Below are 67884 nucleotides of genomic sequence, written 5' to 3' on the forward strand. Positions count from 1 at the left end.
TGCAACCATTCTGGATACTGTTTTCAAATATTCAATTCTGAAAGAGCTGCAGAATGTAAAAGAATCACCAAAAAAAAGTGCCTCATCTTTCATAAGCTGAAGTGGAAAAAAATGTCACGAGTTTTAAATTCACGTCACATATTATATTTGTAAGTTACACAAAGATTCTAATTGTCAATGTGGCTAATACATATTTGCAAGTGTATACGTTTTACAAATATGCTTGTTGAGTGCTTTGTTGTGTGCTTATTTTTTCAAATTGCCTTTCTATAGAATAGGTATTTATCAGAAATAATTGAGAATCATGGGATGTATCAATGTATAACAGTATGTCAACCATCTAAGCAGTGTTGATATCATAATAATGCATTTTTAAAGGTTGTAAAAGTGAGTACAAAGTACAAGATTATCTGCCATACTTTAGCTTCTATCTTGCATGTCTCAGTAATACAATTATTTGCAAAATAATATGGCTGAGTGAATATGAATAATGTATATTCATTGCAGTATATTTCTTAAATGCTCTAATAAAAAAAATCAGTGCACTTCCATTTCCTTGCACCAGCACCAACTGCAGTTCAGAGAAGGAACCGGCTTTACTTCTTATAAGCCAGCTGCAAAGTCCATGGCACATCCCATATCTCAAGCAGAATCAATTTCATACCTCATCTAGTTAGATTTTTCACATTTCCACATTCATTTGCACATTCTTATTCTTATTTTAATATCTTGCCTTAAGATAATAGCAGTTGGTGCTGGTCCCTTAACTTGGAATTCCAGCTGAGCACAATATTCACACTGCCAGATTGACTGTAAGTCACAAAGGAAAAAGCCAGCTGAGCATTAGAAGGCTTTTATAATAGCATTCTTAAATCTTCAATGAAAGTCAAACTGTGTCCAACAGGTTTTCTGTCAGCTGCCTAAGGAGGTGAGGAAAACTGAAATCAATTAGGTTCAGATAATAGTGCAATACTTTCACCTGAAATACTTCCAGTCTGTGCTTTTCAATACATCTGCCTAGGAAGTAAGGCATTTTAAAGCTCTCACTTTCATGTCAGGAACAAAATTCAGGTTTTGAGCAAAACAACAACAACAACCCAACCTTCTGATATTTTATTTCAGTTCCACCTAATAAAATCAGGAGCATTCTTTTTAACAAAGCTACCTGCCTCTTTTTGGCACCTCTGGAAGGTGGTCCCTTCAAGGGTAGGAAGAAGGCATCTCAGTAAGTCCAAGAGCATAGGAGAGCGGCCAGCTCTTCTGTACCGTGTCAGATTTCTGTCATGGCTATGGATAAATAGGTTGCTTTTGCATCCCTCCATTACCTAATCCACCCACGCTCCACTCATCACTTCATATTTAAAATAAAGGGGGAGCGAAAGAATGTCTCAGGCCAGAGTTAAAAGTGAAGGAGATGATATCCGAGAGTGCTAGGGGTCATCCTAGCCTATTCCCATCTCTGCCACTGCACCCATTCCATATATAGCTCCTGAGAACTGCCATCTCCAGCTCTCTGCCTCCCTCCCTGCTCCATTTCTGCTTCTGAAGCCTGTGCCCAGTTCTTGGCCGCTGCTGTGGTCTTTGGGCACCCACTACAGTACAACAGGATGGCTGAGAAGCAGGAACAACCTCCAGTAGCCCAGAATGGTGAAAAGGCTGAAAATGCAGAGGAATCTGCGGAGGCAGAAAAGCCGAAGGAACTGGAGGAATTGCCACCCTTTGAAATTGTCACAGGGTAAGAGCCCGATTTCATTGCCAAGTTGATAGGAGCGACTCCTTGCTTAGGAATCTGCATAAGCTAACATGTTTGCACAGGTTTCTTTAAAAAGAAATGCCAGTCTCACATGTGAGGATTTTGCTGTTAATAATGAAAGCAGATTGAATCTCAATCCTGCAATAAAATGGGGAGCGACTTAAATTATATCCAGCCAGGCTGAGCTGAAATACGGTATATCAGGAGCAAAGCCACTTATTTTAGCATGATCATGTGTGACACTAAAATGATTATTCTCCCCTTGCAAATGAAAAAAAGAAATTTTATCTATGACTTAGCAATACAGTTTTGCTTTGCAAAGCCCATAAGATTGCTTAAAAGCATGCATATAAAAAAAACCAACTGTTAAAAAGCACTGATAGGGAAAAGGAAAGGATAGAACTGGAGAAACTTAAGGCTAAATTCATTCCCTGGCAAAATAAGAACTGCTAGTTTATTTGGAGGTACATAAAATCAGACAAACAGAAAGGCCTAATTGCAGCAGTGAGTGGTAAGTTCATTGGATAACTCTGAAAGGATTGAGATAAGAGAAAAACAAACCTAGCCTGAGTGATCATTCTGTATCAGGAATTCTTTTCTGCAATCATTTATAGAGGAGGGGAATCAAAGAAAAAAAATTGTTAAGCATTTGTAAGGTTTAGTATAAGTTATTAAATATAATTGAATTTAAATTATAATTGAATTAAATATTATTGATATGATTTCAGAATCAAGTGTGTAGCATTATCTTGGTGCTTTTTACAACTAACTATTGTAATTATATTTCCTGGAGAAACTAGTCTGTGTAGTTGCTAAGACTCAAATCTGACTTTATAGCACACATTTAATCAAAAATCAACTAACTGGTTTATCACACCTTTCATCAGCTAAGCACCACTCATATTTGTTGGATTTCAAATCCTACAATCTCCTAAATGGCATGCTAGAACCTCAGCTGTGGCAGTTCAGTTTTTATTTTGTACATTTAAAAAAAAAAAACAATTGCTATAAGTGTCAGTGAAAGATCTAGATAAGTCATTGTCAGCTGGAATCATTGTCTGTCTATGGCATTTGGTTTTTTTTTAGAAACACACGTGACCTATGAAAAGTAAGTGTTAATAAGTGAAGCTTGCAGTGAAACCCTGACACTATACTTTGCTATAGACAAATTCTAGATGAAAGCTCTTTAAAGTTCAGTTCTTACGATAGGCATTCATTTTTCTAGCCTAGCCTATTAAGCCATGCCAGGGTGGAGCAATGGCTAAATAAATTTTAGTCATTTGTCTAATGGCAAAAATAGCAACAAAGCAATTTGGGCCAATTTGTAAGTTGGTGCAGAGAGTATTGTATTATTTGAAACTACAGTAAGAATGTAAGCAAATGTTCCATCCTTTAAGCAATAAATCCCACTGAACTCCCTAGTAAGATTATAAACTTAAGCAGAGGTGTCCAACCTTGACAACTTTAAGACTTATGGATTTCATCCCTTGGAATTCTTCAGCCAGCCATGGTTGAAGTTCACAAGGCTCAAAGTTGCCAAGGTTGGACACCCCTGCACTACAGTCCTTATAAAATAATTCCAGTTCATGGTTCAAAAATGCCTTTGGGCATTGCTTCTGGTCAGTTAAATCAAAGCTGCCCCAAGATATTCCGGTAGCTGAACCAAAGCACGCAATGGAATTTCTCCATTCCTTTCAGAGAACCTTGCCCATTTTTGAGGTAATGGTGTTTTAGCAGCATATAGGATCAACAAGGCTAGGACAGGTACACAGGCCTCACAGTTCCCTCTTCTAAGTCTTTGTAAGTATTCTGTCCTACAGGAACTCCTGCCTAAAGTAATAGTTTCTAATGCAAAGGAAAGTAGTACTGAATGAAAGATCAAGACCATGTGTGTTCCCCCCCCCGACATGCCAATAGGCAATGGCACTCAGAGATTGTCAAAAGTTGTTAAACTGTAATTTTAATCATAACAAAAATTATCAAATGTGTGACTGGAGGATACTCATTAACAGGGGTGGGATTCAAATTTTTTAACAACCGGTTCTGTGGGCGTGGCTTAAGTGGTAGGCATGGCTTGGTGGTCATGTGGCTGGGTGAACATGGCTTGGTGGTCATGTTATTGGCTGGGTGTGTGGCCAACTCAACATCACTCACATCGAGGCACGCATCTCCTCGCCTGGCCTCTCATGACTGTGGGGATGCTACAACAGTCATAAGTGTGAAAAATGGTCATAAGTCACTTTTTTCAGTGCCACTGTAACTTTGAATGGTTACTCCACACAAGCAAAGTACCAGCAAAGCAGAGGGAAAAAATTCCAGACGTTCCAGAGACAGGAAGTCTAGTCCTGCCAAGAATGTAATAAGGGTTAACGGAGAGGCAGTTTCTGTAAGCAACACCAGAATGTTTCCTTCCTGCCTTCCTTACAGGATTAGGCCAGTAATTTCTTCTAACAACTGGTTCTCTGAACTGCTTAGAATGTTAACAACCGGTTCTAGCAAATAGGTGCGAACTGGTAGAATCCCACCCCTGCTCATTAATATTTATTAAAATATATAACATTACTTAAATATGTAATTTTAAGCTTGCCCGTGAGTGGAATAAATCATATTTAATATCTGGTTTGACTTCCATAAATCTATTTGGTGTGTGACTGCCCATTATGTCATTCAAGTCCACGTGCCCTTCAACTGAAAGCAGACGTGACTTAAATTTAGCAGTTATGCAGGATCATTTATTTATTTACTCCTTCCATCTCCTATTTTCTCACAACAACCAGCCTATGAGGTGAGTTGGACTGAGAGAGAGTGACAAGCTCCAAATTAAATAGGTTCATTGAAGGCAGAGTCTTTAATTCTGTTTTTAGTCTTTAGTTCTGTTTCGATTGCTAGAACAGCAAATTAGAAATTATGTACCCTGGGGAACTAGGAAAGCATAATGTTTAATTTATTGATGATAGTTATATTACATGTTATCTCCAAGAAGCTAAAGGTCATACAGATGATGAGGTCTTTCTCACTGTCAGCCTCATGTCGTCATTGCATCAGGGATTAGATTGGAATTTTATCCCAGACCTAAAATTTTCGGTTAAGGAGTCTGTGTCAAATTACTTTATTTAATAGATTGAATATTATTTAAAATAAAAGTAACATTGGTAGCCTGCTTTTTTAATATTGTTAAATTTCTTTACATCCTCAATAAGTATGCCAGTTTTCTTCATCAGGTTTAATTTAAATGTTTTATTCATAAAACAATATTATTCTAAGATTTACATCACCCCCGTGGCCACAAAATTAAGTTATAGATTCAATTATTTACATATTAGCCTGATGAAAAAAGACATTTAGCTAATGAGGAATTAAAAACCTTAATAACAAGTGCTGCCTAATTATCCCTGGCAGTTAAAACATTTCAGCTACAATCACTAGATTATAAATTTGCTTTCTTGCCAAAGTTTCTTTTAACTCTGCCCCAAACTGATGTATCTCTGAAACTGTGTGTCCTAAGGCCAGATCAGTTTTTAGAATTAAGATTATTCCTTGCTCCATTTTCCTTTATAACCAGTTTTAAGACATAAGCAACTTAGCAGGAATAGCATCCTATCACTGATCTCAGGATAGATAGATGGCTCTCCTCAGGTGGAAGAATATTAAAATATAACTTTTCATAAAAGAACTAATCTAGAAATAAGAGGTTCAAAATTCTTTAATACAGATTAAATAAAGACCAATCTATTCATTAGTACAAGAAATGTGACACCTAATAAATCTCTTGTGCACAGCCACCATCACTTTTTGGGCTTCTATATTTTATATCAATGTGGAAATGAAACTACATTGTACTGTGGTTCAGAAAATCTTGTGAGATAATCATTTTTTTAATCTTAAAGATATCACAAGATTTTCTGTTTTGTTTGTCAATAATAGAGTAACCTGGTCATTTATTTTATTTAAATTGTATTTAGCCAAAATAAAATATATCCTTTCTTTAAAAGAAAAACAGTTTTATGGGGTGGAAGATTCAATTATTTTCAGGATGCACCCTTCATATAATCATATTGAAATGATTGAAAACATTTGTCTAATAACATATGGATATATAATACAGGTAGTCTTCTACTTACAACCACAATTGAGCCCAATTGTGTTTGCAAATGTTGCTAAGACATTTGTTAAGTGAATTTTCCTCCATTTTATGACTTTTCTTGCCACAGTTGTTAAGTGAATCACCGTAGTTGTTAATTTGGTAACACAGTTGTTAAGGGTATCTGGCTTCCCCATTGACTTCGCTTGTCAGAAAGTCGCAAAAGGTGATCGCATGATCCCTGGACACTGCAATGGTCATAAGTGTGAAAAAGGGTCATAACTTAAGTCATTTTTTGGTGCTGTTGTAACTTGAATGGTCACTAAATGAACTTGAGGGCTACCTGTAAATTCCTAGGGTCAATAAAAATAATGAGAAAACTACTTCAGTATTTAATAATAGTGAGCATTCTGTCAAAAATGTGTAGTATAAAAGTTTGCTAGTTGGAACCCAGAGGGAAAATAATAACAGACATGAACAATTTTTCAAAACAAAGAGCTTAAAATTTTCTAATTTAAATTTTCCAACAGCATATATAAATTGTACATCAGTATTATACAGAAAGGTTAATTCAAAATCTGTTTATCTCATACTTCACAGCAGTATAGATCAACTGCCTAAGAAATCAAGATAATTGAAGAGGTGCTGACATCTGAATTTCCTGGCAATGGTCATTATAGACATGCATGCATCCAAAGTCTATGAATACATGTGTTATGAAGATTGCTTTCCTTTCCTTCTTAATCTCTTAATTGGACTAGACTGGAGTAGAAGGGAAGGGGATTCTCTGCAATGAAAAAGCCAAAAAAATATCTTATATCCATTGCCATTACCACAGACCTGCAGAAAATTGTAAATGTTTTGGGGGTACAATCATACTGTTTCTACACCATCATCTTACACTGCAACATCTAGGCTATTGTTAACATTGTCACTGGGGTCACTGGGACAGGAAAATTAAGATTTTTTTCCTTTCCTACAAATTTGCCATTGAAAATATTCTGTAGTATTCTCACATGTTCACATCTCACTGAACATGCATTTGGGAATCTTTAAAAAATAATGGAGACATTAGATGATTTACATTTATTTTCCATAAGGCTTCTGGTATAAAAGTCATTTAAATTATATTGCAATTAAAGAAAAGAGTGCTAAATGTCTTTAAAGGTTTACATTAAAAGACTTGATAATTATATCATCCATTTTCAGTAAAATAAGAACTATTTATGCTTTATTGATTTTATTTTTATATTAAGTAATATTGATTGGGTAATGTGTATGAGTTTAAAAAATCCATTCTGAGGGGAAAACTGGTAGAAAAGAAATGAAAATGTCAGTAAAGTGCTTGCTGGCTACTGGCTTTAGATAACGAAAATGTAGAATAATTATATACTTCTCTAGTAGACTGCAGCACCATTATAAAATATATAAATTATGCTTTTAATTGGCTATATCTCCAATAGATTACAAAAACAGTACATAGCACACAATCTACCCTTTGCACAACTTTCCAGTTTAAATCCCAATAAAGTACTAAATTGAAATTCTATAATTTTTATCCAGTTAAGAAATATTGCCCAATACATTAAGACAGCATTACATTGGGGGGGAAATAGCTCTAAAAACAACAACAAAAAAAGCTGCTGATAGTTGTAATATTGTGTGAATCATCTCTTTTTATTTTTTCTAATTCAAAGCAAACTCCACAGTACTAACTGGTGAGGTTGCTTCTATATAAACTCTAAGTGGGAAATAGTGTCAAGTTGCTTCCCACTTGTATACTTTGGGGAGCAAGTGTTGTTATAAAATTATCTTAACAAAATAGAAACCGTACAGGGGGTTACATTATAAACTCTGTTTCCACATTGATACTTTCACTCCTCTCTCCAGGGAACGGCTTCCAGCCTGCTTTTTCAATTTCCAGTTCAAGAACGTCGAATACAGTTCAGGAAGAAACAAGACTTTCCTATGCTATATCATAGAGATTCAGGGCAAGGAGCCCAAAATGTTACGGGGCTACTTGGAAGATGAACATGCAGCAGCCCATGCAGAAGATGCCTTCTTCAATACTATCTTGCCCAAGTGCGAGTCTGGCCTGTGCTACAATGTCACCTGGTACTCCAGTTGTAGCCCCTGTATAGGCTGTGCTGATCGGATAACTAAAGCACTTCAGAAGAATAAGAACCTACATCTCTCCATGGCAATAGGTCGTCTGTTCATGTGGGAGGAACCTGACATGCAAACCGCCTTGAAGAAAATGAAAACAGCTGGTTGTAAATTGAGGATCATGAAACCTCAAGATTTTGAGTATGTCTGGCAAAACTTTGTAGAGCAGGAGGAAGAAGCAGCAAAGGCATTTACACCCTGGGAAGACATTCAAGAGAACTTCCAATTTTATGATGAAAAGCTTGCTGAACTTTTGCACTGAGGTTAGTGTTAAGCGCAATTTTGAAATCTCCCTGTTTAGGGTACTTTTTCAGGCCATCATAAGCAAGGGTCTTCAGAACTTTGCAAGTTTGACTTGTGAACTTCAACTCCCAGAATTCCTGAGCTAGTATGACTGGAGGAGAAATTCTGGGAGTTGAAGTCCACAAGTCTTCAAGCTGTCAAGATCATAAGAAGCAAACTTTATTTTGGTTTTTAACGAGGCAGCTTTGGGCAGATTAGAGCACACATCTCTGCATTTCATTGCAGAGGCATACTGAATCCTATTTTATCAACCGCTAGCACATTGCAGAACCCCTTAGATTTATCCAGGAGACAGCAAGAGGAAATGAATGTCCTGGCAATAGGTTGATCGAGGAGAAACATTTAACTAAAGGCTGATCCCAGAATAAGTATCAAGAATTCAAGTCTTTTATATGCAGACATAGAACACTAGAGGTTGAAAAAGCACAAAAGTAAAAAAGAAATTGACAGTGATTTCCAAAGTTGCTTTCAGCTACAACAGTATTCCCTCAGAGTGGATTATGCACAAAAATAGAAAAATTCCATAGCTCAAATTGGCCTCTAGATTAGAATTCTAATCTGCATGTTTCACTAATCTCTAGCTATGTATTATAATTCTCTAATCTTTAACACAGATGTCTACATGGCTGCAGTCTTTCTTTCCTGGTTTTCAGTCAACCATGGAAAAGAGGTGATCTTCTTTCTCTGGTGAAAGACATGCAAAATATAGAATTGCCCCTTTTTAAAAAGAAAACCCCATCTTTTTATTGCCTCTTTACAAGATTGTTTCTGCTCCAACCTGGACTCACAGATCAGCTTGTTTTTCCATAGTGCTTCCAGAGTCTGAATCCCATGGAATCCATTTTTTCTTCACTCACCACTTCCATATGGCAGTGATTCCATGTATCTACATTAGGTCAGTTAGAAAAACCGATTGGTGGAAATAGCAAATGAATATAGGAATCAGTCTTACAAGAAGCGAAACATATGATGTATCTATTGTAATTCAGTATTTTTCAAACTTGGCACCCTTAAGGTGTGGGCTTCAACTCCTAGAACTCCACCCATTGTAAATCTGCCAATTTTGAAAAACACTGATCTAATTCAACAGTGGCAGCTGCTAAGGTTTCAGAGAGATACTTCACTGGAATTAAAACAGTATTTCTAAATGCAAAGGAATGTTCTAAAACTAAACCACATCCCTCTCCCTAATCCATCTGCTATGCTGTTTAAACAGGAATATAACAATCTATTATAGTGATGCATTTTTCCAGTAGTGCTGCATTTTCTGCAGTACAAATTCCGTGCTGCAAATCACATCAATTTGAATCAGAGTATAAAAAAGAACATAAATCATATTTTAGAGTTGTTTTAATCCACTAAAACAAACACATAAATTGCAATAAAATTAACCTGGAATCTTAAAAGTATAACATTAAATTTGTTTGTTTAGGAAACTTATTTGCTGTCTATTTCATATCCTACCTGGCAAAAATCTCAATCTCAAAAATCTCAATCTCTATATAATTATCAACCTAGGTTTGAAGACATTATTATGAAAGTGTCTCTGATTACATAAAGGGTGCCAAATGGATTTTATGAATTTAAAAAAAATGAAGAAACCATACTCTTGCCAAAATAAGGAACATTTGTATTAGTTCTCCTATTTTGCAAGAAATAAAACACCATTTGCTGACAAAACCACTTTGTGCCTCTTTTTTCTGTCTCTCCAGGAAAAAAATGTGCCAACCCATGGAGCAACAAGCATGGTATACTCTTAACATTTGGGACTCTCAACTCAGTTTTCCAGAGCTGCTTTGAAATAGGAAACACCAGAAGTCTCCAGCTGACACACTGCTATGCTGATAGACTAAAAATATATGTAGAGATCTGTTTTTTTTTAAATACATAAACCTGCAGTGCTGTTATTCACATAGAATTGAAAACATTACAAATGACAAAGAACAGAATCAAAGCAAAGTTCTATCACAAGTTTAGAAAAGTCCCATCCAAAGAAACTTCAAAAAATAAATTTAACATTAAAACATTAACATTTTTAACATTAACATTTTTTAAATTAATATGCAGTGAATAGCAGAAATCAAAGGGAAATGTAATACGGAGAGATTACTAATTATTTTGACAATGACCATTCACAAAGCATTGGTTGAGGGAGTTAGAAGTACTTTTGCACTTGTGAACTAATTAGCATATACATTATAAAACAGTTTGGTCTCTGTTAATCAATGAGAAATAATTTCCCAATAAATACTGGCTCAGCTGCTTACAAAATTTATTTAAAGCATTTTTATTTTATTATTTTTAAAATTAAACAAATGACAAGAATACAATGTCACTAAACACACCCAGTTTTCAGTAAGTTGTCCCCAATTACACTTCTAATTTGAAAAGGCCACTTTCACAGAGATTTAAAATAGGATTTTTATTCCATTATCCATTTTTATTATAAATTTGGCCTGGAGATAGTCAAAAATTGCCTTCATATTCACACTACATTAATTTATCTATCACTCATTTACTATTTTAGCAATATGTACTCTGTTAAAGACACAACCTAAGCAAATCTGATCCGGCATTCTATGAGGTGTACAAACTTGTTCGTGGAATGTTTACATAGCACCTCCATACATTTCAACAATGGACCTGGGTGGACACGAATAATGTTTCATGTACAACTGATATACTGCAGTATTTCAAAAACATAAATACATAACACTCATATTTGGAAAAGGTCTTTTATTTATATACGTGAACATCTTATTTTTGGTAAACATTTAAACATAATTTTCCATCCTATTCCAATCTTTTCCACGATTGCCAATCTAGATTTAAAAAAATCAGTTTTGTTGAGTGTTTTTCTTAAAATAACATCTTCCAATTGCTAAATAGGAGATAGATACACAAAGTATCTGAACACTAGAATGTACATTTTGACTTTTTTTTTAAATTTGAGTAGAGCAGAAGAGGACTTAAAGAATTGTGAACACTGGAATTAAGATAACACTATCAGCATATGCCAGGTAAGATACTGATACAAGGATATAACAACAAACAGAACAGACAATTCTACTAGGAATTAAAGAGTATAAACTGTAATATGAATATTAGTATCTTCAAATACTTCTTCCAGCATTGTTGAAACTTTCTTCCAGTCCAGACGGTCAAGTCCACAACCAATCCTGAAATACACAGCATACAAGGTGTCTCTTTTGGGTATTTTCTTCGAAACATTTATTTCACCATGATTTATAGGAAACATATAAGCAGTGCCAAAACAAGGATTAGTTCAAACCAACATATTAGGTGTAAATATGATACAATACTAATCGCATGCCAAATATCTCAATAGTCATACTTATTGATTTATCCTAAAGAAACATCCCCATTATTATTTGCCCACATGTGGAAAAAAATCTTATATCTCACAAAAATATAAGTGTGGATGTAACATTCTAAGGAACTAAATTTCATTCACTAGCTTATTAGGTATATCACTAAACTAAAATCTAAACTCATCCATAATTATGACCATTTAACAAGCAGCTCATTTTCGGTCACATTTTTCAAGCTAAAGAAGTGTGATGCTCTCAAACACTGTACGTTTTCTCAGTTATACAACCATGTATCACAACTTAAAAAGTGTTATTTTCCATTTAATAACACCTTCAAATTCAATGAAAACAGGTCTTTTGCTTTAAATATACAAAAATATATTCTGAATGTGCTTAATCTAAAGTCAGCAGCTCTTCCAGAATTTTTTTGGACTTATTGTGGAGCCTTTACATAGACAAAATATAAATAAAAAAGTAAAAGATTTTCAATTAATGAAAAACTATTTTGTCAATGTGTAAATATAGTATAGTAACTTTATAATATAAAAATGAGCTTACTTTGGCATAGAAATGTGAGTTACTGCATTTTTCAGACAATGGATTTTCATAGCTTCTAAACTCTTTCCTAAGTTGTCATATGTAGGTTTATGAAAATATTTGTTTTTTGAGATCTAAAAAAATGGTAAAATGTAGATTAGACACATTTTAGATTTGATTCCTTTTATTTTGCATGTTATATGTCTACTTAGAAATCTCAGTCAATTCAGTGGGAAATCCTTGATAAATATGTTCCAAATTGCAGCCTTAACCCAGGAACAAATCCAATGCACTTTGCTTCTGCATAGATATACAAAGGATTGCAGTTAATATACTATTGTAATGTATTAGATTTTAAATCTTTAAAATTAAAGTTTATGAAATTAATTACTATAATGGGATTTGTAGACTGCATTGGGAAAGACTCATGTACTAATCCTCAAAAATTTTCATTGATGATGTAGTGCATTGGCCCCAAGTTTCTATAGAGAGACGTTTTTTTCCATGGACCGGAAGGGGCATGCTTTCACATGCTTCCTGCATCTGGCAGATGGGGCTTTACTTGTTTGTGCAGCCTGTTTCTGGCATGCTGTGGCCTGGTGCCAGTCCATGGATCATGGTTTGGGGATCCCTAATGTAGTGATTAATATTAAGGGGAAAAGTTGGAAGCCTTTATTTAAGCCAATGAACGACAGATCACAAGAATATACTATCCTACATACCCTGTTTCTCCAACAATACGGCCTCCCCCAATAGGAAGTCCCAGCATGTTTTATAGGCATGAAATGAAATTAAGCCCCTCCCCCCAAATTAAGGCCTATATTAAAACATGCGAAATGGGGGGGAATGGTGGGGGGGCTTGCCGTTAGGAAGTACTTTTGTGGCACACCCGGATATGGTGCTGCCTGCGTTGACCCCGATACGAAGTGCCCCACCAACGCCGAGGTCAACATCCAAGCCGTCGGCGCCCACCCGAAGATGCAAGGGGGGGGAATTAAGTCACCCCCAAAAAGACGGCCTAGCCATTTTTTCGGGGCTCAAAAAAAAAATAAGAAAAACGGTAATTAACTTGGAAAACAAAACAAAAAAGGCATGATTTATTTTTAGTTGGAGACTTAGGTTCTAATCCTGAAACAGTGCGTGACTGCATACTGGAGATCAGTTATCTAATTACATCATTATAACTTTAAATATGTTAAAAATAAATTGTCATGTGCAGACTTATGAAAATATTTATTCTCTGATATTTAAAATGATAAAAATGTGAATTACATATACTTTAAATTTGATTCCTAGGATGGGAATAATTTGTCAAGAATCCTTGACAAATATTGACATTTTGTGGTTAAATCCTCAAGGTCATTTTAAAAAATAGAGAAATCATACTGACACTGAATTCCATGTCCTGACAGAATTTAAAAAAATACCAGTTGGGGACATTTCTTAAAATAATGCAACCATGTTTCAAATTACAATTCCATCCATAAACAATATAACAAGTTTTTCATCTCAAGATTGTTTTAAAGAATATGACCCAATCAACTAATAAATATAAAATGGCACCCTCACTCCATCAGTCAAAGGAATTCTTAGATGTTATGTGTGCTGTCTAGTGAAAATAAGCAGAAATAGAATAAATTCTAAAAAAATCTTTTTGGATGATAATTTAGAGGATAAGGATAAATGAATAAAATTTAATTAAAATCCTTCAGACCCATTCACTACTTGCTTTCAGATAGACATGATCGGAATATACTCAAATTATAAACACAATTTATTTAGAAGAAATCTGATTTAGAATGTTACTTCTAAATGATTTGGTTTAATTTGCAAACACTGAAGTAAAACTTCATGAATCATTGAATTTGATTACAATTGAAACAATGCCACTTATCACAGGAAAGCCGTGATTATCTGATGTCAATTGAAAACTTATTACATAGTAACAGCAATAGCAGTTAGACTTATATACTGCTTCATAGTGCTTTACAGCCCTCTCTAGGCAATTTACAGAGTCAGCATATTGCCCCCAACAATCTGGGTCTTCATTTTATCAATCTCAGAATGATGGAAGGCTGAGTCAATCTTGAGCCGGTGGGAATCGAACTGCTGGCAAACAGCAGAATTAGCCTGCAATGCTGCCTTCTAACTACTGAGTCATCACGGCTCATCTCTCATGCAGCAAACATTGCATTTGTATAGTGATTCCTTCAGAAAAACTATTAAAAATTTCAGCAATATTTGTCAATGGAGAGGATGTTTAACTTTTGCCAATCATAATTCTTGATGCATAAATCATATATTTATCTCTAGAATAAATACCAGTAATGTGCCCAATGACATACCAAGTAATATATGTATCTAGTTTCTCTCTTCAGAATAGCCACATCTCCAGTCTTCTTGTCTATGTCAGATTTTTTTTTAGAAAAATCAGTTAATTCCTAATCTTCAGAGCACCGAAAATGTTTATTATTTTTGAAAACTATCATAACAAACATATAAGAAAGCACCATGGTCATCCCGTTCTCATATATTTTTTTGAAAGAAACTAAATAATATATAAATTGATCATACGTAAAAATTTTGAACGACACTTAATCAAGTGTAGATAAAAATTCGATACGTGTTTATATTTGTTCTAAAATGGTGAAGTAATATGATCATTGTCATATTTCTAACATTTCCAAGTTACAACTGTACATTATACTAGGTAGTACAACTGAATAAACTGGTAACAAGTATATTAATAGTCTACATCAGGAGTGTCAAACATGGGTCGGGTGCCTCACACGCAGGCCACGCCCACCCCAGCTCCGCAAAGGGAAAAACGTGATGTCATGTGACGCAGCGATTTTGATACCCATGGTCTACATATAGGGCACATTTAAAAACTATAATGTACTGATAAAATTCCTACCCCATCAATAGTTTCCACAGTCCAAGAGCTAACATACAAAGTAAGCTCTTCAATCACCTAGTGCAGGGGTGTCAAACACGATTTCATTGAGGGCTGCATCAGGGTTGTGTTTGACCTGGGGGGGGCTGGACTTTGGCCAGCTCAACGTCACTTGTGTTGGGGCTCCCACACTGTTTTTGCTGGCGGAAGCACCGTGGCCAGTCCACTGTTTCCAGGGCGGCCCCATGGGCCAGATTTAAGCACCCAACAGGCTGTATCTGGCCTTTGGGCCTTGAGTTTGACACACCTGACCTAGTGGTTCTATTCATCTATTGTAGCAACAACACAGGCCTTGTTTAGATACTTTTAAACAAAAAGTAAAGTAACAAAAAGTAAAGAACTTCTGGCTGCTTGTCTTACAAGGCAGGGGCATACAATATGATGAAAATTAGTAGCTCCATTTGAAAGAGTTGTACAGCTACAGCAAGTTAAACCTCTTCTGAGGCATTATTTTCTGAACATTATTTGATAACTATTATTTTTGTTACTATTAACTATGTTTATACTTGTTTTAAATGGTTTCTAATGGAAACAATGAAATAAGAAGGGGAAATTGTCCCTGACCACTAAATGCCCTCAAAAGCTAGTCTAGAAACTCCCCCACTCAAAACCCCCCATCCGGAGCACATTATAAAGGTATTAGTTGAGCAGGACATAAAAAAGTGTATCTGTCATCTGAAAGAATCTATTTGCATAACACTCACTTTTACTGTATAGTACCTAGATTCTGTGGTTCTATGAACTGTTCTACCTTGGCCCTTTACTTACGTTGATTCAAAAGTTCCTGAACACCACCAAACTTCTTCTTAAAAATAGCAGCTATGCCAGCACTCATGTGACAATCCTCACTAATACAGTGAGCCAAGGAATCTGTTTCTGGACAAGTAAAAAGATCTCCCTGCACATATTTAATCTGGGTAAAAATGAAAAAGACGACTCAATATATGAGATAAAAATCCAGAATGAGAAAATGTAAGGCAATATATAAAGATAATATCACAGTTTAAGCTGCTGACTGGTATACACAAGAGATTTTAATATTTACTAAATTTCTCACTATATAAAATAGGGCTTCTTTTGAGATATGCACAAAATAAAATAATGAAATAGAATTTATTTCCAAGAAAAATATGTATTATGCCTTCAGTAACATATGCTGCCAGCATCCATAAATTGAGCTTAACTCTTGTTGATTTCATTTAGTTTTCTGGGCAACAGTACTACACTGGCTTGCCACTGCCACCTTCTCAGACATTTTCTTGATTTCCTACAATAAGTTCAATGTTGTTTTCTCTAATATCCAAAGGATCTTTTCTCTTGGTATATATCCACATAAATATTAAAGTCTCTTTCTCTCCTTTCACAGTTGTATATCGTGCAGAGACAGGAGAAACTCTTCCAAAGTCTAACACCTAGATTCGGGATCCTCCTCTTTGTGGAGATTGATACTAAGTTGGCTTTATTTTAATGTCAGCTTCTTGCCTGGCTGTTCATCTGTAGACAGCTAGATATGTTTTGGATTACTAATTTATTTTATTTTAATTTCTTCAACGGCCTTTCTTATTTTTAAATTTATATCAGGAAAGCTGAAATTTTAAATTTTTGTTTTGAATCATGATAATAATTCTCTTCAAAAGGAACTTCCATTGAATTAAGCAATCATTTTCTTAAAGCCTTCAGTGGAATCATTACACTGACTACCGGCAACTATAGTTATTTTAGAAACAAAGTTCTACAGTTGCTGAGTTAGGGTATTTGTGCACTCTGTGAATGGCACTTGGATAATTTATGAAACGGAGAATTACGCCACCAGTACTTTACAGAGTGCCACTGAATTTTTTACTATACTTTTCTAAATAGCAGAATCTGGTGTGTTTCCATTAAGAAAACATACATCACTGCAAACATATCAGGAAAATCATAATTATAAACCTTTAGGGGAGTAATTATCTAATCTCATGCCACTGAAATCTGAGGCTTCATGCTATACAAAAAGAGATTTTGAAATATTGGCCAACTTCTTATATAGACTCATGCTGCAATCTATTCTGGTAATTCTTATGCTGTAATGTAAAATCAATTTAAGTATTCCATGCCAACAATCAACAAATCATTTATGCTGCAAACATTAGGATGGCAGAAAACTCTTCTATTCTTTCTAAAGGTACATGTCTCTTACTGCAGAACTTTAGGACAATTTCTATCTTAATGAGCTTCATTTTCTGTATCTATACTAAAAAAAAGTCACATCAAAATTTCAACAGGTCCAATGAACTATACGCAAGTTCCAATTACTTTCAGATAAATATACACAATTTAAATTGGGTTAGTTTATATTATGGTTTGTTTTATAATATAATCAATAACACTGCAGAAGGTAAAAACACAAGTGAGGTTCACCTTGACTTCACCTTGTATAATTATTTCCTCTTTGCAATCTGCAAAGGAGGAATTATTTGGGAGAGTTTTTGTCCTTAGATGATCTATTTTAATTAATATTCTAATTTAATTTATATAACGTATCATATAAAAGATATTTTATATATTATATGATGTATGATAATATATGTATGTTCACAGAACATACTTTAGTGAAGTTCAATCATTAAATTTCACATAATTTGGAATTTAATATCACTGTGATTTTCAAGCATGATTAATGACTTAGAATATAGCAAACACGGCTTCTGCACAACATGCCTGTGGTTCATTTCCTGCAAAACAATGCAATATGCATGGAAGCAAATATACATCCAGATATATGCACTGACACCATTAGGCTGTAAGCCTCACCTTTCTTTTAGCATCATATTTATTTGGAACTATTCTTCTTGGCCCCACAAAGTTTCTACTAGATTGTAGCCACTTTGTTAAAAGGAAAATTTAGTATATTAGCCATTCTGTGAGTGCATCAATCACAAAATTACTCTTGAAATTCCAAATACACTCTTACTGTAACAACACTATTTCTTATTTATAAACATTGGTATAGAGTAACTTTGAAATTTTTAAACAGAACAGGAAAAGCTACTGATTTATATTATACTTTATAGCTTTCTAACTACTGCTTTGGCATCCCAAAGATACTTTTTTTTCAAGAGGCAAAAAAAGCATCTTTGGGACAACTATGACCTGGACAACTGGAATCTCCATAGACATACTGCTTTGGGAAATTGCCAAATGGTAAGGGATAAATTTTCTTATGAATCCATTAAAGGAGGAGAAAAAAAAGAGTCAGCCATTATATCTGGGTACTTCTTCAGTTGCAAGTTTGTTTGTTTGTTTTTTACTACAATGTTTTTACACCAGAGCAATTAGCCTGTCTTAAGACATGGCTGGGTGAGAAAAAGGCAGAACTACCAACAACGTTGACTTAGACATTGCAGAATGGCTAAAATATAAAAACTAGTACTGAAAATGAATTGTATTATAACCTATTTGGCAGAACTATATTGCTAGCGTATTAAGATGAAGTGAAACCTATGGAAAAATTAATTCCAACAAAGTTTTACAAAAGTAGCCAGATTTTTTTAAAGAGATCAGTTCATTTCTGTTGAGAAATAAAACTATCTTTATAATTCAAAACTGAATTGCAATAAATTTTAAAAAACTCCACTACAAACCCTTTCTTCATTTCCAGAAATCCAGGTACTAGCCATAACTGGGTGGATCACAGGGTTTTTTTTCAGCTACAAGGACTAGAAAATAATAATTTTCATATTCATGGCAGGAAAAGTAAACAAAAGGAAATAACTATATATATATATACATATACATATATATACATATATACATACATACATATATATATGTATATATACACACAATCAAATACGAATTAGGGCACCAGTTACCTAGCGATAACCTTCCCCTCCCCGTCCCCAAAAAATAATAATTCTGAGACTTTTTAACACATCCTTCACCCTCTCGTGTGAAAGGCCTACGCAGGGCCACACCAGCACTGTTTTTAACACAACCGGCGAAGCTGCACCAAAGGGCAGGCGGCTGTCCCTCGAGGTGCCTCCAAGGCACGACGCCCGCCCCCGCCCACGAACTCTCTAAGCCAGCAATGGCGAAAGCGGGAAAAAAAAGAACCACAACCAGTCACCAGCCTACATATGCAACAGCAGCAATCAGTTTCGCCTCCCACTAAGTTCTAAGTTCTGTTATGGTAACCGTCTTTGGGAGCCCCTTAAACAAAACACACAAAATGTCAGCCTTCGCGTGGGCCTCCCTAGGAAGAGGACTCTATGGCACCGGCCGAGAGCATGCGTTTATAGAAAGAAGGGGGATCCGTGAAGTGCGTTAAAAAAAAAAAACTGGGAGGGGGGGAAATTGTCCGCACATGCGTAGAAAAGTCATCTCGGGAATGGAAGGGTTGAAAGAGAACAGAAACGGTCCAAACGCACCCGTCAGTTCGAAAGAAGCCAACGCATGCGTGCAGTTTTAAACCAGCGCAAGCATCCGCGGGAGGAACTTTTCTAGTACGCCTGCGCGAGGGCACCCTCGCCTTCTCTTTGTTGGGCTTCGGGGGTTGGCCGCCATTTTGCGCGGCGGCTGAGTGGAGGCGCTGATTGGGTTTCGGGGACCGGTGGCGGAGCCAATCAGAGCGGGACCCGAACCGGGGGAGCAAGGCACGGTGAGTTCGAGCAGCCAATATGGAGCCCCCGAGCGCCGGCCCAAGAGCCGGGATTGGCGGGGCCGAGTGGCCAGTCAGAAGGCCGCGTGCGGGCTAGGGCTGGGCGAGCGCTGGGGCAGCGAGTGGCTGTGGCCCGTTGGCGCCCGGAACCTGAATCGAAGTGGGATGGGTGGCTGACGTGGGAACGGGGATATCACTGTTTGGGCCGGGTAGGGTTAGCTAGTCCCGTCTTGCTCGGCCCGGTCCCCGCGGGACCGCCGGAGGACCTTCGGAGATGACTTTGTGTGGCCTAGGCTGGAGGAAGGGAACGAGAGAAAGCCCGTGGGGGGTTTCCTCTGGTGGCATCACGGGGCGGCTTCCAGGGGCCTGTGTAAGGGGCTCGCCATCCTGTGTTTGGCGGCCTCTGGCCCTGGAGGTCAGTTTCGCTCGCACGCCTTTCAGGGCACGGACTGTAACCGAACACCGCGGGGCTCAGAGCGCTGCGCTTCTCCGTCAGCCGCTCTGCCAAATTTTTGCCTCTAAAATTTCGCCTTCGATCGAGATCGATACACTGTATTGTAGCCGAGAAGGCCCCTTCATAGCTGTTTTTTCCCATGACAAAAAACAAAGGGGCTTTCCTTGCATATCGTGTTACAGTTCTGCTAAAATAATCTGCCTCGGATGAAAGCCACTGCTGCTTATGCCAGTTGTAAACTGCTCACATAACTACTACAAATGTATATTGGATAGGCTGACCGGTAACCCGAAAGAAGAGCCTTTCAATAAACGGTGGAGTAAAGGCATGTTTTCTCCTGTCATGTTAGAATAACCTTATGGCAACTTATTCTATTTTTTGTGTGTGTGTGAAATCCTTTTATGTATTTCCTGTACAAAATAATTTAGTGGCTTTCAACATAATTCCTTATGACAAAGAGGATTACTATATAGGACTTCTTAAATTCAATGTTAGGGAATGATAGATTTGTTTTGGTTTTGTGCTTTCATTATGTTCTGTATTTGTTTATTATACCACTGAACATAAAAGCTTACAGAGATCATGCTTTGTGGCTCAGTCTAGAATTTGTATTGTTGGCTTTTTTTAAAAAAAGCTAATCAAAATAACTTTATATGCGAGTAAGCTTAACATGTAGTTAAAATAGAGAAAGGAAGGTGATATTTCAAATGTAAGGCTAAAGTACAATAGTTTTCCATTGGCTATCTGCAATTTGACAAATGTGCATCATTTTTCTGCTGAAAACAGAGTAGAATTTACTAGTAATAGAATAACAGTTGGAAAGGACCTTGGATGTCTTCTAGTCCAACCCCCTGGTCAAGCAGAAACCCTATACTATTTCAGACAAATGGCTGTCCAATCTTTTCTTTAAAACCTCCAGTGTTGGAGCACCCCCAACTTCTGGAAGCAAATTGTTCCACTCATTAATACAAAATCTCACAATCTATAGCCTGCTTGTCTCTTCCTTGGCCTCACAACTGAATTTAGAAGGAAGTCAGACCCATTCTGTTTTCAGCTTATCAGTAGGATTTGCTGAAATATAGTGTCTTGTACAAATACATTTAATGAAAAACAATTTCAGTTTGACTAAATTAGCACTGGCAGTGTCCTGCAATATTAATCAGAAGATCTGAATATTTGAATGTTGTTTGCCTGAAGCATTGTAGTCCTACTCCTTCAAACTACATCATGCTTGGATCTGTTGGAGGTACTTCCACTATTTCACTCTTCTCCAAACCTAATTACCTGCAGATAATAATCTAATTTATAGCCACCATATACTTAGCCGATATACTTAGAACTGATGTGTAGGAAGTTGAATTACTAGGTGTTTGTTGTTGACAGAATTTAACCAAGAGGATGTAAACCAAATTTCCCACTGAACAGTGCCTATTACATTGCCTATTGTTGATGGGGGTAAAATGAGTAAAAACCCTGTGCATTCTTGAATTTCCAAGATGATAAGCAAGGTATAAATTGAGTAATAAATGCAATAATATCTATAGTAAAAAAATTGTTTGGTAAGTGGGAGAAGAGAATCCTTTTCATAACTTCTAGAGACCCAGAACTTTAACCCAGTCATCTGCCCTAATGCCACTAGTGATGTTCGCTTTTGAAATTCTGCTTTACCTGGAAATAATTTGTTTCTCAATTTCCACCATTTTACTATGTTGCAGTTCAGCCCTCTTCATTATTTTAGGGTTCCCAGATAATTTGCACTCAATACTGACAAGAATGTTCTATGTTTTCTTTTAGGTTTCTGATTGAAGATTGGATAAAGAATTGATACAGAAAACTATGGAGCAGTACACCACAAACAGCAGTAGCTCAACAGAGCAGATAGTTGTGCAGGCTGGACAAATACAGCAACAGGTATGATAGTTATTTGTAATTCAGATTTCAGTATGTTGGTTCTTAACAGTTTTAAGTGCCCAGAAGAATAGTTACTTCCATACTCACTGTTAGAACTGTGCAAAATATTGTGTTACTCTTTTTGCTCAAAAGAAGCATCACTTCTTTGAGTGTAAAAGCAATCATGCCCCCTCCCCAATGTTTTTGCCTGTATATGTGCACACAGGGTACTTCTGCCAGAATTTCTGCCAAAATGAATTGTACTTCCATATGGTTTGCATAGCCCTACAAAGGCACATTTAATCTCTATACGTTAAAGCATAATTATGAAAACTAAATGGTATGTCTATTCCTTGGCCAGCTCTAACACTAATGTAATGTTTTGTTTGTGAATAATGTCTGCATAATACTTAACTACAGTACTACGTATAAAGTTAGATATCTCTTGGTTTAATGTAAATTAGGTTATGCTTATACTGGGTTTTTTTATTATCTTGTCTGTTTCTTAAATTTCTTACATTTCAGTGCTTTTTTTCTGAGAGAGATCACAGTGCAAGGCATACACTGATTTAGGCACAATACAATATCAGTGTGTTTAGATTTCTTCCCTTCAGAAGCCACAAGTAATTCATCTATTTCTTTTCTGTCCTTATTTAGAACTTCCAAACTTTGCACTGCGAAAGGGTGTGTATATATTATCTTTTTGACCCGAGAATAATATATGCAGATTAAACATGGGTAGGCTACTACATTAGAAATGGACTCGCTCATTCCACCTTGTAGGGCCTGTTGTCTTTTCTGGCAGTTTATTTTTTTTAATCTTGTCTTGAGCATTTCCTCCTGCCAAGTTTCAAGCTCTTCCTATTCCTGTTCCTAGCAGCAGGGCGGTGTGACTGCTGTCCAGTTGCAGACTGAGGCTCAGGTGGCATCTGCCTCAGGCCAGCAAGTTCAGACCCTCCAGGTAGTGGTGATCTATCTGTTGTTTTTGTGTGAGCACTGCATGAAACACATTATCACTGCATGTTCAATGCTGTGTTTGCACTGGGGCTTGAAATGGAAACAAAAAAATAGTGGCAGTTTTATTATATCGTGTCCCCAAATGGAATGGAATAAGCTTCTCAACCAATTCTCATGCTGGCTGTGAATCAAAAGAGTTATATTTCAATGTATGAACTATATGTATATGTATGCTCCTTCTAACTGTTAGCAGATAATAGTCAAATTAACAAAAATGTTGAAATGGATTATCCAGTTAAAAATGCATGCTGCAAACTGACTTATTTGAAACTTCTATTACTACAGATTTAAAAAATAGGGATATGTGAGCGGGACGGGACTGGGGGCTTGTCACTCTTCAAAAGTCTTTTTAATAAAAAATAAAATTATATATTTGAGGAGTTGTTTTCCCTTTTACCAGTGAGATTTGCAAAAAAAAAAAATTGACATTTAGTTAATGGATTACGTTTAGGACAAAAATCAATAATATATGTTATCTTAAAATATTAAAATAAATATTAAAATACTGGACAAGAAAGATTTCAAATCCCAATTTGTGTTCTTGTGAAATGGTAAATGTCATGTGAAGACTATTATCATTTGTTAAATAAGACAAGACTACTATTACTTTCCGTTTCCTCTGCCCTTTTAAGGATTAGTGTTACAAAGCACATTAACATCCATCTTTTGATGTCATTAAAGGTATTTTTTCTTGCTTTGAATTTTTTTGTTTTGTTTTATGACACTTTTCAAAATATTCAGTATTTTATTATATCTAAGAAATAATAAAATAAAGTTGATAAAGTTTATTTGCATTGTATTGACCTATTCTGAATTTTACACTATATTCCTTTTTAGTTCTTCTTTTTCTTGTTTTGTTGGCCTTGTCCAGCCTAGAATTATTCATATGTGTTCAATTTCAAATCCATAATTTCGTTATGAAAATTAAAATCCAGTGTTTTGAAAGAGTTTTTATTTAGCTTGGCCTAAGTCGCATAGAAAGCCTTCAGAAGACATTCATAATTTACATTGTTCTTGGACTTCCATTCTAGGTCCCAAATATGTCTGAGTTAGTTACAAGTGTACATATTGGTAGACCTTGACTAATGACCACAATTGAGCCCAAATTTTCTTTTGTTAAGCAAGACAGATGTTAAGTGAGTTTTACCTGATTTTACAACCTTTCCTGCCTCAGTTGTTAAATATGGTTGTTAACTGAATCTGGCTTCCCCATTGGCTTTGCTTGTCAGAAGGTCTTAAAAGATGATCATGGGACCCTGGGACACTGCAACTGTCATAAATACATGCCAGTTGCCAAGCATCCAAATTTTGAACACATGACCATGGGGATGCTAGTATGGTTGTAAGTGTGAAAAACAATCATAAGTTTAATGAGTTTCATTAAATTTAGGAGCCTATCTTCGAAAGATACTGCTACTTCTTGGTGCCTCCTATTAATAGGAGATGATATAGTATGCATTTGTTAGAGTTATTGCAGAAATCAAATCCAGAAAGCACACACAGATGACTGATTCAGCAGGATTCATTAACCTCTTTATATACATAATAATATATGAGTAATTGTACAATACAAATAGTAGATTCTTCCAACGTTTCTGTAAGGAATATAAGTCACCTAACAGTTATTTGGGTTTCCTCAACAGTTTCAACAGGCAAAACACAAGCAGCAGCTTCAGAGCTCAGAGCAGATTAGTTTCAGTTCTCAGCACAGCAAACAGAACTGCAGGGCCACACCCAGGCTCCTTCAATTTCAGTTTCTAATTCAGCTCTCATTGGCTGACCTTGTTACTATGTCTCTGCCAGTTCATGAATATTCTGACACAGTTCTTTGGATTCAGTCTTAGAAAAAGATGTGGCTGCTTGTCTGTTTGCATCATGTGCACTCAAAACAGTTGTGAAGTGAGTTGTGCTCAAATTTGTGACGCTTTTAGCCTTGGTTAAGTGAATTATTGCAGTTGTTAACTGAATCACAGTGTTATTAAATCTGACTTCCTCCATTGACTTTGCTTATCGCAAACCTGCTGGGTAGGTCACAAATGGCTATCACATGACCCTGCACTGCGATGATCATAAGTCACTTTTTTTTCAGTGCCATTGTAACTTCAAATGATCAAAATTGTTATATGTTCAGGATTAGCTAACTATATGTTGTTGGGAAACAGGTTATGGGTCTGCATCCTGCAAATTTCAGGGTGATTTCCCTTTTCCTCCTCTTTCTCCTTCTCAATTAGAAATGGCCTTCCAGTTGTTAGCCATTTTTCATTTTCTGATGCTTCCAAAACCCTGCTTTACTAAATTGTCAATGATTTTAGTCAGAATCCATGGAGCTCAACTTGCTTGACCCATGTACATTCATTCCTATTGTGACTCCTATTGTTGTCCCACCAACCTGTCCCAAATATTAGGTTTGCTTTTTCAGGTTTTTCATTATTTGTGGTCAGTCCTTTCAAGAGTTTCATAGAATTAATGCTGATTTGCTCTAAACTGCAAATTATGTTAGAACTGAATTATTCCATTGGCATGTTGCTTGATCGTCTCTAGTGGCACAATTCTTTGTTTCAGTTGCTCTGTAGCCTCTGCAGTTCTCCTGATTGTGTTTTACAAACAGATTTGCTTTGATTTTCTTATTTTTCAAGTTTCCTTGCCTCAAATTCTTCAAATTGCTCAAATCTGTGCAAATTTTTTATCTTTAATTCCAGTCATATTTTACATTTTGTACTTTCATATCTTAATAATGTCATTCCTTCATATTTTATATATTTGTATTTCCTATTATTCCTTCATATTTTTATATTATTATGTTTGGTCACACAGTCATCAGATATTTAGACTTGATTTGACATTTTTATTCACCTATCCAGGCCTTTTCAGGGACCTGGAATAGGCAGATATTGTTTGTGATGCTATATTATTAAGATTTTCTGCAGAACTTCTACATAGAAAAATTTTGGTGCCTGAAGCTAATTGCTTATCTGAGCTTGTGTTTCATTGTGGTTCTTTTCATTTCCCATTCTTTAGGTCCAGGGTCAGCCACTGATGGTACAAGTGAGTGGAGGCCAGCTAATCACATCAACTGGTCAACCAATTATGGTACAGGCTGTACCTGGAAGCCAGGGTCAAACTATTATGCAAGTTCCGGTTTCAGGATCACAAGGACTTCAGCAGGTCAGCATGCCCAAATGATGTACAAATTAGTGTTAAGCAATGCAGTGATTCTATTAAATCGGTTTTCAGTCAACTCGATTTTCCCAAAAGAATTAATCAATTTGAATGGGTTTAAATGAATCCATACATTTGTAGATAAACCAGCTCTGTCTAGGAAAATACCAACAATTATTCCTCCGCCTAGGAAAATACAAGGAAGCTCAAACTGAAGTAACCATGACTTCTTGCTTGCCCCCATCAACTGGAATTTAATGATGCATTATGTCTGAATGCACAGGAACTTCTCTATGTTCTTTTTGCTGATATATTTACCATTTTTATTGTAATGTAAGTAGGCCTTGTTTAACAACCAGGTTTTTTATCTATCCTTCAAAGTTTTGACAATCCCCTCAAAAGTCCCGATGACCCAGTTCCAGAATTCTGATGACAGCATACTCATGATTGCATTTCAGTCCCTTGGGAACCCACCACACTTTTAAAGCCAGTTGCAGTGTTCCTCGGTCATGCTTACAACTGCCATATTTGCTTAATGGCCACCAAAAAAAGGTCATAAAATTTGGTTGGCCATGTTGGTGCTTCAACTTATGACTGTAATGACTTATGATGGACATTCCAGGCTCCGTTACGGTTGTAAGTAAAGGACTACCTATAGGGCCTCTCAACTTAATCCAATTGGTGCTTCCCAAAATAATTGGTACTGATGGAGGATTTGTTATTATCCAGATGTTGTTGGAATACTTGGTTGTATCACTTGTGTTAGTTGCTTAGTCTTCCTCTTTGAAGGAAAAGGCTTATAAAAAATAAATATAATGCACTGCTTGAGAATAATGAAATTCCAACCTCATTATGTAATACTCATTAGTGGGAAATCAGTGTAATGTTATTAATTGGGATCATATTGAACATTGTGCAAGAATACGCCTCTACTTGACGAAGAAGAACAAATACTACTGTGTTTCTCCAACAATACGGCCTCCCCCAATAGGAAGACCCAGCATGTTTTCTAGGCATAAAATGAAATTAAGCCCCTCCCCCCAAATTTAGGCCTATTTTAAAATATGCAAATGGGGGGAAGGGCAGGGGGACTTGCCGTTAGGAGCGACTCGTGGGTAGCCATGCCTTGCCAGCAGCTGCTCCTAATGGGCGATCATGGTGGAGCACGGAGAGCTCCCTACTCCTGCCAAGCATGTTTGCTGCAGACCCAAGACCTTCAGTGCTTGCCGCTGTTGATTTCCCTTCTGCCCATACCGCCGCCACGTTTGGAGCTGCCAATTCTACATTTGGAGCACCGCCGCCGTTTGGAGCTACCGCTTCCACATTTGGAGCTGCTACTGCGTTTGAAGCACCGCCACTGCATTTAGAGCTGCCGCTTCCATGTTTGGAGCGCCGCCGCTGTTTGGAGCTGCCGCTGCGTTTGGAGCACCGCTGCATTTGGAGCTGCTGCTTCCATGTTTGGAGCACCGCCGCTGCTCCAAACGGCGGCAGCGCTCCAAACGCAGCGGCAGCTCCAAACGCGGAAGCGGCAGCTCCAAACGTGGTCTCCAAACACGGAAGCGGCAGCTCCAAACGCGGTGGCGGCATGGGCAGAAGGGAAAGCAACAGTGGCAGGCGCCGAAGGTCTCAGGTCTGCAGCAAAGGTATTTGGCGGGAGTAGGGAGCTCTCCGCGCTCTGCCATGATCACCCGTTAGGAGCGGCTGGTGGTGAGGCTGCCTGTGGGACGCTCTAGACAAGGATGCAAGGGGGGGAATTAAGTCACCCCCGAAAAGACGGCCTAGCCGTTTTTTCGGGGCTCAAAAAAATGTAAGACCCGGCCTTATTTTATGAGAAACACAGTATATGTTTAAACACTTCTTGCTTAAGATCATATTCTTTCGAATTGTGAAGAATGTTTCCTAGGAGTTGCAAAGGATTTTTTTTCCCTATCCTTATTTTTTAATATTCTTGTTGTAGAAAATATGTATAGTGGTGCAGCAAACTCACCCTTCAGCATTGTTTTATCCTTGCTTTTGTTATTTAATATGAGTAATTTCCCCCTAACGTTTGTTTTGTTAACAAATCATATCAGAATAAACAATTAAAAGCCATGATTAGGAATAGTAATTAACAGCATCTTACTCTATTTTATATGTCCACAGATTCAGTTGGTCCAGCCTAGTCAGATTCAAATTCAAGGTGGACAAGCGGTACAAGTTCAGGGCCAGCAGGGCCAGACACAACAAATCATCATCCAGCAGCCACAGACAGCAGTAACAGCTGGACAAACACAGGTAGCATATTAAAAGGGGGGAGAAGTTGGAGAGGGGTTCAACTAAAGGGAGGAAGATCAATGGAACATGCAGAAAAAATGATTTTTGGCATAGTGTTTTATGTGAAACCATGGGAAATTCCAAGGTATAATAGTTTTATATTACTCACTGTTTTAATTTTGTCTGATGCTTGCTTCTGCAGACCCAGCCACAGATTGCAGTCCAAGGACAACAAGTAGCACAGACAGCAGAAGGTCAGACAATTGTCTATCAACCAGTTAATGCTGATGGAACAATTCTTCAACAAGGTAGAAATTCTATGTGCTACAACCGTTTTCTAAGAAATATTAACTGTTTCAGAATTAGGTTCATTTTTTAAAATTTCTGGAACATGAGTGGGTAGCTAATCAGTTCCATATAAACCTATCGGCCTCTTTACAGTGTGCCCTTTAATAAGAGCTGTGTCTGCTCTTCTGGTAGTTTTCCAGTCTCCTGCTAGAGTATTAGAGAGTGCCTCCGTCTCCAGAGCACCAGTGTTTTCATACTGACGTCCGATTTACATATTATTTCCTGATCAGCTCAGAGCTATACTGTTCTCTTCCCTTCACTTCCATGTTTTACCAGACATACTTTCTTAGAAGTATGTATTCCCAGAAGCCTGCCAATCTAACGTAGGTATGCAGGCATGTGATTATTTTTAATCCCACTTTGTCAGAATTGTAGGATATTAGTATTATAGTATCAGCAGCTATGAACTTTCTAGACCAGTGGTGGTTAACCTTTTCGGCACTGAGTGCTGAAATGAGAGCGTGCGCACACTGAAAAGGCATAGAGTGCCAAAATGTGTGCCAGAAACCAGAAGAGTGTGCGCTGGCCATCTGGTCTTCTGGCTTCTAACAGGCATGCAAAGACCAGCTGGCTGGCTGGTTTGTAACGTGCATGCGTGCGCTGGCCATCTGGTCTTTGCATGCGCATTAAAAACCGGTAGATGAGGTGGCCGGTGCATGCGCACACCGGGAGATACTCTTCTGGTTTCCGGCACTCCCGTGCACCCAAAGACTAACTGACCAGCACACATGTGCGTGCCGGAACCCGGCAGAACAATGGGCAACGGCTGGCATGCCCAGAGAGATGGCTCTGCGTGTCACTTCCAGCATGCGTGGCATAGGTTCGCCATCACGGTTCTAGAGTGATGGACTGACATGGCTATTACTAATAGCGATGTCACTATTTGCTGTAGTGACAGTGCTTGGATTTCAGGCATGAAACTGTTGGTATCTTGAAAAGTACATTTCTTGTTTGAAATGTCAACTGATATTCTAGAATTCCAGCAAGAACACAAGGTTCAAGGAATCCATGTATATGCAACTTGGAAATTACATTTCACTTTCTAAACATATAATGCGTATTAAAATATTTTTGTTTATCAAATTTGAACACCACTCTTCTCACTTTCCAAGTGATACTGGGTGATTTATAGATGCATTTTCATGGACTATAGGGATAAAAGTAGTTTTTGTTTCTATTTTTTAAAATACAATTTAGGAGTACCTACTATATTGTTAAAAAATATTTGTTATAGAGGTTGGAGACTTAAGTTATACTCAGCAAGGATAAATATACAATAGGAACATTGGGCACTATTATATATGCAGTTTATCCCTAAAGTAAAATATTTAAAATGCATCAAATGTTTTAAAATACATTTGCAGCAAGTAAGTAAAATACAAGATCCATCCATATTTTATAAGGTGTTATACAGAAGCTTTTGAAGACTCTTCATTGACCATTAAGAGGTGCTGCTTAGCATGTATCTTTCCCATAATTTCCAAATGTCATGTGGCATGATTTATTTTATTTTTACTGAGTGATCCTATGTATCAACATGTTTCATTGAGATTCCTGGCAACACAATAGATGTACACAATGAGCCATCTGCAATAAAACAAGTAAAATTAAATTAAAACCTCCACAACAGTTTATTAACATTCCTAAAATATAACTGGAGCCTTTATGCCTCAGTTGAATAAATAGTATCTTGTAATGCACATGAAAAGTTTTTTAATAGCTTCTAGAAAGTGATAAGCAGTAGAGCAACTTTAACTTCTGAGAAGGAACTTTCTCCAGTGCTAAAATAATGTATCCATTTGCCAAGATTTCTGTAACCCTAACCCCTCCCCCTTTCTATAAATTTGGTTAATAAACTATGAACCTAGATGACTTGGTTGTAACTGGCTACTTTGGGTCTTGATGTTAATCTGGAAAAGTGGGTACATTTACTTTAGCACCTTTTTAGCTCTGATTTTAATATAGAATTCCTTGATCCTTTCACTAACAGCTAGTTGATGAAGTGGGAAAGTAGCTGCCAATTTTTTCTGATAAAGGAGGTGTGCAAAATGTTCCACTGTAATATTTTGCAAATTGCATCACTTGTATAAGCTATGAGAAGTCCGCTATATCTGCTTTGTTACATTGAATTATAACTCAAGACTTCTTTTATGATTTTTGGGTTGAAATTGTTCTTCAGATGCAACTCTGGAAAATGGCTTTAAAATATGCAGGAATGAAATGTAGCATTTGTCAGTGGCATCTGTGCAAGATAAAGATGTTTCTGTTTAACAGACTTCAACAGATGCTGCATTTGCATTTCACCCTAAAGAGCCTAATCTAAAATACTATGCAGTCATAATTATATAGTGTGAATTTTCTGCTAATTTATGCGTAAGCTATTGTTCCCATTAGCTAATATTCAGAAATTTATTCCCATAGAACTGGAAAGCCCCTTAGCACTTCCTATCTGTAGCAGTTTGCTCCATGAGTTTATTTAAGTCTATATAAAGCTTAATATTATACCTTTGCGGGAATGATACAGTTTAATTAGCAACAAGTGAAAAGTAAGTTATCTCTTATATTTTAACATTTATTGCCTTAATAATAAGGTACTTAGCAGAAATCTTGAATTTCACATTGATTTAGCTTTGTTTAGAAATACATGCTTAACTCCCATGTGGATAAGTCATTTTAGATCTCAGTAAAAAAAATCATATTTAAAAAACATCCATAAACACGACTCATAATGAGGGAATAACATTTAAAATGGGACAAATTTGTTCGTTATTTTTTATCTGTTCTGTTCTGTTTAAAGTTACAGTCCCTGTTACAGGCATGATCACCATCCCAGCAGCCAGTTTGGCTGGAGCACAGATTGTTCAGACTGGAGCCAACACCAATACAACTAGCAGTGGACAAGGGACAGTAACAGTGACTCTGCCTGTTGCTGGAAATGTGGTTAACTCTGGTGGAATGGTCATGGTGTGTATTGCATTCTATACTCCTCCCTTCTATTGTTCTATATTATTGTATATCACAAATGGGTAAACTTTGAACCCTCCAAGAACATTGCCTATTTTTTTCTAATGGCTTTTGTCCCAGCAAAGTTACTTACAATCACTAATTTTCCTGAACTTTGCCAGCAGGACAAACAACCAAAATGTATAGTACCATCATTGGACAGGAAAGTACCATATTAGCTCATCCACTGATAAGCTGGACTTCAAATTTTTAACCAAAATATCATTAAAAATGTGCAATCCACAGATAACGCCAATCTACATTTTTCATTGTAATTTAGTTAGAAATTTGAAGCTTGGCTTATCAGTGGATGAACTTATATGTCAGCATATATGAGAAATGTTGTACTTTAGAAAAGTAGCATGGCATGTATTTGTGGCTAAATCCATCAATGGATATGCCAAACTCAATTTTAGGTCCATTTTGGCACCCAAAATTACCAAATTATGGCCCACCAGTTAGCCAAACTGTTCCTGACACCATGAGTATACCAAATAATGAAATTTCCTTCCACCTCAATAATGGGAAAGTACTCATTCACATATGTGTGATATATGTGAATGAGTACTTTTGAATAATTGCAAAGCCCCTTCTCAGAAACATTAATGAGCCACAGGACGAGCAGCTTCCTGGCGCGCCACGTGGGCGTGCCTAAAACAGGAAGTTCAGCTTCCTGGCTCACGCACGCATGCTGGCCACTTGGTCCTCTGGTTTCTAACACGCATGTGCATGTGAAGACCAACTGGCCGGCATGCTCATGTGTGTCTGGGAGCTGATCTTCCGCTTTCTGGTACTCCCGCACACGCGAAGACCAGAACCCGGAAGAGCAGTGGGCGATAGCTGGCATATCCGGAGAGATGACTCTGCATGCCACTTCTGGCACGTATGGCATAGGTTCACCATCACGGAATTAGATCATTCCTTTTTAACTTGATATCCATTCACTTTTTTATTTTTAAAGAAACTTGCTTTGATTTTGCATATTTGGAATATAGTTGATGTAATAGAAATATTCAAACTACAGACTTTTTATGTTAATTTCTATGAGATTTGCTGCAGAATTTTGAGAATATTTTTTTCAGGAAGTGGTTGAATTCTAGGAATTGGTTGTGTTCATTTCCCACTCCTACTTTGTCTTTCTATGCCTCCTGGTGAGAAAGAGTTTAATCAGTGCATTTCCCTGTTTTGATGTAGATGGTGCCAGGTGCTGGATCAGTGCCAGCTATCCAAAGGATACCTTTGCCTGGGGCTGAAATGTTGGAGGAGGAACCTCTGTATGTAAATGCAAAACAGTATCACCGGATTTTGAAGAGAAGGCAAGCAAGAGCCAAGTTAGAAGCAGAAGGAAAAATACCTAAAGAGAGGAGGGTGAGATTATCAGTTGCTATTACAATTCATGAGACGCAGAATAGCTATATATCATTACAATTGCTCAGTAACATCCATCTGTAAAAATCTTTTCCCAGTCATTATAATGAAACATGTTCATTATACCATGTTGGACTCAAAAGGATATTTACAGTATAAACTGTTGCCTTTTTGTTTAATGAATAGAAATATATTATTGTTTTTCAAAGTCTTTCTTGACAAGTCACTAGATGTAGATTGCCTATGTTTTTTTTGTCGTAGAAATTGCATACACTTTAATAAGTTAAAATACATTTTAAATGAAAATTACAGAAAAAGTTGTTAGCCGATCACAAAAGGATGAGAGGATGCATGTGATTGTACATGTGGAATACAATGTACTTTCATCAGGAGTTCAACACATTTAATACTAATGCCTTGTTTAGGACAGTGGTACAAATTTTGATTATCTCTTAAGAAATACAGACTTGACAGTTCAATAAATGAGCAAGATGTAGAAATGAATCAGTTATCCTGGATAAAGAAGCAGTCTTTGCACCTTTAATTATATGAGCTAATATGGAGGGTTGGTTATCATACAAAGGATAGTTACATAATACAAAGTGACTCCATGAGTAAAGAGAGATGGATTCTGAACATTAAAAGGATAAAGCTCAAAATTATTAGTCGTGTAACAGTTTCCATTTATTTTGTATTCCTTCCATTCTTCTTTTATTTCTCCTCTAATCTTTCTAGCCAAACAAATAACTTACCAAAGATCATCATTCATTCTTTTTCTCAGATCTTTGAGCAGTTCTCTTCTTTATAAAAATCGCTCCGGTGAGGCCCGGCCTTTTAGTCAAAAAGGGGGCCCCCCCCTGCGCCCCCCCCCCCCCCCCCCCCCCCCCCCCCCGGGGGCGGCTCCAAGGGATGCCCAGGGATTAGAATTAGATAAAATGCCTTAATAGTCAAATACTGAAAGAAGGGAAGAAAAGCTCTACAGACATGCCCACATTTATTTTTTCACTTTTATGCACTCCAGGTTAACTTGTATGTCACTCCAAATACTGTCTTATTCTTAGTTTAAGTAATATTTAGCAGTTACTCCAGCTAGAATCCAGGTCCTGGATCTGTGTGTATCTACTTATACAGGCAGCCTACATAAGTCTCGAGATGATACTGAGGATTTTCCCCTTCCTTTTTAGCCTTAGCATTATTTCAGCCTTTTCTGTTCCTGTTCTTGTCTTAATGAAAATGGATGGATGTGTGTTCTAGCATTACATAAGATGTGCTTTCATCTCCACAATTTTGTAATTGTATATACAGAAATATCTTCATGAATCCCGACATCGGCATGCTATGGCAAGAAAACGAGGAGAAGGGGGACGCTTCTTTTCTCCAAAAGAAAAAGATAGTCCCCATATGCAGGTAAATGAAATTTATTTACTTAGTTAAGTTGATCTTCATGGGTAGGTGCTTCCAAGTTACAACTTTAGCATTAACCAGAAATAAATTCTGAATTCTTGTTACTTTTTTCTCATTTTATAAAGCATGCAGAATTAGTTCACTTTGACATTTTCATCTAGTTCAGTTATTAAAAAACTATGGAACACTTAAGTAATACATCTCAGAAAACAGTTGTCTCCAGGTGAGTTGTGTGGGAGGGACACTTTAATTTTCTTATATATGTTTAAATTGTTAAATAAAAATAAAAGTTTATATTGTTAGTACATTATAGTATAGGCAGTTTCAAAAACAGTACCTCTGGTATTTTTTTAGCAACTGACGAACATTATTTGTGGGGATGATCTGCTTTGCTTTGCTTTATAGAACAGCTTAACAATTCTGTTATTCATGGTGTAATTCTGCTTATTTGTTATTTTTATTTACATAGTTCAAAATTTGCAGTAGGAATCATAAATACTATTTGTTTCTGAACTTTGAGAGGTTGGATGGTCTTAAAACATAAGGACAGGCCTAAACAAATAGGTTTTTTTCCCTGCATCTGAAGCCAATACTTTATGGTTCAGGAGTTTGGCTGAATCTATTTTGGTAGTTTACAGTCTTGGAAATCCCATAACAAATCTAGAGAGATCTTAATAAGGTGAGTTGGGCAGTGCATCTCACCCCCGTCTTTCTTTCTCCTTTGTATGGCTTACATGCCAGCCTGTTTTCCCATTGATCTTTTCAGGGCCTTCAATTCCTCCCCTCTCCTTAACCTTCAACTTCAAGAGTGGCAAATGTGGAAGTGACTGTTCCATCCATAGGACATTTTGCCCCCTGCTCATTGGGTTTAATTGTGTTAAGCAGACTTAGAAGTGTCAGAAGATATCAGCAATCACTCTCTGAAATAACTGTTCAAACTATATCTTATGATCTAGAAAAATTATGATATTTCTGTTCATACTCTGAGAGATTGTAGGTACAGAAGATTGAGCTTTAGTTACTTTGGATTTCATACTCAAGCAAATTAAATATTGCATTTCCTATTTTGCTTGAAAAGCTGTTTTCATTATATTTTCAGAATAACAAGTAATACCTTCTTTTTTGAGAAATAAGATCCTTAGTTTAAACATGTACCCTCATAATAAGCCATTCTTCAGTGTGATACCGTAGCTTCTTTGCAAGTTTTCTGCAAACACTGATGTTGCCTTTTCCATATTTCATAATCCAGAAGCAAATTAGAATTGTCCACTGAAGGATGCTGCCTTGTGTGCAAGAATGTAAAGTACAAGCCTGCCCTTCTACAATACTTAATTGACAAGGCTGCAGACATTGCAGCTGGGTAAACAAATGTATTGCAGCATGATGTCACCTCTGTATATAATATTGTTTATATAAACATCACAGTACCTTAAGGGAAAAAAATCTTAAGGGGAGCAGAATCTATCCTGGGGAGTTGGAGACAAATGCTGCCTATATTCTGCCAATTGGCCATCCCTTAAACATACAATACTGTATCCTACCTTGCTAGATGTTGAAATATATAGTATTACCTATATAGTAAGCTAAGATCTAGCTGTATTGGTATGAGTACCACATCCCAAGTAGAAACTGTATAATAAATCCTTCTCCAGATAGTCTCCTTGAAGCAAGTTTCTGTCATTCCTGATTTGTACTATAGCAACATAATGTCTTGCTTTAAATAACATGTGTTTGTGTTTAGATACTATGAAGTAGATAATAGGTGTTACAAAACCTTTTTATATATATATATACAGGATTCTGGCCAGGCAAACGAAGAAGCTATGACACAGATGATTAGAGTATCCTAACAACCAACTAAATAACAAAACATCTGGACAAACATCTCGTGTCTCTGCAATTGTTCCCTCTCCTTTCTATCAAATCAACTTCTGAATGGGAAAATTTGCTACAACCTTGTTCTTTATCAGAACAAATCATACACTTGCAGTGAGTCATTTGTTTTAGCTTTTATATGCAGTGGATTCAATCAACTGAGGTACTAATGGATGTCCATTCACCCTTCTCAGACCAGGAATTGAAAGTCTGGCTCAAGAGGCCTTTAATATTCTTGGCAGGACAATGGCCCAGCTTGATAGCAATAACTGACTTATTATAGGACAGCTATACCGTTTGGAAATTATGGGGATTGAACCACAGAGAAATACTAATGTTTGAAACAGCCAGAGCTGATATGTTTTGTTTTCTCAGTGTGATTTTTTTTGGTCTCTCTCAGACACTGCTTTTTATTAGGATTGTTATTACTTTCTAGCAGCATAACTTTATATTGTTGAAGCATAATTTCTCATAAAATCTTGATAAGATGCCAAAAGTTGTCCTTGAAATACTGTCCATTATATATCTATATGGGACAAAATTAATCTCATCTCAGGGAATGGCCATTGGGGGAGGGGGTATCTGATTTTATGGCTAGTAAAGTTTTGACAGTTAAAGTGTGACAGTTAAAGTGCTTTTGACAGTTAAGGTTAATTAACTTGCTCCCCTAGAAACTGGTCATGCAGGTTGTAAATGTTTCCTTTGCCTGGACCCATTGATTTTCTGTGATCAAAGGATAAGATGCGGTACTGAACTGTGAACATCAGACAGTATGTAAGGACCGTATCATACATGTAACAAAATCAGAACTCTGTATATCCAGTCGAAGTTCAGACTGCTTTGGATATGAAAATATAAACGCGCTTTCAAATTTTACATATAATGCACTTTGTAAATCTAACAATTCAAAATTTATTATTTCTTCTTGTGAATAGCTTTTTCTTTCCCTTGGTCCTGTCTGTAACAGTTTTATGTTTTATTCTTATACAAAACTGCAAAACCATGATTGTTTTTTGCAATCTTACTTGATCATTCAGATTTTGACATCAGATCTGAGATTCATAATGGCACATACCGCTTTGTTTCATTTGTATATCTTACATTACTTTTTCTGGTAAATACCAAGAGGTCTGCTTTTGTATGTTCATAGGCTTCTGTTCAGCCCTTCAGTTGCTCAGCAAATCTGAGAATGGAGGAATACTGAAGTTGGTCTGTTATGAAAAACAGCAGAGAGTTTGACACACGTGCTGCATACAGAATTGACCAATACATTTTTAAAAGGGGTCTTGTGATTTTGGAAGAAGTGGTTCCTTCCTGGAAAAAGTAGACATTGGTCCTCACTTAAATTTTGTTGTAGCTTGGAGAAATCTGCCTTCACAAAATTCCTTTTTTACTTGAAACAGAAGCGAGTTCAAAAGGGATGAAGAGAGAGTGTGTAAATGCAAATTATTGTTATGAAAAAAAATCAAACAACTGATATTTAACAGGTTGGTAAACCTTTAGAATTAGTTTTAACAAATTTCAACTTGAAGTTGGATGCGGACCGAATTTTAAACACTTGCTGGTCACATGCAGTTCAGTGCTCTAACTTAAGCTCTTGGCAACAAAGGGGTTTGTTTCATTTGGTATCTGTAAAGTCCTGTTTAAGTCTGTGTTATATCTTGTGTATTTATAAATGTGCTTCCTTCAGTCTTTCTGATTTTTCCTTTTTATTTTCAGTATACTGGGTATTTGATTATCGCCTTGTTTTTCAGCTGACTGCTTCAGCATGTAGCATTTCTCTTCACTGTTTTAAATAACAAATATCTGATTGGTATTTAAGTGATGGTATTTGTGAAGGAACAATGAATGCTTTGTGGGTGGGGAATGGATTTTCTTTTCTACTATTGCTGTATATTGGCCTTCCTACATCTTGTATCTTCCATCGCTCCTACAATTCCCATTGGCAATTCCCAAAGCATATGCTTTCTGGAATTCTTGGGATTGATCCCAAAATATCTATAGAACATCAGGTTTGGGAGATTGCTGTAAATATTAAAAGCACTGATGCATTTTGAAATAATGCTGAGTGAGGGGAAGATACTGTATTGTTTGGATTAGGGATTTTTCTTCCCATAAATTCCTCTTTTCAGCTGTCATTTTAATATTGCATATTGGGGTATTAAGAGGATCAAGGTTCTCCTAATTCTTATGTATATTTAAAATATAACAATACATTTGCAACTTAAAACTATCTAGCCATTGCAACCTTTACATTTATTAAAAATAGAAATAAAATTGGTCTTTGTGATACCTGTATGTAGATGAAACAGAAACCTATTTAATTTTTAGTCTTTAGAACATTTCTATAGTTAGTTTTTTTCTGTAATGGTGTAATTACCTGATAGAATCTATTATTCCAATGGCTTAGATTTCATGCGTAAGACAAATTTATTTCAAACTATTTTTTAATCTTGGGAATCTCAAACTATAAGATGATGCAAAATGTTTTGTTCTTAAGCAAAAATTAAAAGTAGAAATAATACCAAATGCAAATTTTTAATTAGAAGTGAAAAGAGAGGCCGTGAAATGCTTAATTGGAAGTAGATTTAAGGATAAAGATGTAATATGGTTTAAGGAATGTGTGAATTCTTTTGAATTAGAAAGCACTGGAATGTTGAGCCTATATAAAGTGGCTTGATAGTTAGGGAGGGAATAGGTAACCCCCAAGTGATGCTTTTTCCAAAATTTTGCATGTAAAAAAACTTCTTTTATTTTTCTTTTCTTTTTGGTTGTGAATGGAGCTGGGGCATTGATATTTGTGAAATTGTAACGCAAAGTTTGTATATAGTTCAAAAGTTTATAATTTTTTATTCTGCATTTTGAAGTGTATTTTGTCTTTAATAGATACAACTGTAAGTACTGTGTACACTATTAAACCAATAAAATGTTTATAAAATATGTTGTTGATTACTTTCATTGCAGTCACACTTTATCTGGAATTACAGGGATACTCAGCAGTTCTGAACAGCTAGAAGTATCCTTTGAAAGTTTGAAATTGTAGAAACATCTTAACAACAAGTTAAACAAATTATGCATTTTCACTGCATAGTTACATTAAGTTTGATGCAAATTGATGTGTCCAGGAGTTACTTTCTTATTACCTGATTAAAGAACTATCTTGCATTTACTAGAACTCTAGTGATTCAATCCTTTGTTCCATAAACTTTCTATACTGAAATTTAAACTATAATTTGCTTTGGCTTAAAAGATAGTTTACAATTTTCCCCCATTTTGAATTGAATTCATGGAAATTTGCATAAATTAATCTGGAACCATTATTCTTTGGACATTTCCTAATCTTAATCACAGTTACAATCAAGATGACAACATCAGAGTGTTTATTTGTTTATCGAACCTTTTTACATAGAAAAATGGCAAATTGGCACATTTTATGCTGTAATGTATTACATGCCATAGTTATTACATAATTAAGTAGATATTAAGTAACAAATTGGCCAGGTTGTCTGGGCATCTGCCATTTTTGTTGATCTGTAATTTCTACTCTGAGCAAATAATGACTTCTCTTTTTAAATCACAAGTATATCAAAATACTTTATTTTGGGTGAATTGTCAATACTGAAGTTCATCTGTTAGTTTCAGCAACCCATTATAATGGAACTTATCTTCATTTGCATCTCTAACAGTTTAAAAAAATGCTTTAATTATGAGGGTATAAGGATTTTATAAACTTTTGCAATCTGGTCTAATGTATCTCAAAAATCAAGATAATGCTTTTTAATACTGCATTCTTTTAAAAGGAGAATGTTAATTGGATTTCAGAATTTTAAAAGGATTGGTTTTGAAGTGAAGGGTTTGTTCGTGGTTCAGCTTGGCACTCAGAATCTCTAACAAGTCATAGCAATGTCACAATAGCAATAGCAGTTAGACAAAAATACTGCTTTCACAGTGCTTTAGAACTCTAAGCGGTTTACATTGTCAGCATATTGCCCCCAACAATCTGGGTTCTCATTTTACCGACCTTGGAAGGATGGAAGGCTGACTTAACCTTGCAACAGTCAGGATCAAACTGCTGTGCAGCTGACAGTCAGCAGAAGTAGCCTGCAGTACAGCATTCTAATTATACCACCATGGCTAATGATGATGATGATGATGATGCACGTTATGATGAAAATGGTGCATATGTACTTATATCATGAAGTCCAACACTTATACATAAATTGCATAATGTGCAGGCCGATCTCATGATATACATTTGTCCCCTTGTCTCCCCAGATGCTGGTAATGCCACTCAAGTGTAGCATTTTTTTCTGAAGTATGCCATTTAAAAAATATGGCTCCTCAACTTTTACTAAAATTATGAATCAGCAGAAGATAAACCTCTGAACCACTGTAAATAAAATTAATGCTAGTGACATCAGTTCAAATATAATGGAAAACAATGTTCTTTTTATCAATACTGTGATAAGATTCAACTGGCAGTTCATGCCAACATCCAACATCTGTGCTTTGAGACCATAAATTGCAGGATAATTTTATTTTTTCATGCTTTTGTGCATAATCAGAATGCCTTCACTTTCACTTGCTATTTATTATTTAACCATATCATGCTGATTATCAGATTTCAGCCCATTCTAAGCCTGATGGAGGAAGTGAGGGATGTATTTAGAAATGTGGGAGTATGCAAGAGGTATTACTGCATGGGTTGGGAAGGATGTGAAGGAAGTTTGCCAGAGATGGCATGCAATTTGGGAAGAGCAGAGAGGTGAATAGCATAGATCGTGAAAGGTGTTAGAGGGCCCAGATTGTTGGGGGCAATATGCTGACTGGGTTGTAAAAGCACTGTGAAATGGTATATAAGTCTAAGTGCTATTGCTAGGGGGCACGTGAAAGGTGCTCTGTGGATCATGTTGGCTACATGGAGAAATAGGTCAAGATGGGGGCATGAAGGTCTGTGTGTGGGGGGGTACTGTATCTGTTGGGGATGGCTTGTGGGGGAAGTGGTTGAGAAGCATGCTTGGGAGTGAGCAAGAGGTGCTTTGCAATCAGACTGCATGAGGACGGCACAGCGTGAAATGCACATGGGTGCCCAAGAGTCATCAGAGGGGTCGGGATGAGTTGGGATTGGGTGCCTGGGGTGCTATGGAGTGAGGGAAAGCACACGGGGGTAGCATGGATCAGAAAGGGTCATGGAGGTGCCCAAGAGGTGCTGCATGGGTCACGGAAGGTGCTTGAGGGGAGGCAGGTTGGAGAAGGTGTGCAGGGGTATGCAAAAAACGTTGCAGAGCAAGGGATGACATTTGGGGGACAGTGCGAATTGAGAAGGCACACAGTGGGGTACCCAAAATGAGCCACAAGAGTCATGGAAGATGTGTGAGGTGTGTACTGGGTGCTGCATGGGTTAGGGAAGGCAAGTGGAGAGGGGCACAGGTCGTGGGGAGGTGGCATGGGCCAGGAAGGACGCATAGGAGTTCCTTCTTCCCTTCCCCCTTCCCAGCAGGCAGATAAATGGCTGCTGTTGGGTGGGAAAAGGAGTGAGGGATTGCAAGACAGGCTGGGAAATTGTCAAGGAATGAAGAAAACGAAGATCTAGTGACAGCAACAACAACCCAGCAGTATAGCATATAATAATATTTTACCGCAGATTCCGTTTATAAAACAAAATAGAAACTTCATAGTACAAGATAAAGACCATTTATTAAATATAATTATTTGATTTTGATGTATAAAAGTACTTAGCAATTTGGTGAGATTATAAAACAGCTTACATTATCTGTAAGAACTGGGCAAAGTTTTACCTGTGCAAGCAGCACCAAATGATAATTTGTTATAGATGATTAATTCATTTACCTTCTTTGAGTGAACTGCCTGGGAAAAGAGGAGACCCTAACACTTTCCAAAATCAAGTTTACTCCTTTACAAATCAAGTTTTTTTGTTGCAGGCTTTCCTTCCCTTTACTAGCAAGGATATTAACAGCAATGAAATGCTAGCAATCAGGAAATGGTTGCTGGAAGAATCAAAGCAAAACTTAACAGGAAGCAATTAACACTTAGGTTTGTAAATTTCAGGTTGTTTTAATTCTAAGAAAAAAAAATTTTTTTAAAGTAAGCAGAGTGGAAGTCAAAGTAATCCAATAGCTGACTTTGATAGAGATTAGATATTGCCAAGAAAATACTGGATTCACATAAGCCATGGTTTATTTTAATAATTGTTGAAGCACACACAGTGGCTTCATTCATTCATGCTTTTGGTGCATAATCAGAAAGTCTTCACTTTCACTTGTCATGCCCTTTATCAGAGAGATTTCAGCCCAGTCTAATTGTTGAAGCACACACAGTGGCTTCATTCACAATACAAGTAGTCACCACTAATTCAGCAACAGTTCAAAATTATGACAACGAATGAGGCCTTAAAACTGGTCCACAAAGTTTCAACTGTGGCAACATCCCCACTGTCATAAGGATGGCATTCTGGGCATTGAGGTGCCCAGCTCACAATTAAAACTTGGCAGTATATGCAGCGTTTCTTACCAGCTTCTCACATGCAAACTCAGGGGGAAGCTGGCAATGAAGATCACAATGTGCTCCCATACCACTCCCAGCCTTTTCTTCTGAGGAAGTCCACTACAGAGTAAGAGATCTTGTACTCTGTAGTATCCTCTCTCCTGTTGTGCTCCAAGTGAGAGGGATCTAGGAATCAGCCACTATGAGCCAGGAGTGTGCTACAGTTGCCAATAAAGCCAATGCGGTCCTAGGTTGCATCAACAGAGGGATAGTACCAAAATTACATGAGATGTTAGTGCCACTTTATACTGTAGGACCATACATGGAATATTGCCTCTAGTTTTTATAGCCACTGTACAAAAAAAGATGTTAAACTCTAGAAAAAGTACAACAAAGAGCAACAAAGATTATTAGGGGACTGAAGGTTAAAGCATACAATGAATGATTGCGAGAATTTGGAATATCTTGTCTAATGAAGTGTAAAACTAGGGGTGGCCTGATAGCGGTCTTCCAATATTTGAGCTGTCACAGAGAAGAGGGGGGTCAACTTATTTTTCAAAGCACCTAAGGGCAAGGCAAGAAGTAATGGATAAAAGCTTAACAAAGAAAAATCCAACCTAGCATTAAGGAGAATTTCCCTGTCAGTTAGAACAATTAATCACTGGAATGGGTGGGTGCTCCGTGAGTGGAGGTTTTTAAGAAGAGATTAGACGGCCATGTGTCCAGAATGCTATGTCTCTTGCTTGAGCAGGGAGTTGAACTACAAGATTTCCAAGGTCTGTAACACAATGATCACTGCAAATATATGGGGCTTTCTGTTGTTGTTTTTTTCCAAATGAAAAAACTTCTTAATTTCCCACGAGATATTTTTACATGGGTAGGAGAGTATCTTTGAGAATGCTAAGAAATTCTACAGCAGCATGACTGACAAAGGAACTAGAACTGATTTGCAGATTCAGTTTAAAACTTTTGTTTTACACAAATGCTTCTATTACGTTTGACAGCAGAAATCCAATGGATTAGTTCTTTGCATTTAATTTGCAGGATGCACAATTCCCCAAGGCCTTGTTTTGTTTTCTGTCTTCATATAGACAGCAAATATTTTCCCACACAAGCTCTTGATGCCACTATGGCATGGCAAAATTGGCAAATGTCTACAATGAAATTTCTGGTAAATTTTTTGAGTCCTCTCCTTTCTGCTCTTCATTGTTCAGCTACTCCAATTTACTGGTTGTGTACTGTTTTATTTCTCCAGGAACTTTTAGGAATCTGGAATTAAGCATTAAAAGAAAAATCAACTTTTTTTCCCCTGATGATCCAATACTCTTTCTGTCCCTCCCGACTCCTTTCAGTAATACACACGGATACACACAAAAACACATAATCCAGGAATGAAAAGCTATTGATCTGTATCTATTAAAATATTTATGTTAATGCAGGAAGTCAAAAAGTGTTACAATGGATATGCTAATATCCCTGCTTTGTTATATGAAAAGATGCTTTAAAATGAAAAATGTGTTTCTAATCCTATTTGCATAGAATTTCAAAACACATTAGTCAAGTATTAAAATGCAATTGTAATTCATTTTGTTGACAAGGGATTACGGTCCAGAATTTCCAAGATTCAAAGGATAAAGTTGAAATGAAGGAGGAAAAAAAATCCCCCCAAAATAATAAAAGTTATTGCACTTAAACCTGTCAATCGAGATTATTTAATTATGAAATTTATACAGCCACCCATCTCACCTGGTATTCCTAGGTGGCTCATGGCAACCAGGAAAAATATCAACATAAAAACATATCACACTTTTCCTATCAAGATAACAGATCTTGTTAATCCTCTGACTCAACCCCTTGGGCAAAAATCAGCAAGGTCTGAAAAAAACGTGAACTCTGAGCAACCAAGCAGAGGCAGGAAGGTTCTTTCCATCAGAACAGCTTTAGAAATAACATGGGGAAAATTCCTTTTTTTTTTCTTTATGCGTTTGCTTTACATTCCCAGAGGAGAGGTATCTCTTCAGATTGGCTTCTTATCAGGAAAGAAAACACCTCAACCCAGAGAAGGTTTTTTTTTTTCTTTTTATTCTTTTGCCACTGTTTTCAATTCTGAATAAGTTTCATAAGCTTAATCTACATAATAAAAGATTTGTATCATCTCATTTCTGGTATCAATGGGGTCAAACAGGAAACTTGGCCTTTCACACATCTCAGCCATTTGATGAACAAACCATTTGAGAGAAGAATTTTTATTCTGTTCCTCCGAAGTAAAGTTGCAGAGAGCACCTACTGAACAAGGGCTGTGAGAGGAGAAAGGAGCAGGGAGAGGGATGGATCTTCATCTCACCTGAATAATAATTTCTGCCCAGCTTCCTTTTTGATGAGGTTGAGTTTATAATAATGCCTCAACGCTCTTGACATCTTCTCATATGTCATATTCCTTCGGTTCTGAAAATTGTTTAAAAATTGTGATTATAACTTCAATTTGCTTTCTCTTGCCTAATCACTAATTTGAATTAGAAAAGAGTTGTCAAGAAACCTGCATGCAATAACCTCTTTCACTGGAGATAGGATGGGAATTATGTTAATAAATACCTTGTTTTACATACAGTTAAAATACCAGCTTTGTGAATTAATTTAGAATTAAAAGAAGGTAAATGGGAAGCACTCTGGTGCAATGATAAGACAGCAAACTTAAGACCTAGGAAACCCATATTTAAGTCCTCATTCAATCTCTAGTTGACTCTGGCCAGTCGTAATATTTCAGCCCAACTTATTATGCCAAATCTGACAATTAAAGGAGGAATGCCAGTGCATGCTACCTTGAATTCTTACAGGAAAGTCAAGGCAGACATACTACTGTATAATAAATACATGCAAGTACTCCCTTTGTCCCAGACTGTATCAAATCATCTTGTGTACCCTCCTTTAATCTGTCCTTGTAAAAGTCCTAGAAGCACAATGTCTGATGCTCTAGATGATGGAGATTATACTTTAATGTTATGAGAGCCAGGCTGGAAACGGCTAGACTGACTCCTGTTGGAATATTCCAACTGGTCATAGTTCATTATGAGACCAGGATCAGGATATTCCCAGCTCTACTTTTAGCAATAATGCTAAATCTTTGCAAATGAAGAGGCACACCTTGGGAATATAATTCCCACACTGGGAATATAACTTTGTTAAATTATCTCCAAAGAACATAGGGGGACTATGGGAGATGTACAAATTGGTGCCCTCCAGGTAGGCTGAGAGTGCTAGCCCTAATCAGCCCATCTGAACGGAAGTTTATCTCTACTTAAGGAGTTTAGAAGGATCACCTTATTTAGTACCTTGTGATTACCCCAGAGTCCAGCAAGGCCACGGGGATTTACAACCCGAAAGATCTTGGTTTCTTTGTCTTCCCACTTGATAACTGATTCATACTGGCTATCAGAGAGGAGCCGGTAGATGTAATCCAAAAGTAACCTACAGTCTGAGAATTAGTTACATTGAGAGAAATGTTGTTCAAGACAGAATAACATGGATTAGTTCCTGCTACACTGCATCACTGTTAAAGACAGCTGTAGGATGCATTTGCAAGTGACCACAGCTGAGTAGTGAATAAAGTTGGATTCCCATGCTTCCAAATCTGTGTTATTAACCAGTGGTGGGAGTGGAGCAAATACTCTTGACATACAAGAACAGGTAAGCATTCCTGTCAACCACATAGCCAAAGAAAAACAGATCTTGGTAACCTTACCCTTACCTGATATTTTCCCCCTGACAGGAGCAGCAGATTTTACAGGAAAAGAGCAAATGTTTCCACCATGGCTGATCTCTGGGTTGCTATAAGCAAGAGGTGTCATCCCAGGAGTAGACAGTGTCTTGGTGAAAGACTGAGATGAGTTCGAGTAACCTTCATGACTAGTGAAGATCGTTGGATATTCTGAAGGCAACACAGGGACCTTAGCTGGGAAATCTTCTAAATTGCACTTGGTACCTGTGAGAAGAGATCAGATTCAAAACAGAGATTTTGACCATTTCCTAAGCCAGCCCTCTTCGATCTGGAGCTCACTAAGTATAGTGTAGCAATCTGAAAAATACCAGCTTGGGAAAGGTAGATCTACACCTAATCAACTGGAAATTGATGTAACAGAAGGTACTGCAATTAGATGCATTAGCTGTGGTTGTTTCGCTATGAACATAGTCAACTTTGAAGTCTGTTTGGTCACATATTTCTTTTATATGAAGAAAACTCTTAACCAGATTTGTCCCAGGCTATCCGTGCCTAGACCAATTCTTGAATATTTTGTAAATGTTTATGATAGTGATCCATACAAATTCATTATTTACCTAAACTTTACTATAGGCAGCAGAGAGACAAGTACATTCAACTGACTGAGTCAGAATACTGGTTTGCTTAAGCTAATGCCATCCTAACTGATGTATCAATGGAAAAGACATAGAGCAGGAGCCACTTCCTGTGGTTTCGCTATAAAGATCATTTAGTTTACTTTCATCTTAGCTCCCCAACTGTTCTTTTTTTATATATTTTGAGTCATATCTTTAAAGTAGAAAGTTATGTGAAGGAATGCTTTGCCTACAGAACTATAGTTGACTCTAGTGATGTTGGAGATGACTCCTGATAATGCCTTAAATAAAGAATACTCGATGAATGCATCAATTCAGAGTTCCCACCTGAGGCACAACTACTATTTTGAATACATTGTGCAAAGTACCAGTTCCCTTGTGAAATTTCTAATGTTGGAAAAGATAGACACAATAAATGAAGAGATGACCAGAAGCAAGTTGGATTGACACAATTTCAGCAGTGATGGGGACACTAAGGGCCAGTTTGGGGAAGGGTCAGTTTGAGGATATAACATCCTGGAGACAATCTATGTGGTCACTAAGGGTTTTCACAGACTTGATGGCACACAATCAGTTGAACCTGTTCTGTCAGTATGGTAACCAATAAGCTGATGAACATTAACTCTGCAAGATCTCAGGAAGAAGTTAATTCCTAATTTAGGAAATGAGATGCTGAAGATTGTATATGAAACCATCTGGAGGATCAGTATGGATTTTGCTTGTGTATCCTCCTGTATAGATATTGGCCCAAAATGTGAGCCAAAGATTAACTTGCATGATGCATATAACCACTGTTCCACAGCACTCACCTTCTGCAGTGCTCTGGGTCAGGTTATGGTCTGTATCCCAAAAGGAAATGTTAAAGAGAGGGCTACACACAAGGGCTCTTCTTTGGGTCTTTATGTATTGGAGTAATTCATATAAGACATCTCCTGTGAGAAAAGAAACATAAATACCAATCCCACTCCATTTCTTTCAATACCAACTGGTGACAAAAATGATGCAATTTTTGAGTACCTCTACCCCCCTCCATTTGCTGTTTATTTCAAAAGGACTATTTCAACTATTTCGGCTTGAGCAATTTCTAACATTTGCAAACCAGAAAAATAGTTTTGTTGCACACGTTTGTGGGAATCTGAAATTTTCCGTTAAAACTTGCAATGCATTCAGCACATTTAGCACAAATTAATTTACCTCCTGCCCCAAGAAAGCACACTTTGAAAAAAATGTATTAATATAAACATGATCAAAAAGCCACAAAGGTAACCTGGTTCTTTCCATCAGACATCTATCACATTGTAAAGCTGCTTGACCCATGGGCTTTGGTTCAACCAATAAGTTCTTGTCAATAAAACACAATTTGGAAGGCAAATCTATTTCAAAGGAGATTAGAGATGTCATGCATCTCACAGTCTTGAGTTATTCCTCATTTATACTTGCTACATGGGATAATTCCAAGATAAGAGTGCAAACACACAAAGCCTTGACCAAGGAGGGCAACACTTCTAACCTGAATTAGGAGACCGAAATTTGAAATCTTCCTTGGTGAGAATACAAAGGGCTTTTCCATTCATTTCAAAGTTACTATCATCAGATTTCCGGAGTGAATATTCTTTTTCAGCCCATCTTAGCCAGTGAATCACATCATCTTTGCTCCATAGAAAGGGTTGGATTCCTGAAATCAAACCAGGTTACATGTAAATTAACATACCTACCCAGTCATTTTTTTTGCCCTTTTGGAAGAAGCATAAAATGTCTCAAAAAGCAAGTAAAGGACATCTCAGCAAATTATTATTAGAATTCGTTTGCTCCAACTAATATCACTCTCCATAAGTTTTAAAGATAAGTCAATAAATTTTCAAAAGGGGATTTTTTTTACAAAAAAAAGAATATTCTTTGTGATAGGAAGCAACTTTACACCAGGTCCAACTGACTGATCATCTACTCCTTGTTTCCCGAACTAGATGTCTTCAAGATGTATCAGCCTAGAATCCCACCAACTGCAGGCAATTTTTTGCCTGGTCTGATAGACTCCAACTCAAAACTATAGCTGGGGAATACTGGAATTGTAGTCCAAACACAACTAGTTTGTATAGTGTTGTCCTTACATTAGGGGCAGGTAACACTTTCTAAGCCAAGACTGCTTAACCACAAACGGTATACAGTAGTGGAACTGCACTCCAAAAAGTAGAAAAACCAAGCTAAAATTTAAATTAGATTTAATTTAAATGTAATCAAAGTAAAAATAAACTCATTTAATACAGATAATAAGAAGATATATATGCAATCCTCTGTTTAGTGTCATATTAAAATTACAACTTGGTGGCACTGCTTGGAGAAGCCTGTAGAGCATATATCCAAGGCTTTAAGGAACCATCTTTGAAAAGCTGCCTTAAATAATACCTCTTCTACTCACTGAGTCGGCCTGGCAATGTGCAGATTTGTCCATCATAGAGCGACTTTACTGATGCCTTCGAAGTAGGGTGCAATGGTAATGACAAAGCTGATGTGGCCACAGGAGTCAAAGAGCCATCTGCCACTTCAACCTTAAGGGAGGAGAAAGACACTGAAGCCATATAGTTTCCCTACAGGAAATCAGCTGTATTTCCCCAATGCCTCTTTTGTTATTCTGCACTGCCTAAAAGCTGGATAAGTAAGAATCAATGAAGGAAAATGTTCGTAATGTAACTAGAACCAATATGCTTCAGCAGAAAGTCTGCTGGATAGGCTGGAGAGAAACCCAGGTCAAAAATTGTCCTTACTCTTTGTGGGAAAACTTGGATCAACAATTGTCTCCAAAACTAAACTATACCCCAGAATCGCCATGCAAATAAAATGAATCAAATACACAGAGAAAGGATGAGATAAAAGCTGTAGACATATAAAAGGGGGAAAGCATTAAGTAATTAAGAAAAAGTTATTGGGCATTCCTAGAATAATTTTTGAAAACTGTAGGCTGGTGAAATTGGGGTGATTACAATGGCAAGCAAGACAAGAGAAAGAGAGAGGGAGGGAGGGAGAGAGAGAGAGAGAGATGTGTGAACTGGCTGGTGGAAAAATATTGTATAGTTTTGGAAGAACAGAGCAGATTGGCAAATACGTTTTGCATCCAAGAAGTCCAGAAAGCAGTCATTTTTCTCTCCCCCCTCAGACAGAAGGAAGACCAGAAGAAAAAGTATAGAAACCAGCTGCAGAAGATTGAGAAAGAGATAAGACACTATAAAAAGCTTGGTTTGAAACCATCTACATCCCATTAACATGTTTATGTATATCTTCTTAAACTAAGCCCATGATATATATTAAATATAACTGTAAATTGAGATCTCTCTCTCTCTCTCTCCCTCTCCCTTTGTGTGTGTGTGTTTGTGTGTGTAAAAAGTTCCTTTCCCTCTTTTGCATCCCCTACAAAGGGAAAGCAAGTTGGTCACAAAAGTAGAAATTAGGAGCTAAGATTAAGCATATGAAGTGAGCACTCAGGTAACCTAAACTGGAGTTGATTAGTGTTTGCAAGAGTGATCACTGCTAAATCCCAGGATTGTTGAGTCTGGGAAGTTAAACAAACACAAACACACATCTACAGTACCTAGCAGAGGCATAGGGAGAAAAGGCAAGATGGCTATGATGGTGAGATGGAAGCGCCACTGATTTTTATGTTTTTCACATTTCATCATTAAAACCGCCATCTTAATTTATTTGGCCACACTCTACAGACACTCCTGAAATCTTGAAAAAAAGCAGCTGTAGATTTTAAAACTCAATAAATCAATAAATACCTAAGTTTAGGTATTGCACCTAAGAGTAGAGTTCACCAAATATTTGATGAAGTAAATTCTAATTCATGAACATAATTCATAATAAACAAATTATGTTTATTCTTAATTGTATCACAAGAACCATTGTTGATTTTGCAACTGCAATTCTTTTACCATTGCATGCATGTCTTATGCAGATTGACTTTTAAAAAGTTTCAGATTCATTCTTAAATACCAGGCAATAAAGAAAATGAAAGTGAAAGATGCCCACACACTTTCATTTCAGTTTTATTCTGGTAGCTTGTTTAAAAATCTATTTTTAGTACTGTATTTATTCATAATGGTATAACATACGGGGTGTCATTTTTACTGGTTTGATATTTTATATATCTATATTTATACATGTACCCACTTTTAATTTGAGTGTAAATTGCTCCATCCTGCCAAGCAGCATATTAATCCATGCAACTAGCATGTCAATAAGTAAATGATTTTCAAATATCTTTTTTTTTTCAAAGAAAGAGTAGCATACCATGTCGGTGTACACAACAATAATGCCTGGTTTAAAGAAGTGTTCCCACAGATGGTGTTCAGTTGTTCTCCTTCTCTGATTGTGGAGGAATGCCTTGACTTACAAAAGATAAGGCTTCCACAGCTTCTCATATACAGGAATGCATAACCTACATGGTCTTCTAGACCAGCATTTTTCAGACATGTTAACTTTAAGATGTGCAGAGGTTCAACTCAACTTGCTGGCTGGGGAATTCTAGGAGTTGGAAGTCCACACATCTTAAAGTTGCCAAATCTGAAAAACACTGGTCTAAAGCAGAGGGCTAATTGGGACAGAAAGGGAATACAGGGAGAAAATAAGGTCGCCCTTATCTAAAGTAAATCGTCCCAATTAGGCACCATCCTTTGTGCTAAAGTACAGTACCCATAATTCCCAACAGTGGCATGCTATGAGTCCCATTCATTAAGGAATGCTGGCTTCCAGGGACTAAGAGTCTTGCCTTCTATCAAAGCTCCTGCCCTCTGGAACATTCTTCTTTCAGAGCCGAGGATGACCCTGGCCCTTTCGAAAAGCCTTGAAGACTTATTTGAGATGGGCAGCTATAGAAATTGATTGATTGGTTGAATCAATGAATAAATAAACATGCCCTGAAGCAATGCTGAATGGGAATCACTGCAGCACAACCCAAGACCCCAGGTTGAGGAAGGCTGGTTGAAAATGTACACTTAAAATTGCTCCTTTCCACTTTCTACCCCAGAGTTTAAGATAGAGGAAAGGATACAGCCCAGATTTGTTTTTGTTTTTTAAGTGTTTAGGTTTTGCTTGCATGAATCTAGCCTTAAAATATGTGATCCACTATTTTCCCATTTGAAACAGCTTCATTAACTCACACCCGGATTAATTTTGCCCAACCAAACGCTGTTTCTCAAAGAAAACAGCTAGTTGCTTAACGTCTCCCTTTTCTTGTGAAAAGCCTGGGGAATTCCGAACTTTGTCCATTTTGAAACGTTTTTCTTTTGAACCACCAGAGAAATGCTTTCCGTGGATACAACCTAGTCCACAGAACCCCAACGCTTTCTGAAGCGTGGCGGGACGCTGCCCTCCAAACGCCTCAATGTATCCACCCCGTTTTTCCAGCCCGTATGAAGGAGAGAGAGATGTGGGGACCAGGGAAGCCGCCCGGGTCAGACCTTGGCACGGATGGGCATTGGGCGAGAGGACGTGACAGAAGGCGCGGAGCCTACGGGAATCTAGGGCGCTGGGGGAGGGCACAGAGAACAAGGGAAGATCGGGGAGGGGGGGTCAGACAGAGCACCTGCTGCTCTCCCCCAAGCCCTTACCTGCATTACAAGGGGAGGCGAGGGGAGTGGGGAAACCGCGGGGCCAGGATCGTCTGGATGCGCGCAGAATCCTATCCAATTCCCCTTCAGCCCAGGCGGTGCTCGCTGTCCTTCAGGAAAACGAAAACGAAACGCGCCGCCCCGAAAGGTGCTGGAACTTGGCCTGTAACGCAGCCGCCGTCCGCGCTCGGAGCGACCTCTGAGTCTCTCTCTCTCTCTCTCTCGCCTCAGCGCTGGCTTATTCCGCCCCTTGGTGAATCTCCCGCGGACCCCTGGCGGCGCTTCCAAAGACCCGAGCTGCACTTCCCTCTCCCGTAAACTCTCCAGACGGGGTTGGGTTGACCTCGAGGCAGGAGGTCCAAGCGAAACTCTTGCCGGAAAGCTGATTCATACCCCTCACCCCCCGCCCCCAAACGCTGGTTTATGGCATGGGGTCAAACCAAGCCAGCGTGCTAATATTTGTTGTATTTAATTCCAAGGAATATCTGGAATATCAACTGGTGCCTTTCAACAAAACCGCGCGTGCAGGTGCACTTCGCGTTCAGAGTCATACCTGAAAAATAAATCAATTTAAATAACTTGTATGCACATTGTGTATCGCGGTATTTTACTTCTCCTTGGAAGTTAACAAACAAAATTCCATCATAGCCAATCAAGTCAGAGTCCTCTTCAGTCTAGGGCAGGTTTGCACAACTTTTTCTGGCAGAGCGGGTGTGTCAAGTCCTTTCTACTTTTTGAAAAGTAGGTGAGGCTAGGACAAAAGTAGTGAAGCCAGGACAAAACTAAATCTAGTTAAACTCACTATAATTAATCCTCAAGTTTCCAAACTGTTCTTTTGACCCACTTAAAATGTGAAATGGCTGGCAACTTTCGGGGACCACCTGGCACCTCAGGTGGTAGGGAGTAATTCTCCTTTTGATACATGAAGGGAATTGTGCTGACACACAAGGATAGAATCCTTGAGTTACTTTTGATCTATGCTACTACCGTAATAGAGATTATCCTGATAATTAAATGTGATCAGTTTTGAACAACCAAATTTGCTTTTTCTTGCTGTAAACCACCTTACAGATTTATTACAGATTCATGTAATACATAACCAAACAATGTACTACTTGAATGAAAGGGTGAGGTTCCAGGAACTTTGCCAAAATCTCATTATCAACCTGATCGACCTAGATCGGTCAATACTGTTTAGTTTTCTGGGCATCAATGAATGTAGGAAATGAAGTGACTGCCGATCTACCAACAGTTTACAATACATTAAGAAGACACCATTATTGAATTGTAAAATTACCAGATCTAGAAAAGTAAAACCTGAATGATCTCTAGATGCAGCAAAGGATTAACATTGTCTGATATATTTAATATTTTTTTCTGCCCTCTAGCGAGTGTCCAGATTTTTGTAGCCCGGGTCTGGCAACTTTTATAAAAGTTAATGGTACTAAGATGAATGTGTTTACACTTGTGATGGCCTTTGGCAGAGCTGATATGGGATGTTACATCTATCCTTATGCTCCTTCATTTCATAATGGCTTTTGATGCCATCAATCACAATATCCTTTTGGACCAGCTGTAGGGACTAAGAGTGGAGGATACCATTTTAACGGGTTGTCCTTCTCCTTCTGTGGCCTATTTCAATTGGTGCCAATGTTGGGAAAATGTTCAAACCCAGATGTAATCTCTGTGGCATGATGTAGGGGCTTTGATTCTTTCCCCCTCTTGTTCAACAGCTAAATGAAACCAGTGCTTGAGTTTATGCATTGATTTGGGGTTTGGTATCATCAGTATACTATTCAATTGTGTGTTTTGATTCTGGACCATCCTTGACTTGCTGTCAATCTTCTGTCCCAATGTCTAGAGAGGCTGTGAAGAATTGATCCTGGGAAACTTCCATCTCTATAGTCTTGGATAAGGCAGCATTATCCTTTGAGGTGAATGGGCAATCTGGAAGTAGCTTTGGATTCAAACTCCTGCTTGAGGAGGAGATAACAGTTGTTGCCAAGAGTCTCTTCACACAGACCCATCTAATGTGCTTGTTGTGCCTGTTCCTGATTTGGAAGACTCTCCAGATTATTATTCATGCCCTAACCACCTCCTGAATAGACTACCATATTGTCTTGTGCTGTATATAGGTGTATCTTTGAAAGCCTACATGTGGTCTAGAATGTGGCAGCATAGTAGTAATTAGTTATTAGTAGTAATGCCATGGTTTTGGGCAGCATAACACTAATGGTTTCTCTGTCTGTCTGCCTGCCTCTCTCTTTGTGTGTGTGTGTGTGTGTTTCTATTGTTTTCTATGGTCAAAATATTTTGGATTTACAGAATTGCTTTTGAGTTTGTTCTGTCAATATATACCTCAGACTTTTTTGATGAGATATTTTGATGAGATAAAGACCGAATGCACCAATTATCACATTAAACAAGAGGAAAACCTTCTAAGCACCAATTCCACCCGTGCTTTTTACAATTTTGTAAACAACAAACTAAAAGACTCAAGGTCCATCCCTCCTTGATAGGACCTGATGGTAAAGACTGCAACGACGACACCATTAAAGCCAACATCTTTAACACATTCTTCGGCTCAGTATTTGTAAACAGCAATGGATCATGCCCAGTATTTCCTAGCCGTACCACAGATAACAACAATGATCTAATACATATCAATTTCACAGAAGACAATGTTGAAAAAGCACTACGCAACCTAAAACCATCTCTATCTATTGGACCGGATGGAATATGTGCCTACTTCTTAAGAAAGCTATCCACTGCCATAGCCAAACCTCTAAGCATAATTTTTGAAAAATCTTTCAGGACCAGCTCCTTGCCTAACCTATGGTCACAAGCCACAGTCATCCCCATCTTCAAAAAGGAGACCCAAGCCTAGTTGAAAATTACAGGCCAATCTCCTTATGCTGCGTCACCTGTAAAGTCATGGAATCAATTATTAACCAATCCATCATCCTTCACTTAGAGACAAATAACCTACTCTCCAATAAACAATTTGGTTTCAGAAAAACTATCCTGTAATCTGCAACTCTTACACTGCAAAAACATATGGACGACACAACTCGACCAGGGCAAAGCAATAGACGCAATCTACATAGACTTCTGTAAAGCCTTTGATTCAGTGGTACACGACAAACTACTCCTAAAAATAAAATCCTATGGTATCTCTGGACAACTGAATAACTGGATAGAAGCATTCCTGTCAAACAGACAACAAATGGTCAAAATCGGGAGCGTACTATCAAATCCAGTACCTGTCAATAGTGGTGTTCCCCAAGGCAGTGTTCTAGGACCAACTCTCTTCATACTCTACATAAACGACCTCTGTGATCATATTAAGAGCAATTGCGTTCTCTTCGCTGATGATGTAAAGCTGTTCAATACCACAGACAATACTGCTACCCTACAAAAAGATCTTGACTATGTATCAGAGTGGTCAAACAAATGGCAACTTCAAATCTCAACAAATAAATGCTCTGTCTTACATATTGGCAAAAAAATCAGAAAATAAAATACAAGCTGAATAGTCAAGATCTTGTTGATGACCCAAGCTCTGTAAAGGACCTTGGAATACTCACCTCTAATGATCTAAGTGCTAGAGCCCACTGCAACTACATAGCCAAAAAGGCATTAAGAGTTGTTAACCTAATCCTACGTAGCTTTTTCTCTGGTAATATCACACTACTAACCAGAGCATACAAAACATTTGCTAGACCAATACTCGAATACAGTTCATCAGTCTGGAACCCACACTCACGTATCTGATATTAGCACAATTGAGAAAGTCCAGAAATATTTCACAAGAAGAGTTCTCCACTCCTCTACTCGTTGTAGAATACCTTATGCCACCAGACTTGAAATTCTAGAACTAGAAAACCTTGAATTACGCCGTCTTCGGTCTGACTTAAGCATGGTATATAAAATCATACATTGCAATGTCCTACCTGTCAATGAATACTTCAGCTTCAACCATAACAACACAAGAGCACACAATAGATACAAACTCAAAGTAAACCGCACCAAACTTGATTGCAGGAAATACGACTTCAGCAATAGAGTGGTCAATGTCTGGAATACTCTACCCGACTCTGTAGTTTCTTCCCAAACCCCAAAAACTTTAACCTTAGACTGTCTACTATTGACCTCACCCCTTTCCTAAGAGGCCTGTAGGGGCGTGCATAAGCGCACCAACGTGCCTACCGTCCCTGTCCTATTGTTTCTCTTATTCTTTTATTTTTCTTATATGTACCCATTTCATGTATTCACAACTATGTATACATTTATACTTATTATCTTGTAAACAATTGGCAAATCAAATAAATAAATAAATAAATAAATATTTGGGTGAAATGTTTTGTTTCAAGCTCAAAATGGCAGTTTTCATTTCATATTTGAAAATTGTAAATAAACAAACAAACAAACAAACAGGAACCTCATAGCAAAGAAGAGCATCAGCCTCAACCACATCTTTATTTCCACACAGGCCAGTAGATACTACATGCAACCCGGTTCCCAGAAACAGAAGATAAATCTTGCAGGTGACTAAAGCTCGGGCTTTCTTTGGAAAATAAAAATAGATTGAGCTAGTAAAGTAAAGAACACCTTCGGGAGGAAGAATGGGTAGCAGGAAGTACTTTCACTAGTTTGTGACCAGTCATTGGTGCTTATGCTTATTGCTGGAAATTACTGAGGGGAATTTCCAGTTTACTTCGTATCCTGCACATTCTCAGTCATTCTCTCTATCCAGATCAGAGCAAGCACAGAAGCCGCTCAGTTTGGCTAGCAAAATATCTAGCCTGATCATCATTTATGAAACACCCAGCAAATGTCAAACAGAGTTAACTGGCAAAACCAGGATAAAAAGCAGGAAAAATAGACAGCAACAACAACAAACAACAGGCAACAATTTACATTATCTATGTACAGTATCTATATTTATCAAAAGAAGCAGGATTTTCCAGCACCACTGAAAATAATTCTGAGCCATGAAAGAAACAATCTGATGAAAGGGGACGATGTGTCCAACATTTAAGACATTTTCTCAACAAGGGTCCCTTGACAGTGAGATGGGCAGCATATAAATTCAATAAATAAAATAAAAAATAAAATAAATTTCAAATGTACCCACTAACCCCAAAAATGTCAGGGGTGGGGGAGGAAGAGAAAAATATTCAGTTATGTTCACAGGGATACAGTATGTCAACATTTACAACACAGCAGGCATGGTACAATGATTTGTGTTTGCTTTTGCAGTTTCAAAGACTTTCTAGTCTCTCTCTTATTTTCTTTCACTTTCTGTTCACCTTCAAAGATTGAGGTCTCTGTATTAAAAAGATTTGTGTTTCCTAAGAATGCCATATATAGTCCACCATCCATCAAGCTCTTAGACCTTACCTCCAAAGAGGAGAGGCATGTTTCTTTTTTACACAGTGCATATTCCATGAAGTGTTCTCCGATTTATGAGTCACCAGGAGGCAGGCACTATATGACTGGTTTTCTCCTCCTGAGGACACATCAGATATAGTTACTGAGATTATTCTATGGGGCCCAAACCCTAGGCTCTGATGAGTTCTCAATACATGCAGTCCTCAACTTACAAATTGGGATGAAACTGGAAAATGAAAACACTACACAGTCTTCTCTCGTGCTTTTTAATGTGTTTATGGTAATAGTTAGGCTGCATTAAATAAAGGGATAGAATCAAGATCACATGAAGTTCTAGTTCCTCTTTACAAAGCCTTAGTAAGACCACACTGCATCCAGTTCTAGTCACCATAATATAAAAAAGACGTTGAGACTCTGGAAAGAAGTGCAGAGAAGAACAAGAACAATCAGGGGACTGAAGGCTAAAAACATATGAAGAACTGTTACAGGAATTGGTATGTCTAGTAGTCTAAGGAAAAGAAAAACTAGGGGTGACATGATAGCAATGTTCCAATATCTAAGGGACTCCCACAAAGATGAAGGGGTTAATTTTTTTCCAAAGCACCAAAAGATTACACAAGAAACAATGGATGAAAACAAACCAAAGAGAGAAGTAACCTAGAACTAAGGAGAAACTTTCTGACAGCGAGAACAATCAACCAGTGGGACAGCTTGCCTTCAGAAGTTGTGGGTGCTCCATCACTGGAGGCTTTCCGAAAGAAACTGGACAACCATTTGTCTGAAATGGTACTGGTTTCTCCTGCTTGAACAGTGAGTTGGATTAGAAGACCTCCAAGATCACTTCCAACTATTATTGTATGTTCCATGCTTTAATGTTGTTGCTATTTTTTGTTGTTTAATTCCCTTGTTTTTGTTCTTAGGTTTTGCTTTTATCATCTTAGAAATATTTACATAAAAAGACAAGTCAATCAATCAGCACTTTCAGATTTCCTTCCTTAGTAGATAGCCACATTGTGCTAGACCATGGTTTAAGCATGGTTTATTAATAGACCACAAATAGTTGGATTCACACCATATTAAACAAACTTCAGTTTATAGACCATTATAGGGGGATTGCCTTGACATAAAAACCAAACAAATCACTTAGCTTATTGTATGATGGAATGTGTTTGGAATCATATAGAAATATTTTAATAAAAGCTTGTTTTTCATTGTTGAAAGGCTGGAAAATGCCTTTCTTCTGAGGGTTCGGTTTTCCTGCTGGGAGAACTCCAGTGCAAGGATTCAGACAACTGCTTGGAAGCTGGTTCTTTTTATTTTTCAGGAAGGCGAGAGATAGCAAGAAGTCTGCATTCCTGGGGCTAGCTCTCTTTGTATAATAAACCCCTGATTTTTATACTTTTTCTCCTTTTGTGTGTGAGTGCTTGTGTTTGTATTTCTTAATGTTTGAAATCCTGTCAGGGGTTGTCTTCATTTCCGCCAGAGGGTAAACTCCGTGGGGTGCAGAAGGCAAACTTTGCAGGGTAGTTTGATTGGATTATCAGTTTCCTAATGTTTTCTTATATTTGTTTTATGGCAATCTCTTGTCTGCTATGGCATTTATTTCGTGTCTTTTGTCTATTTGTTTTGCTGATTTGGCATGACCTGTTGTTTGTAAGGGATTTCTTTTTCTTGTTTCCCTAGCTTTCTTAATTACTTGGCTTTTGTCTAGGGGGCTTCTTTCAATACCTTTTATTAAATCTCTTTTCCTATGCAAGTTTGTTTTATGGCTGGCCTGATGTTCCCTTTGGGCTTTTCCTGCTTGGGTGTCACCACTGTCCTCATGAAGTTCTCTTTCCACATCATTAAATTTTTAAACTTTTATAATGTGGTTATTACAGTAATAGTAACTGACGTGAAATATATTAGAACAGCTTAAATGTGGAAAGAAATATGTCCCATAGACTCAGTGAAGTTCATCAACCTTATGGCAGATTTTAGAGAAGCTACCAACAAGAAACAAGATAGAGAGCAATTATCCAAGGCCAGGAAAGGATGCAGCTGCTCTGGTAAGAAGCTCCCAATAGCCCTGTCCTTTGTTATTAGTGTGCTGTATTAGCATACTCCAAACCCTCGCAACTGATTGGTCCAGATGGACAGCGACCTGGTTGGTCGAAACCCCGGCCGTGATTGGAGCGCTAAGAATCTACTGCGATTGGCCGTGCCGATCGCAGGAGATTCAAAGCGCTGCCATTGGCCGCCGAGCCGCGAGCCAGCCCTATATGAAGGGCTGCCGCGGCTTGTATTCTTCAGACTATTCCTTTTCTAAATAAAGAGCTGAACTCACTAGAATGGTCTCGTGTCTCCTTCGAACCGATCCACCTCAGATCTAACACTGGTGACGAGGGTGGGATCGTGAGACAAAGAGACCACCCAGCACGTGGCGAGGCGGCATACAGCAACAAGCAGAATGGCCGGCATCAACTCGCCACCCGCACCCTTCAATCCTGCTACCGAGGACTGGGAATCCTATACCGATAGGTTCCAAATGTTCCTCGAGTGTAGCAACCTTAAAGATGCCAACGGTCACAAGAAGCGGGCCGTATTCCTCGCACACTGCGGGCCGGCAGTGTTTAAGATGGCCAAAGCCTTGGCCAAGCCGGAGGACGTCAAGACCATGGAGTGGGGTGAACTCGAGCCCCTGCTGCGAAGCCACTACGCCCCCGTCGTGCCCATCCTTATCCGGCGGCATGAGTTCTACAGGCAGGACCAGCGCAAGGGCGAGGGGCTTGGTGACTTCATAGCGGCACTACGAGATTTGGGTGGCCTGTGCGAGTTCGCCGACCTGGACGAGGCCCTGCGAGACCGCGTCGTCCTGGGACTCCAAGACCCCATTCTACAGAGCCGCATCATGGCAAAGGGCGACATCTCCTCGCCGATGCGCTCACCGAGGTATCCGCGGCTGAAGCGGCCAAGAAATCGGCGGCTCGGATGCGGCAATCGAGCATCACGCCACGAGCAGCGACCGGTGAGACGACACCGAACCCCGAGAAGCGACCCGAGATCGACCACTGGGACGCAACCACACACCACAGCGATATTGACTCCTTCTCAGGAACTGAGGACGAGGAGGAGGAAATCCACCATTTGCAAGCAGCACGGGGGCGACGGGAACCCCAAGGTCGTAAGTCAAGGTTCCAGTGCGCCGGCTGCTTAGGCGATCACCCCCGTTCGGACTGCCGGTTCCTCGATGCCGTTTGCCGGCAGTGCAAGAAACGGGGGCACATCGCCAAGGTGTGCAGAAACAAAAGACACTACAGCCCGCGGCGGCGAGATGGCAGCCCTCGCAGGCAAGAGAACACCCCCACCAGATACCGAGACTGCCAGACGGAGAGCCGCTGGAGCCAAGAGGGTCGGAACAGGTGGCTCAACGAGGCAAGGCAAAGGGAGGAAACACACCAGACCGTCATCGTCGGCCATTCCTCCACAAGAGACGCCAGAAAGGTATACGTAATGGTGGGGATAGAAGACCAGCCATGCGACATGGAGGTGGACTCCGGGTCCTCCCTCTCCATGGTCTCATGGCACACCATCAAGCGCCTGGTTCCCTCCATCCGCCGCAAAGAATTGGAAGACCAAACACTAACCCTAAAAGACTACCAGGGAAACCGCATCCCTGTAGTTGGCAGAGGCCATTTTAAAGTCACCTTCAAGAACCACACCGAAGTGCTACCCCTGACCATCGTCGACCGGGATCAGCCGAGCCTGTTGGGATTACAGTGGTTCGCACCCCTAGGCATTGAAGTAACCGGAATCCATCGCACCACAGAGTCGGACTGGGAAGCGGCGCTCGTGGAGGACTTCCGGGAAGTTTTCGACGACAGCCTAGGCAAGTACCAGGGGTCCCCTATTTCATTTAACATAGACCCGGGCATCGCACCAATCCGCCTTAAACCCAGACGGGTGCCATTTGCACTCAAGCCCAAGATCGATGAGCAGCTAGATAAGCTCATCACGCAAGGGGTACTGGAGCCAATTGATCACGCCAGGTGGGAGACCCCCATAGTCACCCCCATCAAGCCAGATGGGTCCGTGAGAATTTGTGGGGACTATAAGGCCACCCTAAACCACGCGCTCCAGCAAAGCGCATACCCCGTCCCAGTAGTGCAGCACCTTCTGCACTCACTGAGGGGAGGCCAAATCTTTGCCAAACTCGACCTGGCACAAGCCTACCAGCAACTGCCGGTCGACGCCGCAACCGCCGAAGCCCAAACCATCGTAACACACCGGGGGGCTTTCCGTTGCAACCGGCTCCAGTTTGGAGTCAGCGTGGCACCCGGGGTCTTCCAAAGCCTCATGGAAAGACTCCTCCAGGGCATAGAGGGGGTGGTGCCCTATTTTGACGACGTCTTAGTGGCCGCGAGAAACGAAAGGCAACTAGAAGCCCGGCTGAGGGAAGTACTGAAGAAATTCAGAGACTCGGGGCTCAAAGTCAAGAAAGGGAAGTGCCAGCTAAGGGCTGAGAGGGTCGAATTCCTAGGGTACCTCCTAGACAAACAAGGGATCCACCCCACGGAGAAGAAACTGAGAGCCATAAGGGAAGCGCCACGACCCAAAAACAAAACGGAACTGCAGGCTTTCTTGGGACTGTTAAACTTTTACAATGTCTTCCTACCTCAAAAGGCGACCGCGGCGGAACCGTTGCATAGGCTGTTAGATAAAACGGCCACCTGGACCTGGGGAGCACGAGAGGAGAGCGCTTTCAACAACACAAAGAAACTGCTAACATCTTTTTTTTTTTTTTTTGAACAAATTTTTATTAATTTTTAAAGACATACAAAACATACAAAAATTCAAGACATAAAAACATAAAAAATCTCTTTTCTGAAAGTTGCTTAATCCCGGGTCAAAACTCTTGGTACAGACACACATTCAAATTCATATTCATTTTACATACCATTCCATATCTTATTACATTTTCATTTTTCTATATAGCTTCTCCTTTCTTTTAAATTTTCTCAATTTTATTTTATTTATCTCCTCTCAATTCAAATCATAATATTTATTCTTTGTCTGTTCTATTTCCAACTATCCGTTTATCTTTCTTCTTAAAAGAAAAGAAAAAAGAAAAACCTTCTCCTGTACACTGATTGGAGTATGACGCCTATGTCTCTTTCCCCTATATTTATAATACTTGATTTAAAATACATAACTTACGTTGGGATTCTGTCTGGTACATTCTGACATTATACAATATCATCAAAACCAATACAAATCTATTCATTAATATTAATATTTATTTATATCTTAAACATCTAGCACATTTCTTATCAATTAGGTCACATATTTCTATGGGAGCACCTATTTGCCATATTAATTCCATCCCCCACATCACATATTATAAATCATTATTACATTACATGTTCCCCTCTCCTTCTTCAAACCTCTCATTTCACGAATAGTTTCACTATTATAACATAGCCTAATCATTGGTGTTAACAATCATTTATATCTTTAGACATTTTACACATTTCAATTAATTATCATACCATTATGGGAACACTTCTTATACTTTCCAAAATTATCCCCCCCCCCCACATCACCAATCTTAAATCATTATTTCATTAAAGTACTCCCCTCTCTTAACAAAAATTTCACTAAATTATACTAAATATTTATCACATTTTAAATTACATATTATTTCCAATCTTCTATAATTATTTCTAAATACAAATATAAAAATGCAATCTTATGTACCTTTCTAGAATCCCTTTTCCAATAAAATCTATCCATTATCTCTAAAAAACTTTTGTTTTTTGCATTTTGCTCCCCACCATTAGAGCTTCTCATCCCTTCCTTTCTCCCTTGCTTCTTCTTCTCCTTATTCTCTTTACTCCCTTGTCTCTCCACCTCCCTTTTATCCTGTTTTCCCTCTTTCTGTTGTTTCCTAACACGATATCCTCTTTTCACCTTATTCTTCTCTTTTTGGATTGTTTTCCCAGGTCTTAAAGTCTTCTTCTTTTTCTCCTCCTTCTTTTCTTCCCCAACCAAAGTCACATGTTCTTCAAAAATGGCTTCTTCTTTATCCTGCTCATACGATTTTACATAAGCACAGACCGCCATTTCTATAAACTGAAAAAGAGTGCCAAAGACATCTTTCCCTTCTTGCTTTTCTCTTTCATATTTTTGATGTATAAGTTCTAGTTCATCCACAACTGATGCCATTGTACAGAGAATTTTTTTTTTCAAAACAACCACCCAAGTGCTTTTAGTCTGAGATAATTCTCATAAAATCCAAAGTCATCAAACAGTCCAATCAGCTGATTCTTTTTAATACTTTCTCTTTTTCCACTTTCTCTTTTTGGGATAAAGTTTGATCACAAAGTTCTCTTTAAAATATATCTTTAGGAAGTCTTATTGCTGTTTAATAGCTCTTTAAAATTAACTCTTTAAAGTTTTAGGCAGTCTTCTCCTTATTTTCAGGTTGCTCCAATTTTTTTTTTCCTCTCCCTTCCCACTCACAGCCAAAAATAAATAAATTCTTTTTTTTTCTCCCTTTGAATATTCAGAAATCCTTGCTCCTTCAATATTCATTTACCTCCAGAACAGATTCCTGGATTTCTCTTATGGTTCCACTGCTGTCACGTTAGGGAGGAGAGTGAAAGGCAAGAAAAAAAAACTTACTCTTTTGAAATGTTCGCCGCTTGTATCTCTTTCTAGAAACAAAGTATCCTTAGCAGCCTTCGAGGTTACAGGAACTCTCTCTCTTAACTTTATCCCAGTCAGAAGCAACTTCCACAGCTCTTCCCTCTTCCTCCAGCACAAATCTTACCCGGCTGCTGGCTTCTTTGAGGCGGCCATTACTGACCGCCGCTCCACCACCTCAGGAAAAAGGGGTTATTCTGGCTGGAAAGGGGGTCTGCGTTACCCCAAACCTCTGTCCGGATCCCTTCTCTCTTCGGCTGCCTCTACAAGGCAGCCATAGCCCCCAGACCTATTTAGATCGGGGGCACCTTGGTAGCGAACGCGGCAGAGATCACAGAGGCACGAATTCCTGCTGCTACCGAAGCCGCGCAAAACCGGAAGTCGAAACTGCTAACATCTGACGCGGTACTAATCCAGTACAGCGAGACCCTGCCATTGACGGTGACGTGCGACGCATCGCCTTTTGGGATCGGTGCCATCCTCAGCCACCAGCTACCAGACGGGAGGGAAGCACCCATCGCCTTCTCATCAAGGACACTTTCAAAACCGGAGCGGAACTACAGCCAGCTCGACAAAGAGGCCCTAGCAGTCGTCGCCGGCGTCAAGAAATTCCATGAATACCTTTACGGTAGGACTTTCACAATCATCACGGACCACAAGCCGCTGCTAGGGATCCTGGCAGGAAATAAGTCCACACCGAACATTCTATCACTAAGAATGACAAGGTGGTCTGAGTTCCTGTCAGCATACAACTACCAGCTGATTCACTGACCCGGGAAGGACATCACCCACGCAGACGCCCTGAGCCGCTCACCCTTGCCCGACCTAGAAGACGACCCGGCACCCACGACGGAGGTATTTCAAATAGAGACAATACCCAACCCACTAGTGACCGCGCCAGACATTGCCAGAGAAACAAATAAAGACAAGCGGCTGGCGTGAGTCCTAAGCTGGGTTGGAAAAAGATGGCCGGAAGGGGACAGGGACGAACTATTCAGACCCTTCCGAAACAGACAAACTGAACTCTTTACCGAGAAGGGCTGTATACTTTGGGGAGACAGAGTGGTAATCCCAGAAACATTGCAAGAAAGGGTATTGGGGATGCTGCATGAGGGGCACCCAGGGATGGTTAAGATGAAAAGCCTGGCCAGAAGCTATGCATGGTGGCCAGGCATGGACAAACAAATCGAAACCTGGGTAGCCAAATGCAAACAATGCCAAGAGTCCAGACCCAGTCCTCCCGCCGCCCCAATACATGAATGGGAAACACCAAGGGGACCGTGGTCTCGGATTCACATAGACTTCGCGGGGCCAACCAAGGGGCACATGTACCTCATCACAGTAGATGCTTACTCCAACTGGCTGGAGGTAAGCACCATGAAATCAACCACAACGGAGGCGGTAATAAGGAAACTGGGCAAACTCTTTGCCACACATGGCCTGCCAGATATAATAGTGTCTGACAACGGGCCCCAGTTCACCGCACTAGCGTTTGAACAATTTCTGGCAGGCCAGGGCATACGCCATGCATTAACCGCGCCGGCAAACCCGGCGGCGAACGGACGAGCGAAACGCATGGTCCAATACACAAAAAAAGCCATCCAGAAAATAGAAACAACCAACATACAAGATAAAATTAATAAAATGCTTCTCATCCAACATATTACACCGAGCGCAACCACAAATAGAAGCCCGGCAGAACTAATGATGGGCAGAAAACTACGATCAACACTAGATAGAATGCACCCCACATACACCCCTGACAAACCCCCGGGCTCCTCCAGCAAGCACAGAAAATTCAACATAGGGGATGCCGTATACGCAAAGAACCTGTCGGGGGAACCACTCTGGATACCAGCAACAATCACCCAAATAACCGGCCCCGTATCATACCGACTAGAAACAAGCGACGGGAAAAACTGGAAACGGCACATTAACCAACTAAGGTCCAGAATAACTAACAACCATACACCCGAACAAGAAACTAGAAGAGGGGGGGGAAAACGGAAAGCGTTAAAGAAAGAGGGAACCCCCTAGCGCAAGCCGAACAACCCCCACCCGGAACAAATAACCCGCAAATAAACCGGTCCTACTCACCAGTAAATGCGGGACCAACCGAACAGGCAACCCCAGAATCGTCACCAGGAAGGAGCAGCCAGGCCAGTACAACCAGCCCGGAAAGATCCGGCGGAAACAACAGAAACGGCAGCTCAACCAGCCCGGGTAGACCGGGAGGGAGCTACCAAGAAAGGCCCAGCCCGACCTTCCAGGCGGTTCCATCCCTGGGAACCAGAGCGACAAAGAAGGCCTCCGAACCGGTCGACAACCAGACGAGAACTGATCTGCGCAGGTCAACTAGACAGGTACGAAGCACCGCCTACCTGCGCGACTACGTCATGATGCACCGACAGACTAAATCAAGAGGGGAGGGGTGTGCTGTATTAGCATACTCCAAACCCTCACAACTGATTGGTCCAGACGGACAGCGACCTGATTGGTCGAAACCCCGGCCATGATTGGAGCGCTAAGAATCTACCGCGATTGGCCATGCCGATCGCGGGAGATTCAAAGCGCTGCCATTGGCCGCCGAGCCGCGAGCCAGCCCTATATGAAGAGCTGCCGCGGCTTGTATTCTTCAGACTATTCCTTTTCTAAATAAAGAGCTGAACTCACTAGAATGGTCTCGTGTCTCCTTCGAACCGATCCACCTCAGATCTAACAATTAGAAAGCAACAGAAAAGGGTAAGGCCTTGATCATCCAATCCCATTCTCCATCTTTGCTTTTTGGACATTCGTCCCTCTTCTGCAAGC

At 38.7% G+C, this 67884-nt stretch overlaps 4 protein-coding genes across 31 annotated transcripts; 2 read left to right on the forward strand and 2 right to left on the reverse strand.

Moving 5' to 3' along the window:
* Positions 1 to 1389: 1389 nt before the first annotated feature.
* Positions 1390 to 12135, forward strand: APOBEC2 (apolipoprotein B mRNA editing enzyme catalytic subunit 2). The gene is made up of 3 exons (XM_026678180.2): positions 1390 to 1735; positions 7725 to 8263; positions 10016 to 12135. The coding sequence occupies exons 1-2, from the start codon at positions 1608 to 1610 to the stop codon at positions 8260 to 8262; spliced, it is 666 nt and encodes a 221-aa protein (XP_026533965.1). The 5' UTR covers positions 1390 to 1607; the 3' UTR covers position 8263; positions 10016 to 12135.
* Positions 11169 to 19642, reverse strand: OARD1 (O-acyl-ADP-ribose deacylase 1). 15 transcript variants are annotated; one of them, XM_087959873.1, is made up of 7 exons: positions 19245 to 19383; positions 18752 to 18826; positions 17922 to 17993; positions 15897 to 16041; positions 14518 to 14576; positions 12194 to 12306; positions 11169 to 11482 (listed from the first exon to the last, which is right to left on the reverse strand). In XM_087959873.1, exons 2-7 carry the CDS (start codon positions 18785 to 18787, stop codon positions 11380 to 11382), a joined length of 528 nt encoding a protein of 175 aa, XP_087815999.1. In that variant the 5' UTR covers positions 18788 to 18826; positions 19245 to 19383; the 3' UTR covers positions 11169 to 11379. The 15 variants fall into 15 exon arrangements, with proteins under 15 accessions (XP_087815999.1, XP_087816002.1, XP_087816000.1 ...); XM_087959876.1 differs by having other exon boundaries at positions 18752 to 18817; positions 19336 to 19376; XM_087959874.1 differs by having other exon boundaries at positions 19251 to 19343.
* Positions 19637 to 39478, forward strand: NFYA (nuclear transcription factor Y subunit alpha). Of its 11 annotated transcripts, none has more exons than XM_087959861.1 (10): positions 19651 to 19767; positions 22016 to 22132; positions 22989 to 23075; positions 26147 to 26293; positions 28430 to 28561; positions 28743 to 28848; positions 31686 to 31852; positions 33086 to 33259; positions 34565 to 34666; positions 36460 to 39478. In XM_087959861.1, the coding sequence occupies exons 2-10, from the start codon at positions 22058 to 22060 to the stop codon at positions 36511 to 36513; spliced, it is 1044 nt and encodes a 347-aa protein (XP_087815987.1). In that variant the 5' UTR covers positions 19651 to 19767; positions 22016 to 22057; the 3' UTR covers positions 36514 to 39478. The 11 variants fall into 11 exon arrangements, with proteins under 11 accessions (XP_026533601.1, XP_087815987.1, XP_087815991.1 ...); XM_087959865.1 differs by having other exon boundaries at positions 31704 to 31852; XM_087959864.1 differs by having other exon boundaries at positions 22989 to 23072.
* Positions 39479 to 42216: 2738 nt separating this feature from the next.
* Positions 42217 to 53172, reverse strand: ETV7 (ETS variant transcription factor 7). 4 transcript variants are annotated; one of them, XM_026678178.2, is made up of 8 exons: positions 52996 to 53172; positions 49809 to 49938; positions 48903 to 49067; positions 48202 to 48324; positions 46788 to 47021; positions 46372 to 46514; positions 45387 to 45487; positions 42217 to 44311 (listed from the first exon to the last, which is right to left on the reverse strand). In XM_026678178.2, the coding sequence occupies exons 1-8, from the start codon at positions 52999 to 53001 to the stop codon at positions 44257 to 44259; spliced, it is 957 nt and encodes a 318-aa protein (XP_026533963.1). In that variant the 5' UTR covers positions 53002 to 53172; the 3' UTR covers positions 42217 to 44256. The 4 variants fall into 4 exon arrangements, with proteins under 4 accessions (XP_026533963.1, XP_087815995.1, XP_087815997.1 ...); XM_087959869.1 differs by having other exon boundaries at positions 46360 to 46514; positions 52996 to 53151; XM_087959871.1 differs by having other exon boundaries at positions 49796 to 49938; positions 52996 to 53130.
* Positions 53173 to 67884: the final 14712 nt, after the last annotated feature.

This window comes from Notechis scutatus, chromosome 3, assembly GCF_049901735.1.
Source record: "Notechis scutatus isolate UNSWTSFEM ecotype Mainland chromosome 3, rNotScu1.2, whole genome shotgun sequence".
Lineage (NCBI taxonomy): Eukaryota > Metazoa > Chordata > Lepidosauria > Squamata > Elapidae > Notechis > Notechis scutatus.

Bases quoted from the DNA above. Each gene is read 5' to 3' on its own strand.
- NFYA (XM_087959861.1), top strand. From the start codon at position 22,058: ATGGAGCAGTACACCACAAACAGCAGTAGCTCAACAGAGCAGATAGTT. The intron at 22,133-22,988 runs GTATGATAGTTA...TCCTGTTCCTAG, and splicing joins CTGGACAAATACAGCAACAG to CAGCAGGGCGGTGTGACTGC. The intron at 28,562-28,742 runs GTAGCATATTAA...TTGCTTCTGCAG, and splicing joins TAACAGCTGGACAAACACAG to ACCCAGCCACAGATTGCAGT.
- OARD1 (XM_087959873.1), bottom strand. From the start codon at position 18,787: ATGGCTAGTACCTGGATTTCTGGAAATGAAGAAAGG. The intron at 16,042-17,921 runs GTGAGGCTTACA...ATTTTTACCCAG, and splicing joins AATATGATGCTAAAAGAAAG to ATTAAATATGTGCAGGGAGA. The intron at 12,307-14,517 runs GTATGTCATTGG...CCATTTTTTTAG, and splicing joins CTAGATACATATATTACTTG to ATCTCAAAAAACAAATATTT.
- ETV7 (XM_087959869.1), bottom strand. The intron at 49,068-49,808 runs GTGAGTAGAAGA...GTTTGATTTCAG, and splicing joins CACATTGCCAGGCCGACTCA to GAATCCAACCCTTTCTATGG. The intron at 46,515-46,787 runs GTAAGGGTAAGG...ACTAATTCTCAG, and splicing joins TGTCAGGGGGAAAATATCAG to ACTGTAGGTTACTTTTGGAT.
- APOBEC2 (XM_026678180.2), top strand. From the start codon at position 1,608: ATGGCTGAGAAGCAGGAACAACCTCCAGTAGCCCAGAATGGTGAAAAG. The intron at 1,736-7,724 runs GTAAGAGCCCGA...TCCTCTCTCCAG, and splicing joins CCCTTTGAAATTGTCACAGG to GGAACGGCTTCCAGCCTGCT.